Source organism: Berghia stephanieae, chromosome 3, assembly GCF_034508935.2.
Source record: "Berghia stephanieae isolate SIO BIC M18660-M18661 chromosome 3, UCSD_Bste_1.3, whole genome shotgun sequence".
In the NCBI taxonomy this organism is placed as follows: domain Eukaryota; kingdom Metazoa; phylum Mollusca; class Gastropoda; order Nudibranchia; family Aeolidiidae; genus Berghia; species Berghia stephanieae.
In genome coordinates this window covers 27,943,036-28,015,124 of record NC_088362.1, presented here as the reverse complement: position 1 = coordinate 28,015,124, position 72,089 = coordinate 27,943,036, and the positions used below count along the sequence as shown (strand labels likewise).

The following is a 72,089-nucleotide window of genomic DNA, read 5'->3' as shown; positions in this document are numbered from 1 at the left end:
GAAACTGGGTTAGCGTCAACTCTATGTATAATAGAGATAGACAGATAGATAGATGGAGAGAGAGAGAGGGAGAAGGAGAGAGAGAGGGAGAGAGAGAGAGAGAGGGAGAGAGAGGAAGAGAGAGAGAGAGAGGAAGAGAGAGAGAGAGAGAGAGAGAGAGGAAGAGAGAGAGAGAGAGAGAGGGAGAGAGAGAGGGAGAGAGAGAGAGAGAGAGAGAGGGAGAGAGAGAGAGAGAGAATTTCTATATCGTTAAAAAAAACAACACGTAATAAATTGCTTGTCACTCTTTGGATAGGACGTTGGACTATCGAAAAGTACTTTCAGCTTGGTCCAACAGACCTAGCTACCTTATCATTGTGTTGTATGGATAGGGGAATAAAAAAACAAACAAAAACAAACAAACTCGAACCCACTCCTTTTGTGTGTAAAGCGAGAGCTCTACCAATTGATGTTCCCTTCTAGAGGTTAGGTAGCGCACTTTTATCCTATCGATCAGAATGATGTGTGTAGTTGCCTAACAGGCAAGACGTGTTTTTGTTGTTGTGACATTTCTCTTCAATTTTTACCGATTTCAAGGATTTACACGTCTTATTTCAATTCAATTTTTATTCAAGGATTTTTGTACAACACGTAAGATACCATTGTGATATTGCTTTAATTATATTTTATACGGTTTTGACATCATTTTTATCGAAATTGTTTGGACTATTTTACAATGTTTCACCAAGACCCCGCCATTTTTACTCGTTCTCACAACCAATTTTTACTGTCGGCTGTCGTTGGACTTTTATTCACCCTGCGCTTTTATTGTTTACAAATTGAAAACACACATTCCGACCTCAAACGTGAACACCATTACAATCAACAAAAGATTGTCTGTAAACGTGGTGGTCGACGTAAACAACATGTAATTGAAACAACAGTCCCGCGACGTCCAGTGAACTGTCATCGTTCAACTCGACCACCACAGACGTTAACAAAAATATTGACAAATGACACAAGACCAAGTCATGGAAATCATAACATTTGTATTGGCCATATTAACGCACAGTCATCGAGAAACAAGACATTCGATATAATCGATGTCATAGATCAACACGATATCGATATTCTATATATAACTGAATCATGGTTGCGTCAGTTCGGTGATGAACCTATAATGAAAGAAATGACACCTCCCGGCTACAAGATGGAATCGTTCCCAAGAAATGGACGATCAGGAGGGGGATCGCCATCATATACAAACACGCTCTTTCGTCTAAAATACAAAACAGGCCAATTTCGTTCAAAAGTTTCGAGTGTGTCCAAACCACATTGACCTACCCTCAAATTTCATTTTTAATCACTTGTATCTACAGACCACCCCCAAGCAAAAAGAACAAACTGAGACAGAATGATTTTGCTGACGAATTTTTAGATTTTGTATCAAAAGACACATCAAATAAGCGAAAGATTTATATCGGCGATTTTAATATTCAGTTTGATGTTGATCAGAATAGTCTCGTTAAAATTATAAAAAATATGCTGAATGAACATGGCCTCACTCAGTTAGTGACCTCTCCAACTCAAAGATTGGGGCACATCTTGGACTGGTTCATCATTGACACACCCTCGCTTGTTGAATCAATTAAAAATATCAAAAAAGAAATTTCAGACCACAATCTGATTCTGGCAACTCTCAAATGCATCAAAGAGAAAGCAAAGAAAGTCAAGATAGTGTCTAGGGATACCAAAAAAATAGACATTAGTTCCTTCAAAAACAATCTGTCAGAGGAACTAGGAAGAATGGATATACCATCAGCACAGAAAACAGACGAGGTACTGCGCAACGTCATCGACAGGCATGCGCCAAACACAACTAGAATAATAAATTCCAGGAAACCGTCTCCGTGGTTTAACCAGAGTGAAAAAACTGCCAAAAGGGAAAAAAGGAATGCAGAGGCATCGTGGAGAAAATCGGGCCTTGAGATTGACCGGCTGATATATATAGCAAAAAAGCATAAGTATAAAACCACCTGCAAAAGAGCAAAAAGAAACTATTATAACACAAAACTGTCATCAGTGAGGGACACTAAGGAATTTTTCTCTGTTTCAAAGGAACTTTTAGGGGAAGAAAAGGGCATGTGTCTACCCACTAATATCCCGGTAGAAAAGCAGCCGGATGCATTTTCAGATTTCTTTTCGGGAAAAATATCGAAAATTCGGAACAATTTGGACCTCGTGCAAAATGAAGATATAAATTTCCACCCTTTTTCGGGTTCACAGGGATTCTCTTGTTTTAAAGAAACAACTGAAGAAGAAATTTCTAAAATAATTTTTTCATCTTCCTCGAAGTCATGTGATTTAGATCCTTTACCAACTCATATTTTGAAATTATGTCTTCCTGAATTGTTACCTTGCATAACTTATATTATAAATCAGTCACTTATCTCAGGACAAGTCCCAGATATCTATAAACATGCAATTGTAAAGCCTCTCATAAAAAAGCAAAATCTCAATGTAAATGACCTTAGTAACTACCGTCCCGTCTCAAATCTGCCATTTCTTTCTAAAATCCTTGAAAAAGTTGTACTCAGACGTCTTTCACAACATCTCCATGAAAACAATCTATGGGAAAAATTTCAGTCAGCTTATCGTTCTTACCACAGCACAGAAACTGCTCTGTGCTGTGTTGCGAGTGATTTGCTTGATGTTTTAGATAAAGGTTCTGTTTCTCTTCTGACATTGTTAGACCTTTCGGCGGCGTTTGATACTATTGATCACGGTATTCTCATTAAACGACTTAATATAACCTTTGGCTTGTCTGGGACTGTCTTGCAGTGGTTTGAATCTTATTTAGATGGCAGAAAGCAACAGGTTATGATTTTAGATAAACTTTCTCGTCAACATACATTGTCTTTTGGTGTTCCTCAAGGCTCTGTTTTGGGTCCAATTCTTTTTGTTTTGTATACTTCTCCATTATCTAATGTTATCACTGGTCATGGGCTGCGCTATCATCTCTATGCAGATGATACGCAACTTTATGCTACTGATAAAACTAAAAATCTCGAAAATATTGTGAAACGTGTGGAAGAATGTGTGACGGATGTGAAAGAGTGGATGGATGCAAACAAGTTGAAAATGAATGAGTCAAAAACAGAAGTGATGATTGTGGGAAATAGAGGGCAGTTGAAGGTGAATGATGGTCTTGAGGTGTTGATTGGGGTGAAAAGATCAAAGTTTCAAAGACTGTGAAAAATTTGGGTGTCTATTTTGATTCAGAAATGAAAATGTCAGCTCACATTTCTGCTCTCTGTAAATCTTTATACTTTCAATTGAAGAAAATCAGTTCGATCCGTCAGTATATTGCAATTGGAACATGTAAAACATTGGTTGTTTCCCTCATTTTTTCGAAACTAGACTATTGTAACTCGCTGCTTGTCAACTTGCCTCAGGCTTCTATTAAACAATTGCAACTACTGCAAAACAGTGCAGCAAGATTAGTTTTTGGCAAAAAAAAATTTGATCATGCAACCCCTTTGTTGGCCTCTCTCCACTGGTTGCCCATTGAAAAGCGCACATATTACAAAGCAGCGTGTCTTGTTTATAAGTGTTTGGCTGGTATAGCACCGGCATATCTCACAGATCACGTGGTCATGTGTAAATTTGAAAATTACACTTTAAGATCATGTAATGACCAAACGAAAATTTCGGAAAAAAGATCAAGAACAAAATTTGGTGATAGATCGTTTGCTTGTTTCGGCCCCAAGATTTGGAATGAACTACCACGTGGTCTGAGGGAGTGCAAGTCTTTACCTACTTTTAAAAAGAATCTCAAGACACATTTTTACTGTATTTGTTTTTCTTGACTCTATATGAATCCTTGATTTGGCTATGAATTGTTATTGTTGTTATTATTTTATTTTTTTATTTTTTCACTTAAAATTGATATTTATATTGTAAAGTGCCCAGAGCTTGTGTTTTACACGAGAATGAGCGCTATATAAATGTGTATTATTATTATTATTATTATTATCAGAAGACTGGTGATAATAATGTAACTGTATTACAAACCAGTATTTAAACGAGAGAACATCTAAAAAAACAAAACAAAAAACAATAATAATTTTAAAAAGCAGACAGAACGTAGGGTTTTGACTTTTAACGTAAAATAAGCCACCAGGTGCAGTTGTAAGAAAGAAAACGAATACCAAGACTGTTTCTCACGATATTTAATCTTCGAGGTTGTTTAAAAACGGGTTTATCTAAATATAAACACGAGAGGGCGATAAAGCCTGTGAACTCTCAAGCAGGGAGGATAAATGTGTTCCAGATGTGGGTGTGGAAACACGCTCAAAAGCTAATGAGATTTGTAGATATTTGTCATGGGAAAGTATATAATCTCATCTCATGTAGTTCCATATCTGAAGCAGACGTCGGAGGTCATCTTCCGCCAAGCTGATCTATCTCTTGCCAATTCTATTAAAGCAGCGCCACCTTTCTCAGCTTCATCTGTCCAAGTTCTTATCCCTTTCAAATACGTTATTCTTTGTCTTCCTCTTATTCTTTTTCCATTCATCTTTCCAGTCAAGGCGAGTATTTCCAAACCAGGGTGGCGGATACTGTGTCCTAAAAATTCCATTTGGCGTTTGATGATTTTTGTTATCAGTGATCTTTTTCTGTTGGCCATTTCTAAAATTTCTTCTTTTCTTTTCCTTTCCATCCATGACACCCTCATCATTCTTCTGTAAAACCACATTTCCACTGCCTCCAGTCTTTTAACCATGGTCTTGTTTATGGTCCAGCTCTCACAACCATATAGCAGCACAGACAGTACATAGCAATCCAGGACTTTGATTTTGGTTTTCATGCTAATATTCCTGTTTTTCATAATTGTATGCAGCTGGTTGAATGCATTCTTCGCCATACCTATTCTTTTCTTTATTTCACAATCTGATTTTCCATTGGATGTTACATTGAAGCCTAAATATTTGAAACATTCAACTTGTTGTATTGTTTGTCCTCTGCTTGTTATTACACAGGCTGGTGGGTTATTATTTTTAGATACCGTCATACATTCTGTTTTAGATATATTCAGTTCCAGTCCCATATTTTCACTACTCCTGACTACAACATCCAGTAATTCTTGTAGTTCATGTTCAGATTCTGCCAGTAGAACCGTATCATCTGCATACCTCAGATTTGTTACATTCTTTCCTCCAATACACACCCCCTTCTTATGTTCGATATCTCTTAATATCATTTCACTATAGAGGTTGAATAAATCTGGAGACAAAACACACCCCTGCCTAACTCCTCTTCTAATAGGTGTAAAACTGCTTAGCTCGTTGTCAACACGCATTGCTGCTTCTTGTTCCCAGTACAAATTCCGTAATATTCTTAAATCTTTACCATCAATGTCCAAGGATGATAGAATTTTGAATAGTTTTTCGTGTTGTACTTTATCAAAGGCTTTTGAATAGTCGATGAAACACATATACAGATCTTTATTTACTTCAATACATCTTTCCATCAGCATTGATAATGTGAATATTCCATTTCTGGTACCCTTGTCCTCAACAAAACCAAATTGCATCTCCCCAATTTCAGGTCGTATTTTATTTCTTATTCTTAGTAAAATTATCTTCAAAAGAATTTTTGTGAGGTGGCTCATTAGGCTAATAGTTCTGTGTTGTTCACAATCAACTGCCCCTGGCTTTTTGGTAGTGCTATAAAAATGGATCGTTTCATATCAGTTGGCATTTTTCCTGTGTCATACACTTGATTTAGAAGGTTTGTGATGAATTCAATCCCCCATTCACCCAGGCCAGTCAAGGCTTCAATTGTTATGGCATCAGGTCCTGCAGCTTTTCCATTTTTCATGCTTTTCATGACGTTCCTAACTTCATCTTTCATTATAGAAGGCCCTTCCAGTTCTTTTATCATAGGCATTTCTCCTCGATTATCAAAAAAAAGTTCTTCAATATATTCTGACCATCTGTTTAGAATGCAGTCTTTGTCCATGATGGTGTTTCCACGCTTGTCTTTGATGCATCCACTTTTAGCACCTGATTTAGTTTTGTTTGTCACTTCTTTGATTTTCTGATGGAAGAATTTGCCATTTTTTTCTTTGCAGGACATTATATAGTGACATTGTTCATTTATCCAGTCTTCTTTAGCTTCGTTGCATTTTCTTTTTATCTGCCTGTTCAGAGTCTTGTATTTTTCTTCCTGATTTTTTGCTGCATCACTAGAAGAAAATGTTCCAACCACACTTAAGTTGCAGAAGAAGAAGTGGATTACTCCAGAGATATTAGAACTAAAGTGTATAATAATTCTCTTTAAGAAAAAAAAAGTTCTAAGTCCAGGAGTCAGACCTGGGAATTGAATAAACACTCCTTATACGATAGCGTGGTCGAGCGGCGTGGTCTTTGCTTCGTACCTTAAAGGTTTCAAGTTCGACTACCCGTTACGCTGCGTGGTATTTAACAAGTTACCTTGTTTTACCTCATTTTTACGGCGCTGAGCTGCGGCTGATGCCTTGGTTATGTCAGTCTTCATTTGGACTAAACACTAAAGACACATTTCCTATTGGGAATTAAGAAAGGGATATTCTATATTTAATCAATAACTATAAGTCATTAGACTCAGGTGTACGAAACGGACGTATTATAAAGCATTTGACCATTCGATATATAATCGAACTCAAATGGGAATTGAATAAACATTCAATAACAAATAATAACAATGAGTCCTTATAAATACACAATCAAAATAAAATCAATACATAATAGATCTAAAAATATCGAACCAATCAAATGATTTCAATAAGCATTAGTATCAGAAAACTAGGTCAAATACAATCTAATAGCCAATAAGATAATTGTATATTTAATCAATAACTATGAGTCATTAGACTCAGGTGTACGAAACGGACTTATTATAAAGCATTTGACCATTCGATATATAATCGAACTCAAAATGGGAATTGAATAAACATTCAATAACAAATAATAACAATGAGTCCTTATAAATACATAATCAAACTAAAATCAATACATAATAGATCTAAAAATATCGATTAGCAGGTAAAAAAACGATCACACCAATCATCCACATCCATCTTTTAAATCTGGTTCTAGTCATTCAGCTCTCAATATACTACTTGCTTGGATTTGGTGGGAGGAATGTGCATCTCAGATCTTCAAGAGGTTGACATTTAATCCTTTTCTCAACAGGCAGCCAATGCAGTTCATGAAGCAGAGGTCTGGCAGAATCGCACCTATGCTTCATGACCGGCATTGGACCTTTGTCATGACCTGCATTCTGGCAACAAAAGGGGGAACCCGAAACGTCCATTTGATCTTTTTTCGTATATTAAATTGAAGCTTACGTTCAATTTCACATTGTTATTTATTTCTTCGAGCTTCGAGCAGCAACATTTATCTACATATTTTTAGCAAAACATTGAATTAAAATCGATAGCAATGACGCACTCAAAAGCACCAACATTTTTATTCAAAACAAGATATTGTGTGTGCCGATTTCCGCTTTCTTGTCAATGGTGACAAGTAAACAACCGATTGGCACATTTTGTGTTGCCTTGCTTTGCCATCATAATGAGTACGGAGAGAGAAGGCGAAGAGAACGGTAAGTACAACAGACTTTTTCGATATTTTTGTGCTACGTCCAAAGGTGTTATACATAATTCTGGACTTTGAGAGTAGCGGGTTCATTCCTACAATGTTAAGAGTTGCTGTTGGCTTGGAACCCCTTCTGTTATAATAAATTGTAAAGCGCTTTGAGCACATTTTAGTGGCTATTGCTCTGCATGCATGCATAGATATAAATAATAATAATAATTGAGCTTTGATATAGAGCAATATCCACTAAACGTGCTCAAAGCGCTTTACAAGGGATCCCTGGCCAACAACAACACTTAACATGCACGGTGTATGACGCCTGTTAGGCGATATTAGATTCTTTTCGGACAGAGACAACGCTTTTAACGGACAGGTACTCATTTTACACCTGAGTACGGTGAGAGAATGTGAGTAAAGAATCTTTTCCAAGGACTTAACTATGCTCGAACCCAGGACCTTTCGATCCGAAAGCGAGTGTCATAGCACTAGACCACATAGCTGCACACATAAACTCATTTCACCCCACCGAATTCTAGTCTTGGCCGTTGTTACTATGTTAGAGTTGGGAAAGATCGCACATGAAGCTGTAACAATTTTTGATTGGATTGGAAATAACGTGTATGGTATTAGTATACGATGATTAGCTCATTTTTCTTTGTAGAAATTTGCTGTTTTATGAGAACTGAAAATAACTTAGCCTTCGTAAAAGATAAAAAATACAACAACAAAACTAGAACATTTATATATATATATATATATATATATATATATATATATATATATATATATATATATATATATATATATATAGAGAGAGAGAGAGAGAAAGATAAATCTGAATGGATTGAAGTTATTGTTATGCGCCTAGAGCTTTATTGCATAGAGGAGTGGGCGCAATATAAATAAATTTCATTATTATTATTATTATTATTATTATTATTATTATTATTATTATTATTATTATTATTATTATTATTATTATTATTATATCCACTAAACGTGCTCAAAGCGCTTTACATGAGGTCCCTGACCAATCGTAGAACGAAACATGACGCCTGTTAGGCGATATTACAATTTTTCCGACAGAGACAATGCTGTTGAAGCCAGGTACCCATTTTAAACCGGAGTACGGTAAGAGAATGTGAGTAAAGAGCTTTTGGCTGTTGGAGGTGAGCTTGCATTTAGTTTATTAATGGGAGCAGATTTTTTTTTTTATGTCTCTCATTTCTTTGCTTTGAGTTTTCTCAACGGAAGTCGTCTACTATGTACCCAGGCGGGGAATCCCTGCAGCGTCAGTATGATTGCTTCTCACGATAAGCAGGCGATTCTTTCTTCTGTTCTTTCCCCTGTATTTAATACACATAATTCTATCTTTATGAACGGCGTGACAGGGGACAGCGTGGCTCAGCGGTACGGTCTTTGCTTCGTACCCGAAAGGTACCGAGTTCGATCACTCGCCGCTGCGCTGAGTGGCCTTGAGCAAGCCACCTCTCGCCCTAGCTCAATTTGCGGCGCTGCACCGCGGCTCACGCCTGGGTTATTCCAGTCTTCCCATGGAATAGACCATAAAGACAAATTTCCCCTATGGGATGAATAAAGGGAATTTTTATTTTTAAAATTTTTATTTTAATAAGTACAAGTTTGCGGTAGTGAGTAGTCTTTTAGAGCCATTAGACCCATGGAGCCGAAGCTAATCCCGGTTTCTTTACCGTGAAACGTGCAATTGCAATTGCTTGCTACCCCTTTGAATAGTCTATCGACATATCTAACAAACCCAGCTAACCAATCTCTGCTGGATGGACCGGGGGATTAGCGGCTATGTGGTAAAGTGGTATGAGTATGACAGTCGATTTCGGATCGGAAGGTCCTGAGTTCGAGCCTCGCTCGGCGCATAGTTGAGTCCTTGGAAAAGGCTCTTTACTCACATTCTCTCACCGTACTCAGGTGTTAACAGCGTTGTCTCTGTCCGGAAAAAAAATGTAATATCGCCTGACAGGCGTCATGTCTCGTTCTACATGTTACGTGTTGCTGTTGGTCAAGGACCCCTTATAAAGCGCTCTGAGCACATTAAGTGGATATTGCTCTATTTTAAAGCTCAATTTAATTTAATTTAAGGATTAGTGAAAAAATCTCGACCTCATCCGTGATCGATCTGGGGCCCTTTGTGTGTGAAGCAAGTGCTCTTCCACTGAACTATCGGGACCCCTTACAAGCTTTCGGTAGCCTATTATCTAGTCGTATGTAGTGAACAATATTGGTCCTACCCCCCCCCCCCCCTCCCATTATTCCTCCACCTCCTCTTCCTCATGTTCCGACACTTTTGATAATAATTTTATTCCCTAAAATCCAATAGTCGAAGACAGGTCAAGGACAAATTCCAGCTCAAAGAAAACGAGCAGTCTGAAAATGGTGACCAAAAGTTCTTCGAACTCCAAAGTGAAATCCAAGAAAAAGAACCCCAAGGGCGAGAAAACCCAGGAGAAGGTCAGGTTGACCACAGAGAAACAGAGCGTCTTCAACGTCATAGAACAGGAGATGAACAATTTGAATGATATCGGTAAGACTAAGGGCTAACCCACACTGGATACTGACTCCGACGACCCGGCACTGCCGTCCTCCTGCCGTCTTCCGGATAAGGACGTCGGGCACGGACAAAATACTAAGAATAAAGAGAAGATCTGCTAGACCTACCCATACCAAACTGGAAGAAAAAAAACGACAGAGGACGTCGGGTGATGGTATGGGTTGGTCTAGCGGCTCTTCTCTTTCAGTTTGTGGGCTACTTATTGGGTTGCTTCTTCTCGCCTGAGTTCTGGTGGTGCGATTGCGCTTATAGTTGGGAGCCAAAGAATTGGTGTTGATTTGAGGCATCCTGTTATTATGCGCATGGATTCTCGGAGTTTGATGTCGAGAATTTTTGTGTGGGGGCTTCTTGTCCAAAACAGGGGCATAGTATTCTCCGACCCTATAGCAGAGTCAATTTTTTTGCTGTTCCTTCAATATGTTTTTCGTAGTTAAGCTGTCCGTCGAGGGTGACACTTAGTTATTTTGGATTTCTGTCCGCTGGCAGGATATTTCCTTCAACAAAAATGTTAAGGGTTTTGGTGGCTTGTCTGTTGTTCAAATGAAATGTGGTGGTCACAGATTATGTTGTATTCATCTTCAAATACCATTGGTCGAAATATTCCTTTAGCTTTGATGTTTCTTCACTGAGTGTCTTTTCTATTTCTTCCCAGTCTTTTGATTGATGGCCCAATACCCAGTCGTCTTCATAGCCCAGTTGAAGTGATTGGCTGGCAGGCATGTCACTGATGTAGATGTTATACAGTGTTGGTGCAATGACCGATCTTTGTGGTACACCATTCTTTATCTTTCTTGTTTTTATTTTCTCCCCTCCTAGAATAACATACATTTTTCAAGGCCCGATTATGGTTGAGAGAAGTTTGAGAGTTTTCTTGGAGATAAAGAAGCGTCGTTTGTTTTGTGTTGTTCATTCATGAGTCAGATTTACTCTTTATCTTTATCTCCATTTTATTGACTCATTTAGGCACCTCTATTTATTAGTTTTCTTGCACGGTTTTATTCTGGCCAATTTCAACATTAATCCTCCAGTCTAGACTGTATTGTATCGTAGGCCGCAGAGATGTCGATTAGGACGGCCCCACGTTTAGATGATACTACTACTACTACTACTACTACTACTACTACTACTACTACTACTACTACTACTACTACTACTACTACTACTACTACCACTACTACTACTACTACTACTACTACTACTACTACTACTACTACTACTACTACTACTATTACTACTACTACTACTACTACTACTACTACTACTAATGATGATAATAATATAACACTTGTATAGCGCATAACCATGACTAGGTCATGCTCTGTGAGCTTCACAGTTACAAGTATGACAACGTCAATATCACTAACACATACGCTCTATAGATAGTATGCGCTTGGCAAAGAAGCTCATAACATTGCCATCCGGAAGTATAGCGGACGAACACACAAAACTCTGTGTAACCATGAACCTTTATAGTCTCGTTAATACAGTTCAGTGAGAACAACTCACAAACGCGGATGGCAAAATATAACAACAAAGGCTTGACTGACGTCATCCTCGAACTATCTATAGGTAGAACGAAATTGACGTAACTCAGCTCTTTGTTATTGTTTTTAAGCCAGTCATTTCCGTGAGTAGTTCTCACTAACTTCTAGCAATCAGACTATTGACGTTTAAGGCTACACACCGTTTTGTGTGTTGGAACGTTATTTCCGGCTGGAGAATGTTGTTTAGCATTTTGGCTAAACGCACAGTATAAATATTTTGCGCTATATAAATGCTTTGACGATTGGTCACAATCAGCATGCTCTTAATTGCAAATCTGATAACCCAATTCCTTCTGAGTTCATTGTTGTAATGGAAATCTCAAAAAAAAAAATGACGCAAAATATTGTTCATTACAACAATGTTAAACTAGGTCCATCAGCGGGTTAGGATGTCAGACCTGTATATATATATATATATATATATATATATATATATATATATATATATATATATATATATATATACACACACACACACACGTCGGTCACAATGAGTACTCAAACCAAACAGCGTTGATCAATCCCCACAGGACATGACATATGGCGTTATGCAGAGCCTGGAGGCAAGGAGCATCAGTCGTGCAAACGGATCGTGGATTTCCTCAAAAACAAGGGATTCTACATGAATCCGGTTTGCAACGATTTCGACACAGCCTTCAGGTGGGTAGTTAAAATAATATGATAGATGATGATAATAACACATATTCCATTCATTCGCTTAGAGTCTGGTGTCTCGGAGTAATAGCACTATATAAGTTTTCAGCATTATTATTATTATTATTATTATTATTATTATTATTATTATTATTATTATTATTATTATTATTATTATTATTATTATTATTATTATTATTATTAGTCATCCCCAAAGGGGAAATAGTCTTTAGGGTCTACTCGACGTGCACTTATTTGGAGGTCTGATAATCCAATTCCTTATGGGCTCATTGTTGTAATGGAAATCTCAAAAAAAAAAAAAAAAAAAAAAAAAAAAAAAAAAAAAAAAACCAAACTGACGCAAAATATTGTCCATTACCAACAATGTTAAACTAGGCCCATAAGAGGGTTCGGATGTCAGACTTGCATATATTATGTATACGTCGGTTTTACTCTAAGAGAGGACTGGAATAGCCCAGTTGTCAGCAGCAGCGAGCTAGGACTGAGTAGTCGAATTCGGTACCTTTTGGTTACGAAACAAAGACGATACCGCTGAGTTACACTGTCTCATTTTTTTTCGAAATACAAATTAAATGTTGCTGCTGAAAGCTCGAAGAGTTTTGTTTTTTTTTAACGTCAAATGGAATGTAAGTTTCGATTCAATTAACTAAGACAGATGACGTGGATGGGGGTCCCGATAGCTCAGTTGGTAAAGCACTCACTTCAAGCCTAAAAGGGCCGAGATCGATCCCAGGTGCAGTCGAGATTTATTTCTGACCCCCCTGTCCACTCAGCAGTCAATGGGTAGCTGAGCCTTTTAGATTTGGCGGATGGTACTTTGCGATAGACTAGCGTCCTATCCAAAAGGATAGCAAGCAATTGGTATTGTCCGGTCCGTTTTACGATAAACTCCAGCTTCATGGGTCGAATGGATCTGAAGGACTACTTTGGATGACATGGATATTCAATTTTCGGGTTTTCCCTTTGCCAACAAAACACGATCAATGAAACACTACAGACGAATAAGGGATGAGCGGGTGGCGTTGGTAAGGCGAAAGATTCAACTTGAGTGACGCATAGATGAGTCCCTGGTAAAGCCCTCTTTATTCACGATCTCTCACCGTACTCGGGTGTAAAATAAAAGTGTAAGTTCCTGGCCTGTATCAAATCAAGGCACCGGTGTATATAAGATAATGATCTGAACAAGTGTGTATGAACGGTGCCATACAAGACGAGAAAGAAAAATACAAGAAAAAACAAAATTAAACAACAACCCAAGAAATCAGTCTACCTCGACGAGGGATCAAACCTCAGACCTTCTGATTGCCGGTCAGGCGTGATACTATCACCTTTCGTACACACTTGTTCAGATCTTTACCTGGCCTGTAACAACGTTGTCTCTGTCAAAAATAATAATAATAAAAGAATGTTATATTGCCTTACATGCTTGATGATGTCTCGCAGTACATGTTAACTCTTTCAGCGCTGAGGCTATATTCACATTTCCGTCACAAAATGACTTGACACCTGATTGAGGCAGCATGAAAATGATAAGCTAAGACAAAGCGACATTCGAATTCGGCGCAAAATCTCAATTAAAATACCCCACTAGGGCCAATTGAATGTTCTGAAGAAAGAAATGATACAATTGGTTCAATTTATAGTACTTTTGTAGAAAGTAGGATTGGATTACATTATCATTTTTGCCTTTCAAGACCGGTCGCATTGTGCGGCCATTGGCCAGTAGAACAGATTCTTCTCTGGCCGCACTGAAAGAGTTAAGTGTTGATATTGGCTTAGGATTCCTTATAAAGCGCGTTGAGGACATAATTTAGTGGATATTGCGATTCATAGTTTTCTTTCTTTTATTCTTTTACATCTACATCTCATTTTAAATAAGAGCTGAGTTTGGCAGTGGCGAGGTTGGTGGAAAGAATCATCCGAACATTGCATTCCTGTGCGAGTACAACGCAGATCCTCAGCGGGGTCATAGCAGAGGTCATAACCTGCTCAGCGCAACATCCTTGGCCGCGGCCATAGGCCTTCAAAGAGTCATCGGGTTCTCTAAAAAGCCACTGGGAAAGGTAAGGGATTGTCCAATATTATCCATAAAGAAAGAGAAAAAGTGTGGAGCGGGCACTTGTATCAATAATGATGAGAAAAATAGGGCATGTAGAAGTGCCAGATGAAAACAGAGAATTAAAAAGTCACGGAGGAAGTGCCAAACTCAGGATCCGATTGACACGACCCCCCCCCTCTCTCTCTCTCTCTCTCTCTCTCTCTCTCTCTCTCTCTCTCTCTCTCTCTCTCCCTCTCTCTCTCTCTCTATCTCTCTCACTCTCTCTGTCTCTGAACCGTAATAAGCGGGTCCCTAATCAGGCTTTTGAGCGCGGTGTCCGCAAGGCGTACCGTACGATTTTGGACTCGCTACCTGCGGAGGAGTCGGACTGGACGACCCCGTTCAGTCCCCGAGAAGTGGGTGCAGCCATTAGCGAAGTGAAGAACGGCAAAGCAGCAGGGATAGATGGTGTATATCCCGATATGGTGACGCATCTGGGCCCCAGGGCACGGGCCTGGCTAGCAGAGGCAATGTCCGATGTCCTTGCAAAAGGAAAGCTTCCACAAGTGTTGAAGCATGCGAAGATAGTTGCCATCCTGAAGCCAGGGAAACCGGCGAAGGAGGCAGACAGTTACAGACCCATATCGCTGCTGAGCTGTCTTTACAAATTGTTGGAGCGTGTTCTATTAAACCGATGGGGGCCGGTCCTAGACGCTGCCCTGCCACCCGAGCAGGCAGGCTTCAGGGAAGGGAGGTGCACCACGGAGCAGGTCATTGCCCTTACAGAGCATATTGAGCACGGGTTCGAGAGAAAACAGCAAACAGGTGCTGTCTTTATAGACCTATCAGCGGCGTACGATACGGTCTGGTGCGATGGGTTGATGCTCAAACTTGCAAAAATCATAAGGTGCAAAAAGACCTTGAAGTTGTTCTCTTCGATCTTAGGGGAAAGGCAATTCCACGTCGCGCTGGGAGACGTCACGAGCAAAGTAAGGAAATTGAAGAATGGGGTCCCTCAGGGGTCGGTAGTTGCGCCAATGTTGTTTAACGTTTACATTAGCGATATGCCGAACACTTCCTCTCTGAGGCTGGGATACGCAGACGACTGGGCACTCGTTACTCAGAGTAAAGTGTGGACCCGTCTCGAGAGCGTACTCAGCGAGGACGTCACCAGACTCAAATCCTACTTTGACAAGTGGTACCTGAAGATGAACACTTCAAAAACCGTGGCCACTGCATTTCACTTATGCAGTGGTTGGCACACCCGCAAACTGAATGTCCTAGTCGGGGACCAGCCACTCCCATATGAGCCGCATCCAAAAATTAAGGGGTGACGTTGGATCGCAGCCTTACCTATCGGGTCCATCTCGAAGGGGTTGCCCGGAAGATAGAGAAGCGGAATAGTCTTCTGAGGAAGCTGGCGGGATCGACTTGGGGCGCTAGCCAAGCGCTCCTGAGAACGTACGCCCTGGCACTATGCTATTCCACTGCAGAGTATTGCGCTCCAGTGTGGGGTAGAAGCAGAAACGTTGAGAAGGTGGATGTAAAACTTCGCAAGTCGATGCACATAGTGTTGGGAACGCTAGCAACAACTCCTAGAAATTGGGGCCCGATAATGGCAGCGATCCAGCCGCCTGATGTCCGGAGGGAGACCATTACGGGAAACTGGCTGAGTAAGATCAAAGAGAGAGGGAATGGGGATACCCCTCTCATGCACAGAATGGACGGTGCCCCCGTTTCGAGCCGAAATAAGTCCCGGCAACCCTTATACGCAGAATCCCTGACTACGGACAGAGCTGCACATACGAGATGGAAGTCGGTTTGGACGAATTCAATCCCTCGTGGGGGCGGGGACCTACACTCCTCTAAGCTTGGTGAGAAGTTGCCAGGCTTTGATACCAGTAAGAGGAGACACTGGGTAGCTGCGAATCGACTTCGGTCGAGGAGCTGCCTAACGGCAAGTGCGTTACATCGGTGGGGTCTAACTTCCTGTCCAATATGTCCACGCTGTGGGCAAGAACCCGAGAAGGCAGAGCATCTAATCGAAAGGTGTGTTGTGACGATGCTACCAGGCGGGTTTGCGACGGTGCACGAATGCGGACCGGACTTTGCTGATTGGGTCGATCGTCATAACATAATAGTGTGAACCATAAGAAGCTGCTGCTCTCTCTGCTAGGCGGAGGGTGCCGTGTAAATTGGATCCGCAAGTTTGGCACTGACTCCATGACTTTTTATTCTCTGTTTTCATCTGGCACTTGTCCAAACCCTATTTTTCTGTCCAATATTATAGGATTCTTGTACTCCTGCGTTGGAAATTTCGAACGAATTCGATATTTCAAATACTGGAGTTCGAAAATTTTAATATCATGCCCTTCCTATAACCTCATCTATCCTAAATTAGTCCTTCAGGGCCATTGGGCCCATGGAACCGGAGTTTATCCCGGTTTCTATAGTGTGAAACGGACAATAGCAATTGCTTGCAATCCTTTAGATAGGACGACAGTCTATCGCAAAGTACTTTCCACAAAATCTAACAGACAGCTACCCATTCACTGCTGGGTTGACAGGGGGGTCAGAAAAAATCTCGACTGCATCCGGGATCGATCTTGGTCCCTTTGCGTGTGTTGAAGCGAGTGCTCTACCAACTGAGCTATCGGGATCCCCAACCTCATATATTATGATATTTATTATCAAAACGTCAAGTATACTCTGCTTTACAATGATTACTATCGAGTTTAACAATTTGGCATTACAAATTGTCATTGTTTATAATATTGAATTTGAATCGTGTGTTAAACTACTTGTTTTTAGATTTGCGAGTTTATTTGTGTTACATAGACGCTTAATCAGGGATTATTTATTTATTTATTTATATATTTATTTATTTATTTTTGTACACCCAAATGTACATGTACATAGTTGCCTATCGATGGTCGGCGGATCAAACTTCTGAAGTCTCGGTTTTCACGATCGGCGGCTCAAAACTCTGAAGTCTACATATGAGCTTTGCGCATCATGTTTTATTGAATTTTGGGCGGATCAGACCTCTAGTTGTCATCAGACGTCTCATCCGCCCAATTTAGAGAATAAAACTTGGTGCGCAAAGCTCGTATGTAGACTTCAGAGGTTTGATCCGCCGATCGTAAAAATAGAGACTTCAGAGGTTCGATCCGCCGATCGTGAACAAAGGGAATTCAAAATTTCGATCCGCCGATCATGAAAATAGGGACCTCAGAGGTTTGATCCACCGACCATAGTTATACTTATATGTTGTTTTTTTTCATCTCAAGGTAACGGTGATCGGATGTCCGTCTAACGAGAACAGGACTTTCAAGAAAGAATTGTTGGCGGCAGGATGCTTCAATGGCATCGACTTTGTTCTGACCGCTTACCCTGCCAATTTTACCTGTCTCCAGCCAAAATTTCTGGCACAATTGAAGTAAGCAAACTGCGATGGGATCTTTGTTCTCAGTCTTTTGATATTAGAACAGTGTTGTTGTTTTTAAATCAAAGCATAAACATTACTTTTTTTACAAACACATTTTTAAGTCTCTGTCAATTTTTCACATTTAACTAGATATAGATTTTATTTTATTAAAAAAAATATTTTGATTAATAACTGAAAGTGTGTGTGTGTGTGTGCGCGCGCGCGCGCGTGTGTGTGTTTGTCTGTGAGTATGTGTGTATGTGTTAGCGATATTTTTGATTGTCATTCTTGTAACTGTGAAACGCATACAGCGTGACCTTGTCATGGAGTGGTGGATAGCTCATACGGTAGAGTCACGATCTCACGGGTTCAAGCCCCCATCGCCGCAGCGAAATGTTTTATTCTCTATTGTCTTCCACCACTTTCTTACTCACTTCATTTCTTGTTAGTATCAACTACAGCTGTCGCTGGTAACCTATTATTTCTCACATCCATTTACCCTGCAGACTCCGTACGACTTTCCATGGTCGAACAGCTGGCCTGAATCCGTGGGAGGGAGCTAACCCCATCAACGGCATTGTCCTCACTCAGCAAGGCCTGGCAGCTCACAGGCAGACATTCTCTCCTGGATGGCAGATCGATGGTTGGTCTTTTGGATTCATGTGGATCAGCGGCAGCTACGACAGCTTCTTCTTCTTCTTCTTCTTCTTCTTCTTCTTCTTCTTCTTCTTCTTCTTCTTCTTCTTCTTCTTCCTTCTTCTTCTTCTTCTTCTTCTTCTTCTTCTTCTTCTTCTTCTTCTTCTTCTTCTTCTTCTTCTTCTTCTCTTCTTCTTTTTCTTCTTCTTCTTCTTCTTCTTCTTCTCTTCTTCTTCTTCTTCTTCTTCTTCTTCTTCTACTTCTCTCTCTCCTCCTCCTCCTCCTCCTCCTCCTCCTCCTCCTCCTCCTCCTCCCCCTCTTCTTCTTCTTCTTCTTCTTCTTCTTCTTTTTCCTCCTCCTCCTCCTCCTCCTCCTCCTCCTTCTCTTCCTCCTTTTCCTCCTCCTCCTCCTCCTCTTTCTTCTCCTCCCCCTCCTCCCTCTTCTTCTTGTGTAGGTAATCAATTCCACTTTTATTATGAGCATGTAGCAGGGCCATGATAGCGTTTAATGTGAAATTATTCATCCAGCTAGAAAAGACGGGGGGAACATTTTATTTCAACAACTCTTCATCAGGTACTTGGAAAAGGATTTGAACTGAGAACCTTTCTCTTAAAATATAAACGAGCCAGATGACCGTTTTATTACTACACCTCAGCAATATGCGTTCCTGAACATGGTCCATGTCAATTGTTTATTCTTTCCTCATTGTTTTCTCCCAGACGGATTGAAATTGACGTCACTCAGCTCTTTGTTATTGTTTTTAGCCAGCCATTTATATGAGTAGTTCTCACTAAATTGTATCAATCAGACTATAAACGTTTAAGGTTACATATAGTTTTGTATGCTGGTGGGATTTTGTAATTTTTAAAAACTAAACGTATAGCATCAATGGCATGCTAATAAAATATCAAATTAAGAAATTAAGAAGCAGGCACCGGTGAAAGATAAAGAACTGAACAAGTGTGCATGGAAGGTGCCAGACAAATCAAAATAGAAAAATACAAGAAAAGAAACAAACTCATCCCAAAAATCAGTCGACCTCGACTGGGGATCGTGCCTCAGACCTGTGTAATGGTAGCACGTCGGACCGGTAATCAGAAGGTCGGTGGTTCGATCCCCAGTCGAGGTCGACTGATCTTTTTGGGATGCTTTTTTTTCCCTTGCATTTTGCTTTCTTGCTCTGTCTGGCACCTTTCGTACACACTTGTTCAGTTCTTTATTTTATGATAAGATATCACTGTTTTGTAGGGATGGTCCCTTGCATAGGGGAGGAGCCTTGTGAAAATCCGACGAAGGCGAGTCTTGCGTACGAGTTGAAGGCCTCGACGAACGTGGGGATCAAAGTCCTCAATGAAAAACTACATTTGTGCCTGGAGGGAGCCTCGACCGCTTCTGGATGCAAAGTGAGACATTTCAACAATCAGAATATATATATATATATATATATATATATATATATATATATATATATATATATATATATATATATATATACATTTATGAGTGTTGGTGGGGACTCGTAGGTACGAAAGTGCTCGATAATGATGGTTAGAGCTAATATAAACAGAAACATATGTTTTGGCCACATATAAGTGAGTGATCCCATTTATATTTAATATTCAATTTTCAATGCTGCATGTTTTACATTTTATAGAAATCAATGATATCAAAATTGAAATGTCATGTGACAAAATGCGCTTGAATATTTGTGGTAGTCATAAATTTGATTTAGAATGCACTCTATGCGTCTGCTTTATAATGCGGATTAGAGGTGGTGGGCAACAAATACTTTATAATACCGATAAGAGGTGGTCGGTAATAGATGCTTTATAATGCCGATTAGAGGTGGTGGGAACTTTCTTCTTTATAATATACAAAAATAATTTATAATGGTAACACATGTTTTATAATGGTAACAAATGATTTATAATGGTAACAAATACTTTATAATGGTAACAAATACTTTATAATGGAAACAATTACTTTATAATGGTAACAATGACTTTATAATGGAAACAACTACTTTATAATGGTAACAATTACTTTATAATGATAACAAATACTTTATAATGGTAACAAATACTTTATAATGGTAATAATACTTTATAATTATAAACTACACAATAGACAAAAACTAACACTAACATGCTTCTTATTCTTTTCTTTTTTTTTTCTTCAAATTTTTCATTTTCTAGTTTGAAGAGAAAGTCATAGACCAGCCCATGGTGCCCAATATTAACTGTCCTGGATTTGTGGAACTTTACCGTAAAAATGCAAAACTGAATGGCTTTACGTTCCACGATGAGCGAACCGACGTCATGATGGTAAGTCGTAATAAGTTAACTGCCTTACTCTGGAAAAACTCCGCAAACCCTCGTTTGAGAGTTTTTGCCAAGGTGAGGCTCATTTAAATTGATGGATATTTGAAGGGACGATTTTGCGGGCCAAATTTTTAAATACATTTCTCTCTCTCTCTCTCTCTCTCTCTCTCTCTCTCTCTCTCTCTCTCTCTCTCTCTCGTTAATTGGATTCAATAGTCTGATGACACGTCGCCCAGCAACGGCGATCATCGTGGTTCTAAACAAAGCAAATCTGTACTTTTTATTCTTCATGCTGGCGAGAACTTTTCACATGTCTTGTGATCAGAATGTGTAAAAGTCAAAACATGATCAGATTTATAATGTTTTCCCCCCCATCTGGATACGTTTTTACTTTTATGCTCGTCGGAGAAATATTTCATAAGGGCGTCCGCCATTGTTCCGTTAGTTTAGAGCCAGTTACTAAGTTACCATGCGTCATTACGAGGGAAGTGACGTTTCGACTGTTGAAGCGTATTGATGATAAAATACCATTCTTGTATTTCCTTGTAGGAGCCCGATGACATCTCGTTCATCAGCCACAATATTCCAACGTTCAAACTTTATTATTATGCTGGAACATCAGCGGCCCATGGCACGGATGAATTCAACAGATACAGTGGTAAGTCTTTGTCTCCCTCCACCTCTCCCTCTCTCATCCCCTATCTATCAATCTATCTATCTATCTATCTATCTATCTATCTATATTTATCTCTCGATCTATCTATCTATCTACCTATATTTATCTCTCGATCTATCTATCTATCTATCTATCTATATTTATCTCTCAATCTATCTATCTATCTATCTATCTATCTATCTATCTATCTATCTATCTATCTATATATATATCTATCTATTTATCTATCTATTCATCTATCTATCTATCTATCTATCTATCTATCTATCAATCAATCTATCTATCTATCTATCTATCTATCTATTTATTTATCTATCTATCTATTTATCTATCTATCTATCTATCTATCTATCTATCTATCTATCTATCTATCTATGGATCTATCTATCTATCTATCTATCTATCTATCTATCTATCTATCTATCTATCTATCTATCTATCTATCTATCTATCTATCTATCTATCTATCTATCTATTGGAGTAGTGCAAGAAAAGGTGCTTTGCCCAAGGACACAACACAGGGACAAGAGTTTTGCCACACAAAGGCTCATTTATCACCCCCAAACACTTGACTTTGTAGCAAGACGAAACACGATTAAGCCATCCGACGCCACCTATTCAAAGATATTCATGATGTTTTCTATAGAAATTAATCTATAAAAAAACAAACTTGAGCTTTTATATAGAGCAATGTTCATTTAATTTGCTCAAAGCGCTTTACAAGGGATCCCTGACCAACAGCAACACGTAACATGTAAAACGAGACATGACGCCTGTTAGGCGATATCAGAATTTTTTTTCCCGACAGAGACAACGCTGCTGGCGGCCAGGTACTCATTTTGCACCTGGGTACAGTGAGATAATGTGAGTAAAGAGTCTTTTCCAAGGACTCAACTATGTACCGAGCGAGGCTCGACAGGACCTTCCGATCCGAAAGAGAGTGTCATACCACAAGACCACATAGCCGCATGCGCACTATCTACAAAAATAAATGAAGCAGCTTCAAAAACGATCAAAGTACTCATCATGGAACTCTGACCTTTCGAACTCAAAACACTTCTTCAGGTAAAATAACAAGACAGTTAAAACTTTAATACGTCACTTCAAATCCAGATAAATTATCGGCAGGTCCAGTCATTGTCCATTATCTTTTTTTTTTTTTACAGTTCACAGCTTCTAAAAGAAAAACTGAGCTTTTATATAGCGCAATATCCACTAAACATGCTCAAAGCGCTTTATAAAGGGTCCCTGACCAACAGCAACACGTAACATGTAGAACCAGAAATGACGCCTGTTAGGCGATTTTGTAATTTTTTTTTTGGACAGAGACAGCGCTGTATACGCCCAGGTATTCATTTTACACCTGAATACGGTGAGAGAATGTGAGTAAAGAGCCTTTTCCAAGGACTCAACTATGCGCCGAGCGAGGCTCGAACCCAGGACCTTCCGATCCGAAAGCGAGTGTCATACCATTAGACCACATAGCTTCTAGCAGATTAGTATTCACGGTGATGTTGTCTTTACTCCCAAATCCCCTTGCACGTCTTCCCATATTTCTAGGTTCCACGGAGGCGGAGTACATGAACATCGTCCAGGGTAAAAGTTTAGCTATGATGGCCACGGATATTTTCTTGGACAATGAGGTCCTCCAGGGAATCACGAACAAGCATGGCACGGATGCCGCTGCCATGAACGAATCTTCTTTCCTGGATAACTGACGCTCAGGAGGCAGCTGCTGATCTTTTTTAAAAAAAATTATTTTGCCCTCTCTTTTAGTTAAGATTTTGATATTTATGTTTGTGTTTTCTTTTTACATATTTCTTTCATATTATGACGAATCAAAGAGCTGGCATACACATTTTCTTATATTTTGTGAATCAAACAGATTTGCATTGAATAATATACTACGATTCTTACACTCTTGCTTTTTGGAATTCCGGACGTGTTCCCAACCGCTGCACAAGCTTGCGATTGCGCGTTGGGAACAAAGTTCGAATTCCAAAACGCAAGAGTAAGAAATCGTTTATTCTACTCCTCAATCGATTCCTATTTCGTCATCTTTGAATTAAAGACATCTTCAAAAACATTTAAACGATTTTTCTTTTCAAAGAATCTGATTTTTAATTAAATTTAACGATTTACAATCTGACGTCACAAATTATTATTGTAAACATGCTATCATTACGCGTTACTATTTTAGGGAGAGGAGTGGAATAATGACCAAAATGGCATTACACTGATATTGGTAAGTAAAATGGGATCTGCCGCTTCTGTAAAGTATATTGACGAAGTGAACTAGATTTTGAAAATTAGAATTAAAAGTGTAATGTTTTTAAAGATAAAGACAAACGTTCTTAGAAACACCATTTAATCTTCTCATTGGGATGGATATACGTGTTAATTCAAACGTGAGTTTCAGCATCCATTTCACTCCGACATCTTTCCGGCTAGAGACGGTCACTCTGAAGAAATTAAATGACATATTAATGACCAAAATCGTTCAATCATATATTATCATATCCAACAAATAAAAACAAATTCCTGCTTATTGTGTAATAATGAAAACAAATATAGATTTCCAGGTCATTTTCATAGAGTTACTGTAAATCTTCAGCTCTGGATTTTTAAACAAATTTTAGTAGCCTAAATAGATTAATACTGTACTACAATACGAATTGAGTTTTTAAAGGCGCATAGAAAGGTGGCTTTCTCATGAATTTGCGCTATTTATATAAATATATTGTTCAATTGATGTATAGCTGCGATATAACAAACTGTTTAATGGAATTTGGGCCACGTTAGATACGAGACGAGGCAATCCATTTTTTACCCCATTTTTGAAGGGCAGCGAAATTAAATCCTGTTACTTTGACTATCGCAGGTTTATTTGTTATGATTTTAAAAAGAAGTTTTACATGAATTCAACTCTCTGGTATACATAATATGTATTTTTGACACATCAATTATTATTTACACTCCACACCTTCTAGCAGTTAAGGATTCACTCATAAAAATAAAATAAAATAAAATAAAATTCCCTTTATTCATCCCTTAGGGGAAATTTGTCTCTAGAGTCTATTCCAAAGGGAAGACTGGAATAACCCAGGCGTCAGCCGCAGTGCAGTGCCGCAAATTGAGCTAAGGCGAGGTGACTTGCTCAAGGCCACACAGCGCAGCGGCGGGTGATCGAACACGATACCTTTCGGGTAGTAAACAAAGACCGTACCGCTGAGCCACGCTGGCCCCTATTATACATATTATTTTTTAAAATCTTATTTTGAAAATATTAAACTTTTGGTAATGGACATTTGGAATAAAGTTTTATAAGATTTTACTTTCTTGGCTTTTCTTACATTGTTTAACATTGAATCCTTAAAACTTGTGTATACCAACGCATACTTATCAATGCATTTGGAATGAAATGCTACTCGAAAATTCTTCGCTTCTCTGGACAACAAAGGAAACTAATAAAAATGTGAAAGAGTGTCTGAGTATTAATGAACCATATATCACCAATATGATAAAGAAAGTAAAACTTGCCTTTTTGGACTTATCAAGAGACAGGGCACCCCTGAAAAAATTTTCTAGAGGGTATTTTGGAGGGTACAAGAGGGACATTGAGACTGAAGTCCCGGGTTTGAGAGTTTTTTTTTTTTTGCCAAGATAAGGGTTATTTATATCGATCGATATTTGAAGGACAAGTTTTCTGGCCAAATATTTAAATATGGGGATTTCCTCAATACGGCAGAATAGATAGTGTTATAATTGGCGAGCATGCGTTTTAATATTCGGCACCCATTTCATCTGGAGCTCCCTTCAGAGATATACCTTAGACAGTAATGATGCAGAATTCTTTTTTTTTTAAACCATCTTAATACGTTTCTATTTAATTTGTAACACTGTGTAGGATTATATTACTTTATTTCATACTGCATCTTTGAGTGGTTGTATGTTTGAGAGAAAGTTCTCACGTTTCTGTTAAGCGCTTTGAGCATGTTGAGCGACGGGTTAAGGCGCTATATAAAAACCGGTCTTTTTCTTCTTCTTCTTCTTCTTCTTCTTCTTCTTCTTCTTCTTCTTCTTCTTCTTCTTCTTCTTCTTCTTCTTCTTCTTCTTATTATTATTTTATTATATATATATTTTTATATTATATTATTATTATTATATTATTATTTTATTATTATTATTATTATTTTCAACATCATCATCATCAACATCATCATCATATGCAGATCTGACATCCGAACCCTCTCATGGGCCTAGTTGAACATTGCTGTGATGGACAATATTTTGTGTCATTTTTTTGAGATTTTCATTACAACAATGAGCCCATAAGCAATTAGGCTATCAGACCTACAAAAAAAGTGCACGTCGATTTAGGCCCATGGAGCCCGAAATTATCCCGGTTTCCAAAGCGTGAAACCGACAATAGCAATTTCCTGATACTCTTTGTTGAATAGAACGCTAGTCTTTTGCAAAGTGCTTTCGACCAGCTAACAGACCAGCACCCAATCACTACTGGTGACAGGAGGGGGTCAGAAAAAAACGATCTCGACTTCAACCGGGATTGATCTCGACTTCTTTAACGTTGAAGCGAGTGCTCTACCAACTGAGCTTTCGGGACTCCCTTAACACTCCTGTAGTGTACATTCTTTGGTAACGGATAGCTGGACATGATATCCCATGACCCACCCCCCCTTCCCCCCCCCCCCTTCTCCCCCCCCCCTCCCTTCTCTTTCTTACTCTTATCACATAGAACTCGTTCCAGCTCGTTTGATTCCTCTACCCAATGACGCGTGACGATTATTTTGTTGTTTGTATGTTAAAGCGATCCTTGGCACCATTGAAGCATGACGAAAGTGGGCAGTGTCCAGGCAGTGAGGTCGGATAAGATAAGTATGATTTTTAAAAAACTTTTTCCGATTCCACCAATTGGAAAGTAAGAGAACGTAAGAAAGAGAGAGAGAGAGAGAGAGAGAGAGAGAGAGAGAGAGAGAGAGAGAGAGAGAGAGAGAAAGGGAGAGAGAGAGAAAGGGAGAGAGAAAGGGAGAGAGAGAGAGAGAGAGAGAAAGAGAGAGAGAAGAAAGAGAGAGAGAAAGAAATACACACACACAAACACACACACACACACACACACACACAAAGGGAGAGAGAGAGAAAGAAAGAAGGAAGGGAGAGAGATAGCGAGAGAGAGAGAGAGAGAGAGAGAGAGAGAGAGAGAGAGAGAGATCATCATACACTCATTTGCATATCAGGCTTTGGGATCATTTTACTTCCTTATATTTTCTTTGTGTTTCATAAACACTTTGTCCATTACAACAAGATTAAATCAGGCCCATAATCACGTTCGGTTATCAGACCTGCTAATTTGTGCACCTAGGGTCTAACCACAGCAAACTAGAGACTCAAGAAGGCTATGGGTCCAGCCGACGTGTACATATGTGCAGGTCTGACATACGAACGCAATTATGGGCCTAGTTTAATATTGTTGTAATGGACAATGTTTTGCGGGTTTTTTTTTTTTTTTTGGAGATTTCCATTACAACAATGAGCCCATAAGGAATTGGGTAATCAGACCTGAAAATAAGTTCGCGTCGGGTACAGCCCCTATATGACATCATTTTGAGGCGATTAGTCACACATTTTACGTTATGACTTACACTATAAATGTTGGAATAAAAGACGAGTCCTAGGATAGATCTGCCAGATAATACAATCGATAGACCATTGAGAGGACAATTTGTCACGCTCCACAGAAGTCTGAACACGTATTATGTGTGTAGCCTTTAATTCCGCAAGGTTAACAACAGTAAAAGAAGAAAGGAAAATGACACGTCACTACTCTAAATGGCCTCTCAATGTCTTTTGCAATCTTTTCAGCAACAAACAGCTCAATGTTTGCATTTTTATTTATGGACCTGAATGCCTTGTGCAAGACAGGCAGGGAATTCAGTTGCTCTTTCCGACCCTAACTTCCAAAGCTGAGCAATCCTTTTTATTAACAGAACAGAAAATCGGTTTTTGATTGTTCCGTTTTTTTATTACGGTTCTTTCCTATGACAATTTGGCCCATTTTTTGACCTAAGCGGTGGTCCTGGAAACAAAGTAGATTGCATGGCGTAGTTAAGGTGAATAAACAAAAACAATGATGGGACAGGAAATAGAATGCTCCTTTGTCGGGAAGTACGAATTAAAATCATTTTTTAAAAAAATCCCTTTATTCATCATATATAGTAGGGGGAATTAGGTCCAAAAAACCCTTGAATTGTACAAATCAGGGTTGAAAGCATGAAAATTACACATGTTGTAGAAAAATCCTATCATTTATGATATAGAACCACTCTGAGAGATCAGTATTAGTTGAGATACAAGGTTTTTAAGATTAGAACATTTTGAAATGGACGACAAAAATTTCTTTTATTGTTATTGTGTTAAACATTCGAGGCAAGCCGACCCAAGGTTGTTTTACGTCATCCTTTGGATTACCATTGGTGACTATTTTTAGCGAGGAAGCGGATGTTTTCCTTTCCCTTTACTTTCGATTCACGAACCATACAAATTCTTTAATCGTAAATATTAGTCAATTTCGCTTGTTTTAAAGGACGTCTATCGAGCAATATTCTATAATATGAGATTTTTCTGCATTTGATTTAATAAGTATAATCAATTGCTCTAAAACGGACGGGCAGACGAGCAGAGAGATAGTCAAAACAGACTAGCAGAACACAGCTCAATAAATGCCGATAACCGGTGTTGACAAAGGACAGTGCTCCTTCTCCCCCGTCCTGTTTCTCTATAATCATTTTACGTGAGTTAAAACCTATTTCGGTCAAACTTGATGACAGTAAAGAGTCGGCATACCACTTAAATAAGAACGAATGTGAACGTAGAATAACTGCAGCCGAAATTTGGTTTTATAGACGCATTCTTAGAATCTCATGGAAAGATAAAATAAAAAAACGAGGAGGTATTAAAAGAAATGGGAGTACGACCAACTTTGGTAAACACCATCAGAAAAATACAGTTAAAATTTCTCGGACATATTTACAGAAAAAACAGTATTGAAAAGATTGTACTTACGGGTAAAGTTGCTGGGAAGAAAAGAAGAGGGAGACAGAGGATAGATTACATTGATAATCTGAACAGATGGATTGGTGGAGGAGGAACAGGAATCGAGCTATTGAGTAGATCTGAGGACAGATATGGTTGGAGGGACATGATCGCCGATGTCTGCAACAGGCCTGGCACTTGATGATGATGATAATTATCATCATCATCATCATCATCATCATCATCATCATCATCATCATCATCATCATCATCATCATCATCAACCACTATGATGTTGTATTGTGGCAAGTTATTTACTTTACGTTATTGACCTCATGGGGACAATGGGAGAATGTTCCATTTGTACTGTTGTGTCTTTAACAGAAAGAACAAGAGAGAGAGAGAGAGAGAGAGAGAGAGAGAGAGAGAGAGAGAGAGAGAGAGAGAGAGAGATATGAAAGAATTATTGCATATGCCTAATAAAGGAATGCGTTTGCATGATTTCAGATACACATACAATAGCAAAAATAACTGCTCCCAGAGACTGGGACAAGTGTTTGACATGCCAACAAGATAACCCAGACCGTTTAGAATGTCCCTCTAAGTCGGGGAGGTATGACAAAGGGCAAGGCTATGAAACTCTTTTTGAAGATTTAACACAATTCAATTATTTGGTTTGTGATGAAAACAAGTTGGATGTATCTATTTTTTCAAATTCATCAGAAAGAAATGTGATTATTGAAAGCTTAAAACAAAATGATGCTAAGTGGCCGGCATACGTATTGTCGTGTAAAATTTAATGCCAACAAAATTAGGCGATAGAATTAAAGAAATCTTAAAGAAATGCCCTACAAGAATTCCAAACTTCGTCATTTGACTGGGAGGAGTCACCGAATGAGATTTAGTTCGCCACCCACGAGAATAATGAAAAATTAGAGATTGGCTGTAATAAACAAACGTGTTTTTTTGGTAAAAACATGGAAGAAAATATTCGTGAAATAGCGTTATCCATCAAAGATTCTGATATGTTGTCATTTATTGTCGGAGGAGATTTAGTCGCCCAGGAGGTACACTACCATACAATTTGTCATGCACGATACTTATAAAACAAGCTTTAAAAGATGTCACTGCTGATGATAATCATGATATCACAGTTCTTGAAAGAAGTCGAGCTTTTGCTAACATTATATCTTTTATAGAAGAGAACCCTGCAACAAATGTGACAATCGAGATGAACCACTGTGGAGCTTATTTCTAGAATTGTCAAAAGTGTCCCAACAACTCATCAAGTGTTCATGTAAGAGAGAATGTATCGGCACCCGATGCAAGTGTTGCAAGTCCGATTGGCCTTGCACGGACTTGTGTAGATATGGGGGTGTTAGGTCAGTACAGTAATGAGTAAAATTCTCTCTCCTTCTCCCCCCCCCCCCTCTCTCTCTCTCTCTCTCTCTCTCTCTCTCTCTCTCTCCGTCTCTCCCACTCACTCCCTTTCGCCCCCTTTCTCTCTTATATCTGATAGTTACAACACGAAATAACCATCATTTAGCTACTGTAAATGGTTACCAGTGTATTTAAAGTTTTTGAAGGCACATTGTATTATCGTGGTTATTTCCTCGGATAAGTAATGCTATATAGGAAAAAATAAAAGTGCTAAAAACGCACTGTTATGATAAATTCCCAAAGTGGTTCTATATCAGGTGTTATTTATACGGGTCATAGCTACCCCATATGCCAATTTTCAGGATTTCAACCCCAATGTGCACGGTTTTAGCCTAATTTTCCCTAATACAATGAATATGATGAAACTCTATATTGTTACGCAGTTATTTCCCTTGTTTAATATAGCTGTAATAGGTAAAATCTAAGGCCTTAAACCGATACGTTATGATTGATTGCTAGAGTGGTTCTATATCAGATGTTTTTTCTATGGGTCTTAGCAACCTGTATGCAAATTTTCATGCTTTCAACCCGAATTTGCACGGTTTTAGCCTAATTCCTAGGGGGAAATAATAATAGGGGAAATTTGTCTCTAGGGTCTACACTAAGGGAAGACTGGAATAATCCAGGCGTCGGCCGCAGTTCAGCGCCGCAAATTGAGCTAGAGCGAGGTGACTTGCTCAAGGCCACACAGAGCAGCGCGGGTGATCGAACTCGATACCTTTCGGGTACGAAGCAAAGACCGTACAGCTGAACCATGCTGCCCCTTAACTACGCCATTCACCCATGTCTCATTCGTCCTTACTATTTCATTCATCGTGTTTTGCTGATAAAGGGGAAATCCGAAACGTCCACAACTGTCTTCGTGTAATAACTTGAAGCTTATTATTCAATACTAATCGTTATTTTTAAACCAAAATATAAAGACAATATGCATGGATCTAGTTTCATGGTGTGACAAAAACTAAAAGCCAACCGTTCTGATCATTCTATCTACTTTAAAACAACTTTTTAACACCCCCGATAACCCCTACCTATTACCATTTAGAACGGCGGGCCCAATAATATAAGCATAACGTTGTCCCAACTATCAAGTAACAAATTAATGTGCAATGTTAGGTACAACTTCTAACCGTAATTAGGCTGGAGGTTAACGGTTCGATCCCCATTCGTTGAAATCTAATCCTTTTGGAGATATTTTTTCAGGTACTTTTCTATCTACTTTGTCACGTGTTTACATATTCTTGTCTTGTGCTATAAAATTCAACTTTTACATTGCGCAATATCCACTTAATGAGCTAAAGGTGATTTTAAAAAATCAAAAGCGCCACCTGTAAGCCTTAATTAATTATCAGTTGAATGCTAGACTATTACATGGCTCAAACTGTTTGTTTTGGGTAACATTGCAATATTTTGGTATTGGTCAAGCTATTGGTAACCATAATTTCTGTACCCCAACTGGGACGTAATGGTTCAATGCCCCAATAACACTGACCAGCTGTAATTTCTGTCAGTCCACCCGTCCAGCTATAAAAGAGTTTATTCATCGGATACCTACGTGTGTAACGTCAAGTTTTGACACACACACACACACACACACAAATATATATATATATATATATATATATATATATATATATATATATATATATATATATATAGAGAGAGAGAGAGAGAGAGAGAGAGAGGTCGATAGAGAGGCAAATGGACAGACAGATAGATAGAAAGATTGATTTTGAATCGTGTTTGATACAAATATGGTACGAATAGTGCTCGACATGTAACAATGGAGCGAATTATTATTCGTGGTAAATATTACAATAATAGATAGATAGATAGATAGATAGATAGATAGATATTAGGTAGATAGATATATAGATAATAGGTAGATAGACAGACAGACAGGCCGATAGATAGTTAGATAGATATATAGATAGAAAATAGACATATATATATATATATATATATATATATATATATATATCTAGGTAGATAGATAGGCAAATGGACAGACAGAGAGATAAAAAGATTGATAGATAGATAGATAGATAGATAGATAGAAAAATAGGTTGATAGACAGAAAGATAGATAGATAGATAGATAGATAGATAGATAGATAGATAGATAGATAGATAGATAGATAGATAGATAGATAGATAGATAGATAGATAGATAATAGGTAGATAGACAGACAGACAGACCGATAGATAGATAGATACAATATATATATATATATTATATATATATATATATATATATATATATATATATAGAGAGAGAGAGAGAGAAGATAGACAGAGAGAGATTGATAAAGAGAGAATCGAATGCTCCAATGACCATTGGTCAAGGGGGCTCTGAATTACCACCTGTATCGTGTTATTATTTCCTTGGGTACTGTTAAAGAGTCCGCTTTTATGATAGTCTTATATTCGGCATTTTGCCCAGACTAAGTACTATTATCTCTGGTTTTAAGCTTAGCACAGTAGGGTATAATACAGATATATATATAATTATATATATATATATATATATATATATATATATATATATATATATATATGACATTATGTCTGAGACTGATCAAAGGGTCATGTATTGCGAATCACCTGTGCGGCTATGTGGTCTAATGGGATGACACTCGCTTTGGGATCGGAAGATCGTGGGTTCGAGCCTCGCTCGGCGCGTAGTTGAGTCCTTGGAAAAGGCTCTTTATTCACATGCTCTCACCGTACTCAGGTAAAAAATATTACCTGGCCGTCAACAGCGTTGTCTCTGTCAAAAAAACCCCTGTAATATCGGCTAACAGGCGTCCTGTCTCGTTCTACATGTTACGTGTTGGTCAGGGACGCTTTGTAAAGCGCTTTGAGCACGTTTTGTGGATATTGCGCTATATAAAAGCTCAAGTTCATTATAATTGATTTATATTTGAATGAGGAGGTATCGGGTAGAAATTTATAACACGAGATTTATTTTCAGAGCACGGTAAAACTGGGTTTCCCGATAGCTCAATTGGTAGAGCACTCGCGCCCCACACGCAAAGGGACCAGGATCAATCCCAGTTGTATTCTCTGTCCCCCTCCCCCCATCACCTACCCCTATCCACCAGTGAATGGGTAGCTGGGTCTCTTAGACCTGGCAGAAAGTACTTTGCGATTGACAAGCGTCCTATCCAAAGGGTTGCAAGCAATTGCTATTCTCCGTTTCACGCTATAGAAACCGGGATAACCTCCGGCTCCATGGAACCTAAAGGTTCTGAAGGACTACTACTACTACTACTACTACTAATCCTACTACTGCTCCTACTACTACTACTACTACTACTACTACTACTACTACTACTACTACTACTACTACTACTACTAATCCTACTACTGCTCCTACTACTACTACTACTACTACTACGACTTATCGTTTTGCTAAAACGATTGGAATGCGTGCTTGCAAGTTAAAACTTTCCCCATTTGGCGGAATATAATCAAACTTGTCCGAACGCCATTTCGCAAGACCTTCGGTGGTTAGGGAAGTTTTGTTTTGTTTTGCGTCACGTAAATCCAACACTTATGACGGTTCCATAGCCCCTATAAAAGACAATCCAGCTGACAATTTTCCATTTTCGTGTTTGTAATTTCGCTCTAAAACTGAAAACGAAAATGTTTAGGTACGCGTTGGTTCTTGTTCTGGCTGTCGCCTTGATTGAGGCGGTAAGTTTTTTATTATTGTATCATATTCGTGTCTAACCGTACGGAGGGGTGTAATTTTCTGCGCCTATGTGGTCTTGTGGTATGACACTCGCTTTCGTATCGGAAGGTCCTGAGCATCTGCGTTTATGAGAAATTCTCAATAAATTGTATTATACAGACTATAAACGTTTAAGGTGACACCTAGTTTTGCGTGTTGGTCCGTTATAGTCCCGGATCGCTATGTTGTGAGCTTCTTAACCAAGCGCACACTATCTATATATAGAATGAAGTTGACGTCACTCGGGTCTTTGTTTTTGTTTTTTGCCATCCGCGATTATGAGTAATTCCCAATAAACTGTATTAACCAGATTATAAACATTTAAGGTTACACATAGTTTTGTGTGTTGGTCCGTTATACTTCCGGATGTTGTGAGATTCTTAGCCAAGCGCATACTATCTATAATACTTTCCATGTGCTGGAGGTCATAAGTCACATTGCAAAATGTGCTCAAAATGACTCACATCGTGAAAAGTTTTCACAAATTTTGAAAAATCTAACATCACGATTGGTCATTTTGTTCAGCTTGACACATGGGTATGTTTACAACTTTCATAAACAAAGCAGCGAGTTGTAATTTGTTAATAATTATCCAATCGTTGGACAGCAACAAATCATGTGATTAATGATTTGGTTAAACGAACGCCTCAATATAGATCGTTCCCATTGGAAAGCGCTCGGTTCAGACGCAATCGGTCAAGGTTGATGTCAAGTTTGTTTTTTCTCACCTCCCTGTCCATACAGCAGTGAGTGAGTAGTTGTGTCCGTTGGATCTGGCGAAAGAAAGCTTAAGAGATAGACTGGCGTTCTATCTGAAGGCAGCTAGCAATTGCTATTGTCCATTTAATGCTTTTAAAATGGGATTAACTCCGGCCTCAAGTTCTGAATGTCTTTTAAACGTAAACGTATTAAGAAGAAGTGTTTTAAAAGGGGGGTGGGGGGGGGGGGGTGGCTGAGCGGTTCAGGCATTGCACTGTGATCCGTAAGGTCCCAGGTTTCATTCTATTTTTCCTTGTACAAGATTATTAACCCTCACTTTGCTCACTTGGAGAGCATGGGTGATTCCTGTTGACATCAGACATCCTCTTTGATGGATTAATATATATTCCTTCATGGAATGCCTAGGTGATGCGATCTTATGATGCCTTTGCGGAAGGGCGTAATTAAATTTAAAAATTATAAATGATAGAAAACTTCATTTCTCTCCTTTTCGTTGTTTTCAGAGACCAGGAAAGGGGAGCAGAAGTGGAAGCGGAAGTAAAAGTAAAAGCGGAAGTAACCATGGAAGCGGAAGTAACAGTGAAAGCGGAAGTTACAGTGGCGAAGGTATGGGTCTACTTCTACTTATCTTTAAAACAACAACACACAAAATAATAAAAAAAGCAAAAATAAACAAACAAAAAACAACAAATAACAAAATTAAATAAAACGAACGATATCAAACAAACAAACAAACTAACAAACAAAATAAACGCAAAAACAGGCACTGTTTCAGACAACACCTTTTTAGATTTTTTAGCTGGGTGAATTAGGCCCCAAAAAACCCCCATTGAATTGTGAAAATTAGGTTTGAACGCATGAAAATTACACGTAGAATATGAAAAATCCTATAATTCATACTACAGAACAACTCTGACACATCAGTAGCAATATTAGTTGAGATAGATACCACAAGATTTTTCAGATTGGAAAATTTTGAAATGGACGACAAAAAGATTAGTTCATTCCTATTTATCTTCCACCAGTGCCTGCGGCCTAATTTATCACTTTTCAAAGAGTGAATGGCACTTCGTGAACAGTATACAGCGACGTTTACATATATGCAGGTCTGACATCCAAACCCACTTATGGGCCTAGTTTAACATTGTTGTAATGGATAATATTTTGTGTCATTTTAAAATTAGATTTCCATGACAACATTGAGCCCATAAGGAATTGGATGATCAGATCTGCAAATAAGTGCACGTCGGTATAAAGCTATACTTTTGAAATTCTACTGTTTTGACTTTATATTCGATTTTTAACGTACATATAATTATATCTTGAGATAATACAGTTTGAAGAAGATTGGACCAATTTGTGACCCCTCGCCTCAAAATGGTGTTATGTCGGGTTGGTTAAGATGTTGAAAATTGAATTTATAGCCAGAAATATCGGACTTGTGTTGTGTTTCTATGTTTTATTGAAGAGACTGGATACCATATTTTTGGGTGCTAATGCCAACAATTTATATTTTTGACCACTTCAACTTTTAATTCGGCTATGTGGTCTTGTGGTATGACACTCGCTTTTGGATCGGAAGGTCCTGGGTTCGAGCCTCGTTCGGCGCATAGTTGAGTCCTTGGAAAAGGCTCTTTACTCACATTCTCTCACCGTACTCAGGTGTAAAATGAGTACCAGGCCGTTAATAGCATTGTCTCTGTCCGAAAAAAAATATAATATCGCCTGACAGGCGACATGTCCCGTTCTACATGTTAAGTGTTGCTGTTAGTCAGGGACCCCTGGTAAAGCGCTTTGAGCACGTTTAGTGTATATTGCGCTATCTAAAAGCTCCATTTCTTAAATAACATATGGTTCGTTCCGACATAATACCGTTTTGAGACGATGCGTCACATTTGTGCATTGACTTTATTTCATTTGATACAGTGCTTGGTGCCGCTGACTTCCACGATGAGCTCCAAACGGTTAAGGACACAGCAGTGGCCATGTCAGAAGCCATTCACAATGTCAAAGGATTAGCAACGAAGGCTATGGCTGACCCGAGCGGTGAAGGTTAGTTGTTGTCGTCGTCATCATCATCATTATTATCAAAAACATCATCATCATCATTATTATAAACAACAACTCCATCATCATCATTACCACCATCATCACCATCATCATCATCATCATCATCATCATCATCATCATCATCATCATCATCATCATCATCATCATCATCATCATCATCATCATTATCACCACCACCACCACAACCACCACCACTACTACTACCACCACAACCACTACCATCATCATCATTAAAATCCTCCTCCTCATCCTCCTCCTCTTCCTTTTCCTCCTCACCACTAACACCTCCACCACCACCTCCACTACCACCACCACCTCCTCTGCCACCACCACCACCACCACCACCACCACCACCACCACCACCACCACCACCATCATCATCATCATCATCATCATCATCATCATCATCATCATCATCATCATCATCATCATCCCATTCCTCCTCCTCCTCCTGTTCCTGCTCCTCCTCCTTATCATCATCGTTACCGCCGCCACCATCATCATTATCATCTCAATAGGATTCAATAGTCTGATGTCACGTCCGCCCAGCAACGAGCGGCTTGGTTCTAAACAAAGAAAATTGGTACTTTTATTCTTCATGCTGGCTAGAACTTTTTCACATGTCATGTGATGAGAATGTATAAAAGTCAAAACATGATCAGATTTATAATGATTTTCTCCTCTGGATACAATTTTATGCTCGTCGAAGTATTTTATAAGGGCGTACGCCATTATTCCGATAGTTTAGAACCAGTTATTAAGTTACTATGCGTCATTACGAGGGAAGTGACGTCACGACTGTTGAAGTGACGTCACGACTGTTGAACCCTATTCCGTCTTATCAAGTGCATGCTACCTAAAAGCATATCAATATCGATGACAATCGAGAGAATGCATTATCCACTAAATTCAGTCGCTATACTGGTGAACAAAAAATAATTACAATGACCCTTCCACTTCCACACGGTACTGGTGTATCTCAGTGTTATGACTTGTCATTTCTATTAAACAATTGTGTGATTATGTGAGTTTTGTTCACCTAATAGTGAGATACGTTATTCTAACAAGAAATGAAGCGAGTAGAAAAGTGCCAGAAGACAACAGAGAATAAAAATTTCGCGGCTCCGATGGGGGCTCGAACCCGCGACATTACTGGTACGACAACTCCGCCTGTATGAGCTATGCACGACGGCGTGGATAGCTAATACGGTAGAGTCACGATCTCCCCGGCCAGGCAGAGTTGTCGAGCCAGTAAGGTCGCGGGTTCGAGCGAAATATTTATTTTCTGTTGTCTTCTGGCATTTTCCTACTCTCTTCATTTCTTGTTATTACCAACATAAGTGCCTGCTCCACTCACTTTTCTGATATGTTATTCTGTTCCCATTCGTTTTGTCTCCAGGCTGGGAGGAGTTCGGTTTGGCTATGGAACATACCTTCACTGAGGTCGCTGAAAACTTCGATACAGAAATTCACCGGGTCTCAAAGCTGGCTGAGGCATTGTGGTTTGGTTAGTACTCTCCTCAAAGATATATATATATATATATATATATATATATATATATATTAATATAACTTTTACAAGCTGGAATCCATTATGGATCATGCATATCACTTAATTATTTGCTGAAGTAGAAGTTTTCAGACTGTGGTTTTGTGAAATATGTAGTTACCAAAACCCCCAGCGTAGTAGTTGGTGAATAATATCAAAATGTAAGAATGCCGATATAACTAATACTAATTTTATGGATTTCATAAGACAAATCATTGCCTTTATTTATTAAAAAAAAACAATTATAGTTTCATTGATTTATTTGAAATTATGAATAAGGAAAACTTCCGGGCTCACATCTTTATCAGGGCTCATTCGTTTGGCACCGATGTGCACATATTTGCAGGTCTGTTAACCCAATTCCTTATGGGCTCATTGTTGTAAATAAAATCTCAAATAACGACGCAAAATAGCGTCCATTACAACAATGTAAAAGTTGCTGCTCGAAGCTCGAAGAAATAGATAACAGTATGAAATTGAATGTCAGCCAAACAGATTGAAGCTTAGACGTCTACATTCAATTTCACACTGTTATTCATTTAAAAAATGTTAAATTAGGCTCATAAGCCGGTTTGGATGTCAGACCTGTACATATGTATACATTGGTTGGCACCCTTCATACTTTGACTCGACAACAGAACCTGAAAAGAAAGAAATTGTGGTGGTGTGACACGGAATCCTTTGAAGCCAAATTCGCATCTCTATTTTAAAGAGAATTTAAAAGAGTAAACAGCAACACACACACACACACACACACACACACACACACACACACACATATATATATATATATATATATGTATATATATATATATATATATATATATATATATATATATATATATATACATATATATCTTTAAGGGTAGCTAATGGTGGCGGCTTCAAGGGTTTAGAGAATTGAATAATAATTTATTATTTTTTCTCCTTTTTATATGTTGATCCACACACATACACACACACACACACACACACACACACACACACATATATATATATATATATATATATATATATATAATATTACTGTATTAATAATATATATATCTCAGATGGAAGAGTGCTGTTAAGTTCCCCCCCCCCCCCCCCCCCATGTTCCACAAGGAATCATGAGGCGTAAGTCAAGTCACTTTAGGGTTTTGCTGGTAAAATAGCCTCGTGTTGTAATATGATATTTCTCAGACTAGTTACAGTCTTGTAAATATTCATCAAAGTATGAAATCCCTTTCTCTAAACCCAATATTTTCTCAAACAATGTTTGGCCAAATTTTAATTTTTATAATTGAATTTCAGACGAAAATGATCTTGAAAAGGACACAAAGTGTGGCTTTGTAGCTGGCGTTGACGCACACAAAGGTAAGTTGTCACAATGTTTTTATACATTAACATGTTATATACATTGGGGGTAGGGGGGGGGGGGTTACAAGTAAGTAAGGTATTGCATTTATTCCACCCAGGAAAAACAGGTTCGCGGCCTGCTTCCGCAACATGTTTTATTTTCATAGAACAAGGAAATTGAACCCATATTCCTCACATTGCGGCACTGCACTTGCGGATGACGCTTTGGTTATCTCAATATTTTCTGAAGAATTTGCCTTAGGAGGATTAAGGGGGATTTTATTTCAATATTTTTATGATTCTATTTAATTATAACGAAAGGAAGAAAAACATCTAGACTCAACCCAAGAACGATCGCTTTGCTTGATTTACCAACTGAGCTATCAGACCCCCCCCCCACTAAACTGCATCATGGGTTATTTCTGTTGACACCTGGCGCTTGTTTGATGTTACATCTATTTAATCCTCCATGGCATTGCTAGGCGACGAAATCTAGCCTACTGAGGCCGTACGGAGGGGCGTAATTTTGTGCGACTACGTGGTCTTGTGGAATGACACTCGCTTTCGGATGGGAAGGTCCTGGGTTCGCCTTGGAAAATGTTCTTTACTCACATTCTCTCACCGTACTCAGGTGTAAAATGAGTCATCATCATCATCATCATCATCATTGCCTTTTTCTCCCTGGGTCAGGGTATAGGCCACAGACAGACAGTTTCCACCCCTCTCTATCCTGAGCTAACTTTTTTTAAAAATCTCATTCCAGGTCTTACCGCTTCTCTGTATATTGGTCGCCCAAGCTAAAAAAAAAAAAAGGATTTAGTTTGTCCGTCCGCGTTTCTGTAACGGTTTGAGTTAAACGGAAAGGGGTGTTAACCCTTTGCCAACCCCCAACCTGGAGGACCAGGTGACTCAAAGATGGGGGAATCACACACCATTAGTCGCCTTTTACGACACGCTGACTTGGCGTTGGGCTATTCTTGACCCTCTCAGTTGAGGGACCCCGGACACCACACGGGGAGTAAAATGAGTACCTGACTGTTAACAGCGTTGTCTCTGTCTGGAAAAATTGTAATATCGCCTGACAGGCGTCATGTCTCGTTCGACATGTTACGTGTATGCCGTATGTCAGGGACCCTTTGTAAAGCGCTTTGTGCACCATTTAGTGGATATTGCGCTATATAAAAGCTCAATTGAATATCTAATTTTGATTTCTTTCTTTTTTTTCAAATTCAAGAGGATTTGGAACATCTTGAAATAGTCTGGGCAATGGCCATGATTGAAGATTTGGCTTGTATGGCCGGGGAGTTCAAACAAGCTGAAAACATTCCTTTCGATTTGCTCACAGGTATTTGTTTTCTAGTGCAACACTAAATGATTCTTGGGATCAAAACAAATAATCAGTTAATTACGTTTTGGAAAAGGCTCCAAATAGCGTTAATAATAATAATGATACTTGACTTACTTGACTTAGATGCCTTTCGCGTCTCGACCGAAAGATCGGGTCGCCTTGGCTGTTTCCAGTATTTCCTGTGTGAGGTGTCTCCAATATTGCCGGTCCTCTGCTAGGGTTCTCAGATTTTCAAGGTCCCCTGCCGTTATGAGACTAATGCTTTGTCCAAGTGTTGTGAGGTTTTTGTTTAGGATCACAGGGAGTGTTGTGATCGGTCTTCCTCTGAAAAGGTTCCCGTGTTTTTGGAAGTATCCCGACATGGCTTGGTTTGCTGGTATGTTTTTGTCCCTGCGTAGTATGTGACCGAAAAGTTGCCATCGTTGTTGTAAAATGTCAAGGGAGATTGGTCTTTCTTTTGTGATCTTATAGAGTGATTCATTTGAGATCTTTTTGGGGTATTTGATGTCCAGTACCCTTCTTAGCTGTGTGCGATGGAAGGCATCCAGATGTTCTTCTTCGGATTTTGTCAACGCCCAAGTGCCGCAGTTATACAGAAGTACCGGTTTTACAAGAGCATGGTACAGTTTCAGTTTGGTTTTTCTCTTTATTTTGTCACCTCTAATCCATACATTGGTGAGTTTACTGAGTGCGGCGTTTGATAGCTGTTTTCTTCTTTGTACATCCTCGGTGTCTCCAATTAGTGAGCCGACTTTCTTTGTTCTTTTCCATTCCTCTTTGTTCCTCGATATTGTTGTAAATTCGGTTTTATTGGCATTGACTTGGAGGTTATATTTCATGAGGGTATTTTGTATGATGTCTATATTTGCTGGTGTTGATCCAATAAAATCGACATCATCTGCATAGGCGATTTCTCTAGGGATTGCATTCTCAATATGAGTCGTTGGTTTTGGAATGACTTTTCGAACTTCTTTCAGAGCGTGTTCTAAGTATATTGTGAACAGAATCGGGCTCAGACTATCTCCTTGGGGGGTCCCGATGTTACTTTCGAACTGCGTCTGTTTTGTGGCCCCTGATAATAATAATAATAATAATAATAATAATAATAATAATAATAATAATAATAATAATAATAATAATAATAATAATAATAATAATAATAATAATTATAATAATAATAATAAAAATAATAATAATAATAATAATAATAATAATAATAATAATAATAATAATAATAATAATAATAATAATAATAATAATAATAATAATAATAATAATGTAATTTATTTGTATAGTGCCTGTCCCACACAATATAGGACTATGCGCACAATATACGTGGCATGTAATATATATATATATATATATATATATATATATATATATATATATATATATATATATATATATATCACACAAATGTTTTTTGTTTTTGTTTTTAAAAAATTATTCTATCATATCAACATTTAAAAAATAGAATACGAAATTATTTTTAAAATGTAAATTAGAGTAAATATGTTCTATGAGGTAACACTACAAAAATAATGTAATTAAACTGTGGTATATTATGAAGATTGCTTATCCATTCTTTTTGAACTTTAATTAATTTTTAAAATAAATAAATGCTCAATTGATTCTTTCTACATACCATCTATCTAACTATAACAGAAAGAGATGACTTTTTATTTAATTTTCTTTTAAAATCGGTTTCAGAATCAACTTAACTACAGCGTAGATTTAATGGCAGAGAATATTAATCATGATTGAGACTAGATATAAAACTAAGGACTGAGAGAAAGTTTGGCTAAAGGTCACATTTAATCCAAAAACAATGCTCTGAACGATACGTGTACATATAAGAGAATAAAGAGTATTAAGCGCTTAGAGCCTGGTGTCTCGGAATTATAGCGCTATATAAGTTTTCAGCATTATTACTATCATTATTATTATTATTGTTATTATTATTATTATTATTATTATTATTATTATTATTATTATTATTATTATTATTATTATTATTATTATTATTATTATTATTAGGCTCATAAGCCCCGGCCTTTCTGTCAAGAAAGACTTATTTATTTGCTTTATTGATTACTCAAAGGCATTTGATAAAGTTAGACATTGTGAGCTATTTAATATCTTTGAAGGACTAGACATAGACGGAAAAGATCTTAGAATTATTAGAAACTTATTTTGGAAACAAAGTGCAGCCGTCAGGATTGAAGGAGAATTAAGTAAATATATACAAATTAAACGAGGTGTTAGACAGGGATGTGTTTTGTCACCAGACCTTTTCAATATCTACAGCGAAACAATTATTAGAACTTTAGGAGAAAGCACAGGCATTAAAATCAATGGTGAGAATATCAATAATATAAGATATGCAGATGACACAGCACTAATTTCAGACTCAAAAGAAAATTTACAACTACTCCTCAATAAAATAGTCACAGAGAGTGAACGTATGGGGTTATACTTAAATGTAAAAAAGAGAGAATGCATGGTTGTATCAAGGAGAAAAAGAAATCCAATATGCAACTTAATAAGCAATGGAAAAACTATAAAACAAGTTCAGGCATTTAAATATCTTGGATACATAATAACTTCAGATGGCAGATGCAACACAGAAATAAAACGAAGAATTGCAATAGCTAAAGATAGTTTTAATAAAATGAGTCTAATTTTTAAAAACCACAATATCTCAATGACAACAAAACATAGAGTTTTGAAGGCCTACGTATGGTCAGTATTATTATATGGCTGCGAAAGCTGGACAATTACAGAAGACATTAGAAAGAAACTGGAGGCAGCAGAAATGTGGTTTCTTAGAAGGATGTTAAAACTAAAAGGCTATTAATTCGTACAATAAGAAAAAGACGAATGCAATTTTTAGGACACCTAAATCGACATAAATGTATTGAACATCTTGCTCTCACAGGAAAGATAGAAGGTAAAAAGAGTAAAGGTAGACCTAGAAAAACATATTTGAATAGTTTGAACAGCTAGGTGACAAAGAAAGAGAAGAGTAATATTAGTTTTCTGAGGTTATCTGATCAGAGAGATGAATGGCGTATCATGATCACCGATGTCTGGCACAGATTTGGTACTTGAAGAAGATTATTATTATTATTATTATTATTATTATTATTATTATTATTATTATTATTATCATCATCATCATTATTATTATTATTATTATTATTATTATTATTATTATTATTATTATTATTATTATTATTATTATTATTATTATTATTATATTATTAATAAGCTTGAAATATCTTCAAATATAAACAAAACAAACAAAACAAAAAGCTTAAATAAAGTAAACAAACAAACAAACAAACCCCTTCAACAAAACGTCTCCCAAACAGCAATAATAAATAAACAAGTAAAAAACAAAACCCAAAAGCAAAGCAAAAAATATATATATAAAAACAAAAAAAAACAAACAAACAAAAAGCAAGAAGAAAATACACAAAACCAAGCATTAATAATCTTAATATCATACCAATGAAATTTTGGCGAAATTCTGGTTACATTTAAATTTAAGATACATTCAATTAGATAACTGCAGTTAACAATTCTGAAAAGAGATGTTAATCAACGTTCAGGTATTTGATTTTGTAACAATTCTGGACATTTTATAAAATTTCCAGACGATGTCCACGAAGATACCGCCATTGAAATCGTCCAGAGTGTGCTGTGGGAAATGCACAAGATTGGACGGGCCGGTGAACTGTTTGGGGAATCCATGAAGAACATTGCGGAGTACCTGGAGGCTCCTGAGGAGGCGTCTGAGGAAGTCACCACTGAGGAACCTACATCTTCTGAGTCAAATGGTAAAAAGGAGGAGTAAGAGGAGGAGGAGGACCAGGAGGAGGAGGAGGAAGAGGAGGAGGAGGACGAGGAGGAGGAAGAGGAGGAGGAGGAGGAGGAGGATAAAGAGGAGGAGTAAGAGGAGAAGGAGGAGGAAGACGAGGAGGAGTAAGAGGAGGAGGAGGGAGAGGAGGAGTAAGAGGAGGAGGAGGAGGAGGCGGAGGAGAAGGAAGAGAAAGATGAAGGGAAGAATAAGAGGAGGAGAGGAGGGATAAAGGGAGAAGAAGATGAACGAGAAGGGATGAGGAGAAACAGGAGGAGGAAGAGGGGAAGACTTGAGAGGAGGAGGAGAAGAGGAGGAGGAGGAGAAGGAGAAGCATAGGATGGGCCAGGGGGGGGGGGGGAAGGATGTGTTTAAAGATACTCATGTTCAGAATTATCGGCACCCTACATTAGTATAATATTGCCGTAAAATTGAGTATCACATTTATGCGTGGCACAAATTATGATACTATTCATATCTATCAATTATAATCAATAATTTTGTTTCCATTTCTTTCACAGAAAAGCGTGATGTAGAGCGCCTGATTCGTTTGTTGAAGAAATTCACAAAGTAGGAAGTTAAAGTGATACTAAGCTGCTAGAAGCTGTGGACTGTAAAAAGTAATAAACAAAAATGAATATCTAGAACAGCTTCAAAAAAGAGCAAAAATACCAAACACGTAACGTTTCGGGCTCAAAACCCTTCTTCAGCCAACAAAAAAAAAAAATAAAAAAAAAAAAAAAACCCAATAAAGACAAAAATACATTACTAAATTCCAGATTGACGACAGAGGAATTTCTCTGTCGTCAATCTGGAATTTAGTAATGTATTTTTGTCTTTATTGTTTTTGTTGTTGTTGTTGGCTGAAGAAGGGTTTTGAGCCCGAAACGTTCCGGGTTTGGTATCTTTATTCTTTTTCGGAGCTTTATTTCGCAGCCAGGCTCATTGTACGCAATAACAAAAAATACCCGTCAGCAACTCTTCTTCTCCGTGAGTTACATTGGCTTCCTGTTGAAAAAAGAGTTGCCTATAAGATTTGTACTGTTGTCTACAAATCCCTAAGCACGAACAGTCCCTCCTATATTAAAGACCTTCTAAACATATATGTCCCCAATAGAAACTTGAGGTCAAGCAATGACCAATCTATCCTTGTCAAACCTAAGCCATTGCGTAAAATAGGTGAACAGTCTTTTCAATTTTCGGCCCCCCATTTTTGGAACTCTCTCCCGTCACACGTGAGATGCTCGGATTCGTTGACAACGTTCAAATCTCGCTTAAAGTTTTATCTTTTTACGTCATAATGTTGCAATATTATTTTCATATTTTGTTGTTGTTAAATTGAATTCGTATCACGTTTCCTTCACACTTGTCTCACTGTAATATGTTTTGTTTTATATCACTGTAAAGCGCTTAGAGCCTGTGACAACGGGGTAAAGCTCTATATAAATGCCATTTATTATTATATTATTATTATTATTTTGTTTATTACTTTTTAAAGTAGGAAGTTAACAATCTCCCTTGACGCACCGGTCTGTTGTCGACGTTGATCATTTAGTTGCACCTGAAAACAGCTATTTCAGTTTTTGGCCACTTGAGTTTCCAGAATGTTTACATTTTGTTTTAGATTTTCCGGTTTCTTTTTTATTTGTTTCGGATATTTGTTAAACTCACTTTTATTTCATCTTTTTAAAAATTTAAAATTTCCTCTTTATGATGTTTATATATTTTGTTTGATTTCAATGCATCGTGTAATAAAATTTCTTGTCGTTTTATTTCGTTATCTAAAACTGAGATCTTTTCGTTTTATTTCCATATTTTAATATTTTTGGTGATGGTTGTATGACTATAGTCAAGTCCTGATCTGATAAAAGCCACACAAAGAACCCCCCTCCCTTCCCCATTCCCTTAAAAAAAAATCAAAAATAAATAGATTAATCAATTAACAGACACACCCCCCACCCTCAACAAAAGAAAATTACAAGAGATTTTTTTAAAACCCGCCCCCTCCAATAAAAAAAAAAAAAAAAAAAAAAAAAAAAAAAAAAAAAAAAAAAAAAAAAAAAAACAAAAACAACAACCAAAAACAAAATTTTAAAAAGTATTCTATCTTTTCTCATAGGTTAAAGTCAACGTGTACTTATTTGCAGGTCTGATAACCCAATTCCTTATGGGCCCATTGTTGTAATGGAAATCTCAACAAATGACGCAAAATATTGTCCATTTCAATAATGATGTTAATCTAGGCCCATAATTGCGTTCGGATGTCACACCAGCATATGTGTACACGACGATTAAAGTGAATGTTGATCCAGTTATAGCAAATAATATCAACATCAAAATAATAATAATAATAATAATAATAATAATAATAATAATAATAATAATAATAATAATAATAATAATAATAATAATATTAATAATAATAATAATGATAATAATAATAATAATGATAATAATAATAATAATAATAATAATAATAATAATAATAATAATAATAATAATAATAATAATATAATAATGATGATGATGATAATAATAATAATAATAATAATAATAATAATAATAATAAAAATAATAATAATGATAATAATAATAATAATAATAATAATAATAATAATAATAATAATAATAATAATAATAATAATAATAATAATAATAATAAAGTTTATTTATATAACGCCCAAATCCCGTTGACAAAACAGCTCTAGGTGCACAAAATTATAAAACCGCATTATAGACATTTTTTGTATAAACACACACTCATTTATTCAAAGGCCTACACACACATACCCTCACAACGACACACACACACACACACACACATGCACCAAAACGTGCATATGCATACAGAGACGAAAAATAGCTGTTAACATGAATTATTAAGAAAAAAATCATATCAGGACATTTAACAATAATAGCAGATGAAGGGAGATTATAATGTCATGAGAATTCTGTTGTAACAAATGTATATCTTATATAAAAAAAGGATATTTTATTTAATCTAGTGAGCTTCTCATAAGATGAGATTTTAAAGACCAAAAGGCTGAAACTGTCTATAAAATGGGAAGACTTACTTGTGTTGGCAATAAGTATAATGAAAATGTTGCTGCTTAAAGCTTCAAGGACAAAATAAACCCCCGATAAGGTTTGAATTGTAAGCTCCAATTTATTACACGAAGACAGATACTGTAGACGTTTGGGTTTTCCTTTAATATCAACGAAACACGATTAATAAAACACTAAGGACGAATGAGATGTGTGTGAATGGCGTAGTTAAGGTGAATAAACAAAAACAAGGATGGGACAGGAAATAGAATGTCCATTTGTAAGGAAGTACGAATTAAATGTGCCCCTTGGTAAGGAAGTACGAATTCAATTTTAATTGTACTTCCTGACAAATGGACATTCTATTTCCTGACTCATCCTTGTTTTTGTTTATTCACCTTAACTACTATTCACACATAACTCATTCGTCCTCAGTATTTTATTCAGCGTATTTTGTTGATAAAGGGGAAACTCGAAACGTCCACATACAGTATCTGCCTTCGTCTAATAATTTGAAGCTTACAATTCAATACTTATCGCAATAAGTATAAGTATATCATTTACGTGTTGAGCAACAATGCTTCGCGGTGTTGATGTAGAATTTGATAATGATGTATTATAAATATGGCATTTTTGGAATCAAGCAAAAGATAAACTAATTAGGGGCGTTTGTTCAAATTAAGAAATATTATTAAGTTTGTTCAACGCACTGTGCACATTATTTGCAACTTGTGGTTTTAACTAAAAAAAAAGACGAATTAAAAAAAAGGTGATAGAAATGTGTAGAATACAGATTTTTAAAAAATCCGATTTTATTAAACAATGACTTTCATTATAAGATTTGTGAAACAAATGATCTTCACATAAAGACATGACTTATGAGAAACTACCAAAAAACATCCTTTCTTTAAAAATATAGCATTGTGGAGAACATTTGTGCTTATTTGAGTCAATAAAAAAATGATACGGCGCAGATTTGAAAATTAGAAATATATTTTTTTACAGATAGATAAACAGGTAACTTGATTTCCTTTTATAATTTAAAGTCAGTTTGAAAGTTGGTTGAGTCAAACAGATATCATAAAATATGTACCGACGACACTAACACTCTCAAAATCAACTAATTTTGACACTGTAAAAAGTTGTCAGTTTGCGTCATCTATTTATGACATCAAGTATTATTATTACTTCCGTTGTGTTGTTGATTTAGCGGTGATCAGTGTTGTTATGTAATAGTATGTTCTAATTGCGTGTATGTTTGTGTGTGTGTGCGTGTCTGTGTGTTTGTGTGTGTGTTGTGTGTGGTGTATACATGTGTGTGTGTTGGCATTTTTCAGCAAATCGTGGCATTCATAGTGATATTATTCACTTGATCACATGAAGGTATTCGGATTTACAGAAATTTTAAACAAGTTTCACCTATTAATAACGTCAACTAATATTACTGCTGATATTACGGTCGTTTTTATGCCATCGATGTGATAATTATTGCCCTGGGAAATATTTAATTAAACGTTGTCGGCAAACTGTCAATTGTATCTGTCTAGCTTCTAGCCCGAACAAACTTGATATTTTTCGCGTCTGCTTCAGATTATCATTTGACTTCACATAAGTTAGGTAAAGGGGAGACATTCCGAAAGCTCTTACATCCCCAGTATTCTTTCAATTTGTATTTTCACCGTAGATCTTTTGTCAGGCGTTTATTTATTCAATTTGTCATGACAAAGAAGCATTTTAAAAACTCTAGAACAAACCTTGATAAATTTGTGAAAGTTAAAATTTTCTAATTTGACCATTGTTTTGATTCTCGGCCGCCATTTTAATTTGTGAAATATTGAAAGGCAGTGCAAAGCAGTCCGAGGGGTTTTTTTCTATTAGGGTTAGTTATAATGTTAGGGTGTTTATTTTCCTATTAGGGTTAGTTAAAGGTACTCTAGGTTTTACTTTTTCTTGGGGTTAGTTGAGGGAATATTATTTAAGTTGTTTCTCTTTGTAGGAGCTTTCAGAAGGCCTCCCAAGCCAAGCGTGGTAAAGACTTGTGACTTATTGATATTGATATCTACTGACTGATAAATTAAGATCATGCCGAACAAAGCATGGCAGCGACGATAAGCACATTGATTAAAGTGTGTATCTAATCGTAATCAAGCTAATCAAGAAAATGATTCAGGCAATATCGCATGAAAATAGTTCTTTCCCCGCGAAAGTGCGGGCGTTTTACTAGTTCAAGTAAAACTTAAAATGCAATGGTTACGACGACATCATAAACAGCATCTACCACCACAACTACTACTTCTTCTTTTTCTTCTTCTTCTTCTTCTTCTTCTTCTTCTTCTTCTTCTTCTTCTTCTTCTTCTTCTTCTTCTTCTTCTTCTTCTTCTTCTATTACTTACTACTACTACTACTACTACTACTACTACTATACTACTACTACTACACTAACAACTACTACTACTACTATACTACACAACAAACAACATAACAACTACTACTACTACTACTACACACACTACTACTACTACTACTCTACTACATACTACACTACTACTACTACTACTACTACTATACTACTACTACTACTACTACTACTACTACTACTACTACTACTACTACTACTACTACTACTACTACTACTACTACTACTACTACTACTATACTACTCTCTACTACTATACTATTACTACTTCTACTACTACTACTACTACTACTACTACTACTACTACTACTACTACTACTACTACTACTACTACTACTACCACTACTACTACTACTACGACTACTATTACTACTACTTCTACTACTACTACTGCTACTACTACTACTACTACTGCTACTAATACTACTACTTCTACTACTACTACTACTACTACTACTACTACTACTACTACTACTACTACTACTACTACTACTACTACTACTACTACTACTTATACTAAAACCGCGAATTTGAACTAGAGAGTGTGAAGGCTTTTGTCACAGTCAAGCATGAGAATGTCACAGACGTTCTAAGTTTAACGTGAAAGGAATAGAACTATAGCAGGAACGAAATTGACATCACTCAGCTGTTTGTTATTGTGTTTAAACAGACATTTCAATATGATTCGGTGGGGGGGGGGGTAGGAAGGGAGGGCGAAGTAGCCGAGTGGATAAGGCATTGCATTGTGACCCGAAAGGTCCCGGGTTCGAGTTCCGCTTCAGGAACTTTTGGTTTTTTCCTTGGGCAAGATTATTAACCCCCAATGTGGACAACATGGGTGATTCCTGTTCACATCTGACATCTTGTTTGATGAATTATCTATCTTCCTTCGTGGAATGCCTAGGTGACGATACCTTATGATGTCGAGGCGGAAGAGCATACCTTTTTACATTTTTAAAAATTTCGATGATTGCGCATTATTAAATTAGTGATGTTAAGCTTGTAGGCAAAATACTCACAACATTCGTCAGCCAGATTAAACATACCAAGACACAAAACTGTGTGTAACCGTAAACGTTTATAGTCTGATTGATGCAATATACAGAGAACATCACTAACAGTCTAAAATCAAAACAAAGAGCCGGATGATGTCAACTTCGTTCCTTCTATATCAATCGGACTAAAAACGTTTAAGATTACACACAGTATTGTGTGTTCGCACATTATATAAGGCAGACGTGTGTTGTGAGTATTTTACCTAAACGCAATACGAAACCTGCGCTTGGATCAAATGCAACTGTTGCTGCTTGAAGCTCGAAGAAGTAAATTACAATTTTTAAAAATGGAATAAAAGCGTCGCTTTAATTTACAAAGACACAGTGCACGTCTGCAGATTGCACTAAAGTGTCGCATTCATCGTGTTTTGTTGACAAAGGGGAAACCCAAAACGTTGTCTTATTCATCGTGTTTTTGTTGAAAAACAGAGAATCCGAAACATCCACATCATCTGTCTTTGTCAATGAAATCGAAGTTTCTGTTCCAATTTATTTTATTATTGTTACCTGGGTCACAAGTCACCGGTCAAAGTATTGGCCGGAGTAATTGAAGCTGTGACCTGTCGTCTCAAACCGGTTTTGATGCTATGCGTTTAGATAAAAATCTCAAAACATCCGCCAGCTGGATCAAACGTACCAATACAAGAAACTACGAGTAACCTTAAACGTTTATAGTCTGATCATTACAATTTTTAAAAAATATAAATCTGTAAAAAAATTATTATATAGGATATCCCTAATGCGCCTTCATTTGCGTTTAACAAGGGGCCAAAGGATTGAACTAAAACATTTAAAAGATTAGACTGAAAATGACGCCTAAGGCGTATGCGTTTTTTGACAGACAAGTGTTCTGGCCAGGACCATTTTAAACGCTGAGACGGTGAGGAATGTGAGTAAAAGCCTTTTCCAAGGACTCAACTATGCGCTGAGCGAGGCTCGAATCCAGGACCTTCCGATCCGAAAGCGAGTGTCATACCACTAGACGATATAGCCCCAGAAATTTAAAATATTTTGTATTGAGGACAGTGTAAATGTTGCTTCTCGAAGCTCGAAGAAATAAATAATAATGTGAAATTGATTGTAAGCTTCAATATAATTACAAAACCAAATCAAATGAACGTTTCGGGTTTCCCCCTTATCAACAAAACAGGATGAATGAAACACCACAGATGAATGAAATAATTTATTTCATTCATCTGTGGTGTTTCATTCATCCTCTTTTATTTATTATTGAGGACAGTGGACATAAAGTCAAAGTGATACTAAGCTGCATGGAGGCTGTGGGCTGTTTTAAAAATGAACAAAATACCTAACACGGAAAGTTTCGGGCTCAAATCCTACTTCAGCCAACTACAACAAAAAAAAATCCCAAAAAACATTAAAAACATTTTAGTACATTACTAAAAAAAACCAGATGGATGACTAAATATTTCGTACGTCCTCTCTCCGTTGACATTCCATGGATTCAACAGAGAAATATTTAGTTTAGTCTTTTAGTAATGTATTTATGTTTTTATTGGATTTTGTTGTTGTTGGGTGAAGAAGGGTTTCGAGCCCGAAACGTTCCGTGCTTGGTATTTTGTTCTTTTTTTTAAAAAGCTGTTATTCATTTTTGCTCATTATTATTTTATTTTTTTACAATAAACATAGTTTTTTTAAGTGCCAAAAAGTAAAATCCCATATTTTCGGTCTTTTTTAAATGGCGGTTTGGGTCTAATTATTAGGAAAATCCTTCAAAAATTTGATTTTGAGATTTTGGTGGAAAATGATATTTTATTATCTTAGAAATAATATAATTGAAGTCCAAATCCTTAAAGAAGACTATAAAGGCACGAAATACACAGTCGAAAATGTTACAGGTAGTAAGAAATGTGTGAAAAACGGGAAGCTATTTTGCTATTTTCTCAATATGTCATTTTTCTAGGGTATGGGAAACTGTGTCAAACGTTTCTCAGAATCTATTCAATGAAATTGTCTGAAGATTTCCACAGTACACAGAGATATGTATTATGTCACCATAGAGAGATTTTTTTGATAAGGTTTGTGAATTTTAGATTATAATCCTAAATCTTAATTTTTTACATCAATTTTGTCATAACATTTCGATTCTCAACGTTGTGATGATCTAATAAAAATTCCATAAGCTAAAGCCGTAAAATCTCTCTATGGTGACACACTATGGTACAACGTTGACAAGAGGGAAGAATATGGAGGTCATTCCTTTATTAGTTTTTGTGGAACGTTTGCCACAAGATTGTTATATTTTTTGATGTCAGACCCCCAAATTAGATCGCAAAATGGGTATCAACACAGATAATTAAAATTTTCACCATAAATGTTGTTTTTTAAACTATATTGATGATACAGAATGATTAAAACCGCCCAATATTGGTAATTAAAATTTTTTTAGAAAAGACCCAAACCGCCCCTTAAACTTTGTAATCAGGTTTTTTTTGCACCTGGTTCACCTCGACCGGCGTGTATATATTTGCAGGTCAGATAACCCAAATTAGTAGGGCCTTATTGTTGTAATGGATATAGGCTACTCTCAAGCCAATGCAAAAACGTTCCCCATTGCAACAATGTTAAAACAAGCCCATAATTGCGACGGTTATCAGACCTGCAAAAAGGTTCACGTTGTATGCGACACAATACTGTTTTGAGAGTATAGCAGATGGTTCGAAGATGACGTCACTCAGGTCTTTGTTATTGTTTATTTGCCATCCGCGTTTATGAGTAATGCTCACTGAACTGTATTAACCCGACTATAAACGTTCATGGATACACATAGTTTTGTGTGTTAGTCCGTTATACTTCCGGATGGCAATGTTATGAGATTCTTAGCCAAGCGCATACTATCTATAGGTCATATGAGCGGCTATGAGCCTCACTCGGTGCATCGTTGAGTCCTTGGAAAAGACTCTTTACTCACATTCTCTTACCGTCCTCAGGTGTAAAATGAGTACCTGGCCGTTAACGGCGTTGACTCTGTCCGTCTTACATGAGAAGTGTTGCTGTTGGCTAGGGACCCCTTGTAAAGCGCTTTGAGCATGTTTAGTGGATATTGATCCTACTATTTTAAATTTTAAAAAGCTCAAAAAATGAATTTAGATGATTTAATGACAATAAATATTTCATTTATTCAACAGCAAACGCAGGGAGTTGGAGTCGGAGTACCCCAAGCCCACGGAAATGCCTGAATAAAATACAAGCTACTGATTGTTAACCGATTGGGTGATGAATGCCAAAAGAAACTGAAAATTCAAATTAATATATTTTAACCAACTGGTTAAATGGCGTTCTCTATAAAGATGTAAATTTTGCTGCTCGAAGCTCGAAGAAATAAATAACAATGTGAAATTGAATGTAAGCTTCAATTTTATTTACGAAAACCTCTTAACAACGCCACAATCACATTATCTCATTTGCCTGTAGTGTTTCACTTATTCTGTTTTGTTGACAAAGGGGAAACCTGAAAGGTCCATTTTATCTATTTTCGTATATTAAATCGAAGCTTACATTCAATTTCACATTGTTATTTATTTCTCTGGAAAGATACGCATTCAAAACATCGATCGATTTAAATAACCCTCATCTTGGAAAAAAAAACCCTCTCAAACCTGGGACCTCACAAGATCCTAAATTTTATGGGGTTTTTTTTTTGTTGCAAAGACGAGGCTTATTTAAATCGTTAGATATTTTATGGACGAGTTTTCTGGCCAAATTTTTAAATACATGTTTTTCCAGAGTGGAGGTCCCGATGCTCATTAGAGCACTGCTCATACACAGGCCAAGATCGAGCCGGGGAATCGAATATTTTCTCTAACCCTCCTGTCCACCCAGCAGTGAATGGGTAGCTGAGTCTGTTAGATTTTTGCGGTAAGTACTTTACAATGCAATATACTAGCGTCCTATCCATAGGATAGCAAGCAATTGCTATTGTCCTTTTCACACTATAAAGACGGCGATAAACTCCGGCTCCATGGGCTCAATGGCTCTGAAGGACAACTGTTTCCAGAGTACGGCATTTAATTGGTTATGATTACAGACAAGTTTTTGCACACTAGGTTGACGCTTCTTATTAAAAAAAGAATGTGTGCATTCTTTTTCAAATAAACGATACACATTGAATGAATAGTTTACAAAGAGCGTGTTGTTTTTTATATCTTTTGTCAGAGAATATATCTATAGCCATGGATATTTCTTTAAAACTCTTTTTCCTTTTTTTTGTGCGATTATGTGGTCTAGTGCTATGACACTCGCTTTCAGATCGGAAGGTCCTGGATTTGGCGCATAGTTGAGTCCTTGGAGAAGGCTCTTTACTCACATTCTCTCACCGTACCCAGGTGTAAAATGAGTACCTGGCCGTTAACAGTGTTGTTTCTATCCGAATAAAATGTGTAATATCGCCTAACGGACGTCATGTCCCGTCCTAAATGTTAAATGTTGATGTTGATCAGGGACCCCTTGTAAAGCGCGTTGAGCACGTTTTCTGGATATCCGCTATATGAAAGCTCAATAAAAAAAAATTCACTATCCAAAAGTCCAAGCTCAAACTCAGTCTCAAGCCATGGATAAAAAAAAACAAAAACAAAAAAAACAACTATCTTTTAAATTGATTTATTTAAAGGAGCTCCTTTCTATGTGTGTGTTTGGAGAGAGAGAGAGAGAGAGAGAGAGAGAGAGAGAGAGAGAGAGAGAGAGAGAGAGAGAGAGAGAGAGAGAGAGAGAGGTGGGGGGGGGGGGTCTATCACGCACATCCAGTATTTTGTAGTGCAAGTAACGAAGACTGAATTCAAGAAGAAGAAGAAGAAGAAGAAGAAGAAGAAGAAGAAGAAGAAGAAGAAGAAGAAGAAGAAGAAGAAGAAGAAGAAGAAGAAGAAGAAGAAGAGAAGAGAGAAGAAGAAGAAGAGAAGAAGAAGAGGAAGAAGAAGAAGAAGAAGAAGAAGAAGAAGAAGAAGAAGAAGAAAGAAGACAGGATAAAAGAAAAACAAAAAAAAAAAACAAAAAAGAAATAAAGAGTCTTATGTGTGGTTTGGAGAAGAAGAAGAAGAAGAGAGAAGAAGAAGAGAGAGAAGAAGAAGAGAGAGAGAAGAGAGTGGGGCTATCAGCAAAGATTGAAGGCAAGAACGAAGAGAATCAAGAAGAAGAAGAAGAAGAAGAAGAAGAAGAAAGAAGAAGAAGAAGAAGAAGAAGAAGAAGAAGAAGAAGAGAAGAAGAAGAGAGAGAGAGAGAAGGGGGAAAGGGGAGGAAGAAGAAGAAGAAGAAGGAAGAAGAAAAGAAGAAGAGAGAAGAAGAAGAAGAGAGGAGAAGAAGAAGAAGAAGAAGAAGAAGAAGATGTGTTGATGATGATGATGATGATGATGATGATGATGATGATGATGATGATGATGATGCTGATAATAATAATAATAAGTTTGGTGAGACTTATTCTACTCCCCCTCCTCCCCCCTTTTGAAAATAATCAAAATATCAGCTCGACACATTCACAGATTCACAGGGTGCAAAAGTGGCGGGAATTTACGAAACGTGTGCAAATCGGCACGCATGCTTCGTGTTCAATAACAAGCGAAGTCAGCCATTTTGTGACCGCGAAAATTCAACTCTTGACCAGTATAATGTAAACTTTAAACCACTAATGGTTATAAAGTTGGAAAATCTTTTGATGAATTATTTAGAAATGTAAGCAAGTTAATTAATTAATATATTTTTCTCTTTTTTTCATTTGATTCACTTTCCATTTTTTGTTATCTATGTTATGATTGTATTTAATTTTGATACTGTCAGGGCTAAAACTAAACGGTAGAGTTAGAGAGATGACTGGCATTTGATTAAAATTAAACACGACATCAACGTCAAAAATTTCATCATGGGGAAAATTCTAAGACCTTTTTTCTTCAATGCCTTGGGTAACGTTAAAAATGGCATTTAAATATATTATATTATTTTAATTCTGCCAGGCAAATCAAAAATGCAAAACAATATCAATATCTATTCAATATCTAGTCAAGAATTATATCAAATCCCAATACTTGAGGCTCACATAAGTCGGATGACCTTAAAGTGCACACTGAAATTTGGGGAGGCCTTCCGAAACCTCCTACATCCCCAGTATTCTTTATAAAAAAATAATGTTCTAGTAGGAGGTCTGGGGGGGGGGGGGGGCTTTTTTATAATGTTCTAGTAGGGGGTTTGGGAGGGGCGGGGGGGGGGGAGACTTTACAAAAAAATTGCCCCCCTCCCAAGCCCTCTACTAGAACATGATATAAAAAAGAATACTGGGGATGTAGGAGCTTTCGGAAGGCCTCCCAAAATTTGCAGATATTAATAGCTTGCATTCAATTTCACATTGTTCTTTATCACCCTAAACCCAAGAAGACGCCGGTAGGCCATAGTCATTTATCTTGTCTTGTAACAAAAATCAAGCCATGTTGCGCGTGATTATTGACTAGATGGGAGACAAATATCTCGCTCAGGCTTAGTGTCCTTGTGTAAATCACTTCACACGTGGTGGCCAATCGGACTCGGAAATTATATGAGTGCTTGGACAAAATGCCGCCTAGCAGTCGACTTGCACTTTTTGAAATTTGATTTTATATGATTCCACCAGAGATGAATGAATTATTGCAAACTGCATTTCAGAATAGTGACTCCATGAAATTGCGCCATCTTTAAAATATATATTTACTTTATCTTTTTGTCTTAACTACCAGCATCAATCAAGCCTTCAATTTATTTAAAACACAAAATGGAAAGAAAATTCAGAGAAATGATATGTGAGGCTATGTGCTCTTGTGGTATGACGTTCGCCTTCGGATCAGAAAGTCTTGGCTTCGGGACCCGCTCTGAGGAGCGCATTGATGTGTTCTTGGAAAAGACTCTTTAATCACATTTTCTCACCGTAGTCTGGTGTAAAATGAGTACCTGACCGTTTATAGCGTTGTATCTGTCAGAAAAAGTGTAATATCCCCTAACAGGCGTCATGTCTCGTCCTACATATTAAATGTTGCTGTTGGCCGATGGCCCTTTGTACAGCGCTTTGAGCACGTTTAGTGGATATTGCGCTATATAAAAGCTCACGATTTTTAACCATACTCCTACAACAACAACACCAACAACAAAACAAACAAACAAAAACAAAACAAAAGCTGTCTCTGTTAGATCTAGCGGTAAGTACTTTGCGGTAGAATAGCGAATTATCAGGGGGGTAGCAAGCAATTGCCATTGTCCGTTTAACCCTATAGAAATCGGGACAAACTCCGACTCCATTACCCTAATGGCTCTGAAGGACTACTTTGTTTTAAATGAATAACAATGTGAAATTGAATGTAAGCATGAATTTAATATACGAAAACAGATAAAATGGACGTTTCGGGTTTCCCCTTTATCAACAAAACAGGATGTTTGCAACACTGCAGACGAATGAGATAATTGTCTGCAGTGTTTCATTCATCCTGTTTTGTTGATAAAGGGGAAACCCGAAACGTCCATTTTTATCTTTTGTTCGCCTATTAAATTGAAGCTTTTATTCACTTTCATAATGTTATTTAATTATTTCTTCGAGCTTCGAGCAGCAACATTTACATTTGTTTGAAATGACAACTCGTAACTCTTCAAAAGGCATCAACCCCTGACACTTTAAAGATCCGTTGAGGGGGGCTTTTTATTTGTTAATCGATCGATATTTGCGGTGTAACAAAGTCAAGCGATGTTAAGTGTCGTCAGTGGCCGGATTGATATCATCCTAAAATAAAATTTTAAAAATTCAAAAATATGTAGTCCATCAGAGCTATCAGGCCCATAAAGCAGTAGTTTATCCCGATTTCTATAGCGTGAAACGGAAAATAACAAATTGCTTGCTATCCTTTGGATAGGATACTAGTCTATCGGGAAATTAATATATATGATCCCGGCGTTTCGACATTTGTAAGACACTTTACCAACACTTTACTAGTGGCTCCCCTCGACACAGGTGAGGTGTAAATCAGTACATGGCTAAAGTTGATTTACTTGTAAAAATGACAATTTTTGGTCCTATTTTTATACAGGCAAGAAGATGACCCTTTGACCAATAGCGTTTGAACAACGTCAACCCTTTAACCGTACTTGGAGAATGCCAGTACGGTTTGAATTTACTCTGTAAAGGTGAGAACATAATATTACAACTAAGCTCTAAGTGACTTCACCCAATCAAAATTTAACCATACGTACAATTTTGTGTCCGGTATTGTTGTGAATCGGTGTCCGAGTGGGAAATATTTCCAGATAAAGATATTTTCTCCAGCTAATGGTACATCTCACCAGTAACCAGAATAGGATTTATTTATTTTGTTTTGTATTTTTATTTCTATATTGTACATATCTTTTCAAAAAATTGGTTTTGGGAAGCGAGGGGGTGCAAAGTGTATTGTCAATTTTTTGTGACCAAAATCTCAACATTCATGACTTGGTCAAAGAGCAAGGAATGTTATATCAGTTGTATATATTATTATACTTGAACAACTCATTATGAAAAAGGTTGCTTTGGAGATCGAATGGTTAAGAAGAAATTTCAAAACAGTTGAATTGCACATTTCCCAGACTTTGTCACATCTGATTAGTGTGTTCGTTTGTGTGTGTGTGTGGGGGGGGGGTGTATGAGTTTGTCTGTGAGGAGGGAGGAATGGAGTAGAATTTCATGGTTTACGAGACAACTCCCCACACAATTTCAAGGACATAAAATGTGAATGTCTGATGAGGCATTATCGAGATGGGCCTTGAGATGTAACAGATCAATCAATGGACAACGATAGAATAATCACCTTTGCATTTTTTATTGTGGTTGTTACTTCAAACACATACCATGTTTTCACATCGAAAGGTAAGAGGCATGTGGTTTATATTTTTTTGCACTCATACAGGTGAATATTTTAGTTGTTGAGTTGCTTTCGTGAATAATTCCCATTAGTGGTGTTCTTCACTTCTACAGTTAGTTCTACAGTTAACTTCTACAATTTGCAGGATATTTTGGTTTTGAGTATGACGGGCAAGACTACATTTTTCATTTGGTTTTTAAATTTTTAAAAATTTTAATATTGCCAATTATCTGCAGTGGTACGTCTTAAACACGTCCGTCCCCTCTAAAAAGCAACGAACCTATTTTCTCATCATACATCTGCGTCCCATTGGTTTTACTGTGATACTTTGAAAAAATGAAAATGTTACTGCTTGAAGCTCGAAGGAAAAAATAACGATAATTGTGGAATTGTAAGCTTCAATTTATTAGACTAGAACAGAAAATGTGGACGTTTCGGGATTCCCCTTTATCAACAAAACACGATGAATAAAACACTAAGGACGAATGAGATATGTGTGGATTCACACATATCTCATTCGTCCTTAGTATTTCATTCATCGTGTCTTGTTGATAAAGGGGAAACCCGAAACATCCACAGTATGTCTTCGTTTAAAATATTGAAGCTTACAATTCAACACTTATCGTTGTTTTTTACTTTGGAAAGGGATATGATTTTCATAAGTAAATCCATTCAGACTGGAAAAAATACATTGTGATTTAAAAAAATAATTGAAATACTGTCTCTGTTGGCCATCACTCTCTCTCTCTCTCTCTCTCTCTCTCTCTCTCTCTCTCTCTCTCTCTCAAGTTATTATTTAACAATTCACTTTATACATTGCATCTTGGTTTTATTATCCAATAGTTTTAGGGGGATACTCTCCGTTTCTGGGCCCCTATCAACACTGTGGCCATGCATTTGTGATAATTCTTAATTTCAGCATTATTAATGTCTCTAATTTGAAATTGCAAATGATTTTAATCTTTTGGTACGGGCCACGTAATGGCGGGGTAACCAAGAACCGTGAATATGTTCAAAGTGCAAGTGTTTGAATTAACACATTTGAAAGCTTTACATATTATTATGTTTACACCTGATGAGCTGAATGTATTTTTGTCGAACGTACAGTGCAGTATTTGGCCTATGGTGTCTATTCTTTTTTGTTTATTTTAAAATGGGGGGCATACTTTTTGTTTACTTTATAAAGTGCCAGAAGACTTGGTATTAAGTTATGGATATTTTTACTCTCTGGCGTCAATGGAGATAACTACAAATTTGCTCTAGTCAGCACATCTTTCACAAAGGGATTGTTTGGATGTTAATGAGTTCTTATATTGTAGATGGGCTGGCATTCAAAGCAGTGTTCCAGTGCTTAATAGTTGGCTCTCTATTGGATTAGCGGATTATTAAATCAAGTTTTAGGTTGGTTTTACAATAATCCTCCCCCCCCCCTAGGTCGTTTGCCTGCCGTCAATGGAGATTTTAGGATACAGGGTTAATTTTCTATGGGGACGTCTCTCTCTACATTGTGACTTAAGCTGGGATTATAATGATAATGATAATAATAATAATAATAATAATAATAATAATAATAATAATATAATTATATAATAATAATAATAATAATAATAATAATAATAATAATAATAATAATAATAATAATAATAATAATAATAATAATAATAATAATAATAATAATAATAATAATAATAATAATAATAATAATAAGAATAATAATGTAATGTATTTATATAGCTCCTGTGCAGCTCTAGACACACAGTGGACATGGCATGCAGTATATATCATAACAAATTAAATATTCTTATCATATTATCAACAACATTTAAAAGATGAGAATACCGAATTATTTTTTAAAATGTAAATTTGGGTCAATATGTTCTACGCACGAGGTTACACTACAAAAATGATGTAATTAGACCAGTGGTATATTGTGGAGATCGCTTATCCATTATTTTTCAACTTTAATTTATTAGTGATCAATTCTATAAGAATTGGATTGAATCATCGATTCCTGTGAATAAATTGTTGAGAAAATCTTACCCTGAAATTAGACGTCACTCATTTCAGTGATCCAATGAATGAATAAATAAATGACTTCATATAGATAGAATGCGCTTGGCCAAGGAGTTCACAACATTGCTATCCGGAAGTATAACGGACCAACACACAAACTCTGTGTAACCATGAACTTTTATAGTCTGTTTAATACAGTTTAGTGAGAATAACTCACAAACGCGGATGGCAAAAACAATAACAAAAGCCTGAGTAACGTCATCAACATACTATCTATAAGTGGTAATCAAACACGATTTCTATTTTTGCAAAAGTCGCGGCGGTCACACTTCCTGATGGTCCACGACCCGACTCTGTCCAAGTGATGCGGGTTGTCACTAGACAGGGATGCGGTGTGACGGCTTACCTGCTTTTGGCAATGGAAGACGTTGGTTTCACTCCGGTGCCTGAGTCGAGAGAGGTGGTCCTCGATTCTCGCTAGACTTTAGCACTTGTGACATGAAACACCACCATTTCCCGTCAACGGGTGGTCATCGTTTTGTTTTCATTGCCAAATGTTGACTTGTACAGTAAATGTTATTAAAATAAAAACAGTTAATGAATAAAGTTGGAACTTTTATAGCTAGTGATATTATCATTTTTCCCCAAAAAAATCTTCAATTATGATTTAGTCACAGAGATAAAAATTGAAACTCAAATGGACAGGTAAGTTTAAATAAACTAAAAACTATTGTTTTGAGTTGCACAATGTATTGATTATAATAATTTACACTGGAATTCTGGACAGATCTCAATTAATAATCAAAGGTCTTCCTAAAAAGTTCAAGTTTCAATTATATTTTGGAAAAAATAATACATGTTTTTATCTGATGTTTTGTGATAAAAGATTCCCCGCCACATGACATGCGTTCCTATAATTGGCTCGAGCGAGATTTTATTACAGAAATGATATAGAAAAGGTCGTTTTTCATTGTAAAGTATCAGAAGATCAAACGAGTGTTGAATAATTTGAAACGAAAATAACAACCGCCTTTGAAAGGTTTAATAATATAATTCATATTATTTGATACAGCTCGATAGTTTTTGTTTTTTTAAAATATGTTTTGGATTATCAATGTGTATATTGCTCAGAAAATTTTACTTGCGTCTCATGGTCCAGGGTTCAATCCAAGCGTTTTAGTCATCTCTCTCCCCAAGCAGTGACTGGGTCGCTGGGTTTGTTTTATTCAGTGGAAAGTACTTTGTATCATATACAAACGTTGGCAAGAAATTGTTATTCTCTGTTTAACGCTATAGTTATTGGAAAAACTCCGAGTCTCTGATAGTCAACTTAATTTTTACCATGTTTCTTTCATTTCCTTTACATTTATTTAACACTTTTTGCATGGTGAAATTGTTGCTTTTTTAAGAAAACAACGATAAGTATTGAAATGTTAGCTTCAATTTGTTACACGAAGACAGACACTGTGGGCTTTTCCGGTTTCCCCTTTAGCAACAAAACACGATGAATGAAACACTAAGGACGAGTGAGAGATATGTCAAGTGTTTCATTCATCGTGTTTTGTTGATAAAGGGGAAACCCGAAACATCCACAGTATCTGACTTCGTTTGATAAATTGAAGCTGACATTTCAATACTTATCTTTTTTTTCTCACTTTTTTTGCATGTGAAATTTAGTTTTATGCCATTTTTATCTGGTTCACAACATTTTTCTTTTGTATTTTGTATTTTGTTAAATGAATTTCTATTTGGCTATTTGATTGTCATGGTTTTAAGAGAAGGATGGATTTATATCTAATATCTACTTAATCAGTTTGTTAATTTAATTTAGTTTAATCATTAACAATTATAAACTTCCCTTATGATAATTGAAATAAATTAAAAATAGGCATAAACATAATTTCTGTAAAAGAAAATCTCTTAGATACCTAATGGGCAATGCGCTTCATAATACTTCATATATTTCCAGAGCTGACCACAGAATCAAAGCAAAAAAAATATTTTGTACAATGTAAATTGCAATCACGGCTTGCTTTTTTGGACCATTTTAACTCTATCCACCACTGGCCATACCTGAGTCAAGTGCAGTAATTTTTGTAAAATGCATTCCTGTAGGACAAGAAATGTAGTGAGAAGGAAAGTGCCAGAAGACAACAGAGAAGGAAAACTTTGCGGCGGCGATGGGGGCTCGAACCCGCGACCTTACTGGTACAACAACTCCGCCGGAGTAAGGTCGCGGATTCGAGCCGCCATCGCCGCCGCGAAGTTTTTATTCTCTGCTGTTTTCTGGCACTTTACTACTCACTTTATTTCTTGTTATTATCAACATAAGTGCCTGCTCCACTCACGTTCCTGTAGGACACACTGCCTGAGTGTGAAGGCCAGAGTTTTGCGAGAGTTGTTACTTCTCCAGTCATTGAACACTCTTAACTTTACGTGAATTTATAACAAGATGAGACGCCCATATTGTCACTGACGAGAATGAATGGAGATAATTTGTTGTTGTTGTTGTTGTTGTTGTTGTTGTTGTTGTTGTTGTTCTTCTTCTTCTTCTTCTTCTTCTTCTTCTTCTTCTTCTTCTTCTTCTTCTTCAAATAATCCGTCTGACTCATTCAGATTGATTATCACAATCGATGTACACATGCAATAGAAAAATAAACATTATGGTAGTTTCCTGTTTTCCTGCCGTACCTCCTTAAACGTCCCAATATTGCTCAGAATCCTGATGCCAGCCCGTGGTTGGTTCTTAATAGGAGCTTATTTTGGAACACTATTTGAGGGCATCTTTTTATTTTAGATAGAGGAATATTAAGAGTTCAATATTACGACTGCCTAATTAACATAATTTTACTTCATTGACAACATTTGGAGTTGATATTGGGGTATTTCTTGAAGCTTAATTAATCCTTTGTACAAAGTTGTTTTTATTCTAGTCATTATTATCTTATGTCAAAGAAAGTTAACTATCATAGTGATTGTTTCATGTATGAATTAATAATCTAAGAATCAGAGACAATGGTTTGTTTGAATCATTGATTCCTGAGAGATAAGACCTTGATAACTAAATGATGACTTCATATAGGTTTGTTGCAACACTTTGTGATCAATCAGATTTCTAACTTTGCAATAGTCACGGCGGTCATACTTCCTGATGGTCCACGACCCGACTCTGTCCAAGTGATGCGGGTGGTCACTAGACAGGGATGCGGTGTGACGGCTTACCTGCTTTTGGCAATGGAAGACGTTGATTTCACTCCGGTGCCTGAGTCGAGAGAGGTGGTCCTTGATTCTCGCTAGACTCTAGCACTTGTGACATGAAACACCGCCATTTCTTGTCAACGGGTGGTCATCGTTTTTTTTTTCTATTGCTAAATGTTGACTTGAACATAAAAATACGAGATCTAGTAAAATAGAAATAGTCGATGGGAATTTGTCTTGTCTTTATTAATGTATATTGATAATACTGAATTACTAGGTCTATCAACATTTTGAAATGATTTGATGAAAAAAAAGTTTCTGCATGGATCTAAATTTATAACAAACCACAATTTATTATTGACAGTGGCATGTGTTCAATGAGAAAAACTTATACCGGATTTTGGACAAGTCTAATAATCTAAGGATCTTCCTAAATAGATTAGATTTTAATTCTATTTTGAATGAATCGCTGTGTTAGTTTCCAAATTTTGTCTGCATATTTGCAAACAAATTGTCTTTGTTACTTATAAGTTCATCTTTATCTAACAACTACCTTAATCAATAATATTAGGACCCTTTTTTGCTTGGGTTTTTAATACGCTTGGTTTTGTTATAAACTCCAGACATCTTAAAACAAGAATCTTAAACATTGACAACTCACTCCTTCAACGAACGGCACCTTGTGGTAAGATATTAAAACGACTGAGATGAACCTGAATCTGAATCTGAATGTTGCCGACTCAATTTTGGATATTTGTGTTCGAGGGCCTCGAGAGTTATTGAATGTGGCAGCCGTTGTCGGTGTTTATCGTGAAGTATTTTGACAATCTTTGCTTGAAGGTTTCTAAATCTGTTGTGTTGAACCATGTTTTGAGTAGGCGTTTCATTATTTGTTGGTGGTGGGTGCAAATGAATATGTGAAGTTGTTTGAGTTTGTAGATTGTTGTTTTAGTGATTTTGAGTGATGTTTTATTTGAGTGAATTTCCGAACAATAGTTATCTAATGCCATGCTTAAAAATTACTGGGCTAAAACATTTTGCCTACATACTTTTGGGGCTTTTAAAAATTATGAATCATCTACTGCCTCTCACATTTTGATTAGAAATTGTAGAGGTTTTCTTCGTCGCCCGATTGTTTATTCCTGATCCACTCTTGGACAAAATATGGTTTAAGGCTTTCCTTTTATGGGAGGGAAGCGGATGGGGTGGAGGGTGGAAAGAATGATTGTGTGCGTCATAAATCAGACCCGTGATGTCCTCTTTTCTAGAAACAGGAATACCAGGCCGGCCGTTTCCATCCTTGATGCCTACCAACCAGGGCTCTTTCTTCGGACGCTCACCCCTGCTCAGATAGATTTTGACCGGGCCTAACAAAGACGCATAAACACAATAGCAGCAGCCATCTCGGCAAGGCAGCGACATCTTCATGGCAACGTTTTCGGGATCTTTTTCAACGGCAGCACGATTAAGTCTCCTTTTTCTTCTCTGTTGCTGGCGATATCTATTGACACCCAACCCTGCAGCTTTGGAAGACCGTCGAGAGAGACCAAGCCGCTGTACCGCTTCCAAAATTGATTGGGTGTCGACTGGTGAAGAAGACATTGAACTTGAAGAAGATGTTTGAGAGTTAGACTTACTTTTGCTTGAAGGTTGTTCAGCTGAATGTGTTGGTGATATAATATTATGGCTATTGGTGTGTGTAGTAAGTGCCTTTGGAACGGGGGAAGGTATACTGAATGACTGAACATTTTGTGTAGGAAGGCTTGTAGTTTCTTTAATCTGAGATGCCTGACCACCAGGTTTTGATGATTGATTTGATGCTCTCTCACATCTGTCTGTGTTTGGCAGAGCGTCCTTGGAGAGTACATTTGATATATTCTTGGACATTATGTTATTAGGGTGACTGTTGTTCTCAAGATTGTCTTTCAAACGGTTGTCTCTATTCCTATTTAGTTTGTTTTTGTTGTGGGGTTTACGTTTATTATTTGATTGAACCGTCATCTCTGAGTTTATTAAATTATTTTCTGCAGTCACAGTTTTCCCTGATGGGGAAGTAACTGTGATTATAACACCAGAGTGTTGACTTTTTGCCTGAGTTACAGTTCTTTGATTGTTCGTGTCACTCAACATTGGTAAATCACTCCTTTCATAAAAATCGTTTTGAATTTTAGGATTGCTGCCATCATTGTCACGTTCTTTGCGAAATGTTGGCAGTTTACCAAATGAATTGGATCTTCGAACTGTACTTTCTCCATTTTGAGGTTCCTTTACAATAGAATCCTGAGCATTCCAAACAGGAGGGAAACAGTAAGAATCGATCACAGTTTCATATTGGTAAAATTGTTGTAATCTTTCTATATAAGCGTTTGACAAACGGCGACTGGTGAAACCAAAACCCAGACTTGAAACCCATTCATCGCTTTGACGCTCGTAAGCCTTTTTCTGGACTCGCAGTCCGTTCCGAAATTCAGACGATGAGGACGAAGCGTTGGGTTCCGAAGATGATTTGATTTTTGAAGGGGCGTTAAATACGGACCTTCGAGTCTTTTGTTTTGGGAAAGATATTTTGTTTTCACTATTTGGTTGTTGCGATTCTTGTTCTGTGTCTTTTCTTGACAGGTCCACATGGTTGTTGAATGTTACCGTTCTTTGAAGAGGCAATGTATTGTTATCTGGAGTCATCGTTTGTGGGCCACGCAAGGTAGAATTGTAACTAGGGATGGTCGTTAAACATTTCTCAAGAATTTCCATTAGGACATTGTTTATCAAAGACGTGTTTCCGTCTGTGAATGGTTTTGTAACTATCTATATAAATGTAATAAACAAAAATGAATATAACAACTTTTAAAAAAGAACAAAATACCAAACACGGAACGTTTCGGTCTCAAAATCTCGGCGAAGTCGAGTTTTTGACAAGATCAGAGTCATTTAAATCGATCGATATTTAAAGGACGAGTTTTCTGGTCAAATTTTTAAACATGTGTTTTTTCAGAGTACGGCATTATGTATATTTGTTGTTGTTTTCCAAATATAGCTTCACGTGTGTTGGGTCCTTGGGACAATGTGTCACTGGAGTTCGAGTTAATCTGAAAATGGAAATGAAAGGCAAATTATGTTCAGCATGATCGGTGAGACTGGATGTGTGAAATGACAAATGGCAAATTCTAACCCTAACGTTGTGTCTTTGGGTAAGGCACTTAACACATTTCATTAGACCACTCGACTCAAGTGTGACGGATAATGTAAGAGTATTAGTATAAAAGAATGATGCCTAACATTCGACTGGTAATTTATGAAATCGAATATTGTGAAGCGCATTGAGATAGGTTAATCCATGGAAATACGCTATATCATTGTTTGTATTTAAATTAAATGAGTAAAATAATTAAATTAAAAATTAAATTTAAAGACCCGAAAAAATGAATCACCAAATGATAATGGAAATGTTGCTGCTTGAAGCTCGAAGGAAAAAAATAAAGATAAGTATTGAATTTTAAGCTTCAATTTATTAGAGAATGACAAATACTGGGGGCGTTTCGGGTTTCCTTCCCCTTTATCAACAAAACACGATGAATGAAAAACTAATGACTTAGTGTTTCATTCATCGTGTTCTGTAGAGAAAACGGAAACCGGAAACGTCCATAATATCTGTCTTCGTCTAATAAATTGAAGCTTACAATTCAATACTTATCTTTATTTTTTCAAATGATAATGGCAACAACAAATACGCACCACCGCCTCAAATCGATATTATGTCCGAATGAAACAGGTGAGGAATAAGAAATTTACAGTTAAAATGAACAGAGATATGAAAGTTTAACTGTATTTAAAATAAAACAAACCGGAATAAGTAAAATACTTAACCAAGGTCTTATATTACTCTCTAGAGAAATAAAATCATTTTTTGCACTTATATCTTCCCGGATAAAACTGTTATGGATCTATATCACATAATATAATAATCAATTTAAGGCCACCGCCATATTACAAATAATCCAAAAATTTCCATTCAATCGTTTAAAATATGGATAATACTAATATAATTTTTCGAGTCTCTAGCATGTTTAGAGTTTAACTTTGTAATGTTTTGTTTTACATTGTGTTGTTTTTGTTTTAAATATTTGGTGTTCATGGTCGAAAATAAAAGGTTTCACTTATGACAAGCGATACGGGGCAAGTAATAAAAACTATAAAGTATAAGTATAAAACTGCAGAACATAGAGCTATATAAAGGCTATAATTTATTTATACATTTTTCTAAATTTCTAAATTTACTTATAAACATTTATTTGACATAATTATTTCAGCAAAAATCCCTCCACAGGTCAATGTAAACGGTAAAATTATCAGTCTTATCAATTAATTTATCTTTATCCATGTCTATTACCTTAAAATGAAAATTGTTTTCCTATAATATAGGATAAATATTATTTAAACCGCAATAAAAAAAATTGTGGTATGACATTCGGCTTCTGACTCGAAGCTCCTTAGTTCTCGCTAAAGCGGCGCACAGTTGAATCCTTGGAAAAAGGGTTCTTTTCTCACAATCTTTCATCGCACTCAGGTGTAAAATGAGGACCTGGGCCGGTAAAGAGCTTTACAGGCGTTGTGTCACGTCATACACATTAATTCTATGTTGGCTGTGTACCCTTTGTAGCATGTCTGACCGGTATTCAGAAGGTCAGAAAAAATGCACAGGCGCTTTTGATAAGATGAACATAATGTTCTTTTTAATTTCTTCCTTGAACCATGTCAATGACTGAAATCAAGATTTCGTGAATACGAACCGATACATTAAAGAAAAAAAACACCCTGTAATTTTGAACTATGCATGTGCTTGGGATCCACAGCAAAAGTCGGTGAACTCTGGAAAGAGTTGACACAAGACGAAAGAGAGGCAGATGATTAGAAGACGAAATGGCTTATGTCAGTCAAGTAAGTCAATATCTCGAATAACAAGAAATTACGTGAGTAGGAAAGTGCCAGAAGACAATAGAGAATAAAAATTTCGCGGCGGCGATTGGGGGGGGGGGGGGGGGGGGGCTCGAACACGCGACCTTACTGGTACGACAACTCTGCCTGGCGGGGAGAGCGTGACTCTACCGTATGAGTTATCAACAGATATCGAAATTTTTATTCTCTATTGTCTTCTGGCACTTTCCTACTCACTTCATTTCTTGTTATTATCAACATAAGTGCCTGCTCCACTCACTTTTCTCATTATCTCTACCATTTGTTAAGATAGTTGTATCGAAATGTGCTGATTACTATCTAGTAATTTTTAAAGGAAAAACTCGACCCTTTTACTTGCTAAAACATTTCATTTTTCTATTTTCTAATTTTGTTTTCAATGCAGAAAGATGTTTCCAACCCTGTTTTTAATTGATTAAAAGAACAAACAATTAAAAAAAAAAACAAGAAAAAAAAAAAAGAAAACGAAACCGTATTGTTGTATTGGTTTCCACAAAACTATTTTTTTTTAACTTATTTGGGAGTATGTGTTCTCCCTTAACCTGTTTTATCATAGTACTGTCTACAAACCAACATGCACATAGCTCCGAACATCGAACGTTGTATCCAATTTATGAATCTTACAAGAAATTTACGCTTCCAACATTAATAAAGCAACAGTTAAAGTTTCCACCTAATAAATAATGTGACACACGTTTTGGACAGAAAAAAAAATTAGGCGTAGAATTTAATCTACTTGCGTCACTTCCCGTGGGAACTAACTCCCTCCATCAAAGTGTTGCCGTTGTTGTATCCAAATTCACAATAATATGATTAGCGGTTTATCAATATTACCCGACGAGCGTGTTTGCCTGTTGGTTCTAATGTACACACATACACCTGTGAGGCGGCATCTCTGCGACTGGGATTTTCAATTAAACTATCAATAGCATATCGATCATTCATAATATATAAAAAAGAGATAAATGTACCCAGACGTTTCAAAATGGTGTTGTGACGGGTTGAGCCTGATACTAAAAGTATTTTACAGTGAATGACATAATATTCAGTCGGATGGTGAAAAGGTTTGAACTGAGATATTGCCAAGTTTAGTTAGAAGGTCATTTTTTATCCAAAATGAGTTCTTGTCATAAATGATTAAATCAACCCTTTTTTGTATATCGTCTAGGAATAGCTAAGCTTAATTTTACTTCTAAATATGTTTTACAGCTAGTCAAGTTGAAAAAGTATGAAATTTGAGAAAAGTTGCTGGATACCTTTCCCATACATCTGACCATCACTTCATGAAAAATGTCCCGATTTACTTCAAATAAAGATTAAATTGCTCTGGGGAGCATATTCTTTCAGAAAATGCAAATCCAAAATTTTCACATTCCGACTGATTATGTCACATATATTTACCAGCATAACTTATCAAACTAAGGTTAAAACGAAAGCCTTCATTGAGAAGAGGCGGTTTAAATAGCTACTTAAAATGTCTATAATGCTTTGATATCCTAATTCTTTTTATTTCTATCTTCAAAACTCCATACTTCATTATTTATTAGTTAATCCCAACATAATGCCGCAATGGAAGAGCAGTTAATGAGAAACATTTTGTTCTATGGGTAATGTAATGTTCTGTTTCCGATTGCACATGCGCAAAACATCGCATACCGGCGGTGATTGATAGAACCACTCAGAACTAGTTGACTGTTCAATCACTTTTGCTTTGACAAAACACATTTTTGACATTTTATCCGTTTGTGATTGACTGCCTCAAAATAGCGCTATATCGGAATGCTGAACTGAGATGAAAAGATGAGATGAAAGTAAAATATTCATGAATAGAATTAGGAAAATTCAGGGTTTCTTTTTTTTTTTTTTTTTTTTGTTGAAATTTAAGAAAACACAACTCACTT

At 36.9% G+C, this 72,089-nt stretch overlaps 3 protein-coding genes and 1 long non-coding RNA gene across 5 annotated transcripts; 3 read left to right on the top strand and 1 right to left on the bottom strand.

Moving 5' to 3' along the window:
• The first annotated feature begins 7,495 nt into the window (after window positions 1-7,495).
• LOC144969511 (peptidase M20 domain-containing protein 2-like) lies at window positions 7,496-24,857 on the top strand. 2 transcript variants are annotated; one of them, XM_078908640.1, is made up of 10 exons: window positions 7,496-7,629; window positions 9,976-10,179; window positions 12,281-12,410; window positions 14,305-14,488; window positions 17,754-17,902; window positions 18,397-18,533; window positions 19,775-19,929; window positions 20,722-20,850; window positions 21,397-21,505; window positions 23,084-24,857. In XM_078908640.1, exons 1-10 carry the CDS (start codon window positions 7,599-7,601, stop codon window positions 23,239-23,241), a joined length of 1,386 nt encoding a protein of 461 aa, XP_078764766.1. In that variant the 5' UTR covers window positions 7,496-7,598; the 3' UTR covers window positions 23,242-24,857. The 2 variants fall into 2 exon arrangements, with proteins under 2 accessions (XP_078764766.1, XP_078764767.1); XM_078908641.1 differs by lacking the exon at window positions 9,976-10,179 and having other exon boundaries at window positions 7,521-7,629.
• Window positions 24,858-33,573: 8,716 nt separating this feature from the next.
• On the top strand, window positions 33,574-54,874 carry LOC144967473 (uncharacterized). The gene is made up of 9 exons (XM_078904761.1): window positions 33,574-33,711; window positions 34,972-35,074; window positions 36,395-36,520; window positions 37,938-38,045; window positions 39,381-39,443; window positions 40,660-40,770; window positions 44,433-44,615; window positions 45,157-45,205; window positions 54,301-54,874. Exons 1-9 carry the CDS (start codon window positions 33,661-33,663, stop codon window positions 54,353-54,355), a joined length of 849 nt encoding a protein of 282 aa, XP_078760887.1. The 5' UTR covers window positions 33,574-33,660; the 3' UTR covers window positions 54,356-54,874.
• Window positions 54,875-56,722: 1,848 nt separating this feature from the next.
• LOC144967472 (uncharacterized) lies at window positions 56,723-61,833 on the top strand. Its single transcript, XR_013644395.1, has 3 exons — window positions 56,723-56,833; window positions 59,200-59,296; window positions 61,741-61,833. It is a non-coding gene; the product is annotated as an uncharacterized LOC144967472 (long non-coding RNA).
• Window positions 61,834-64,578: 2,745 nt separating this feature from the next.
• LOC144967471 (uncharacterized) lies at window positions 64,579-71,754 on the bottom strand. Its single transcript, XM_078904760.1, has 2 exons — window positions 71,721-71,754; window positions 64,579-68,303 (listed from the first exon to the last, which is right to left on the bottom strand). Exon 2 carries the CDS (start codon window positions 67,966-67,968, stop codon window positions 66,292-66,294), a length of 1,677 nt encoding a protein of 558 aa, XP_078760886.1. The 5' UTR covers window positions 67,969-68,303; window positions 71,721-71,754; the 3' UTR covers window positions 64,579-66,291.
• Between the last annotated feature and the right edge of the window lie 335 nt (window positions 71,755-72,089).

What these genes read in the sequence shown, in the direction of transcription:
- LOC144967471 (XM_078904760.1), bottom strand. Translation starts at nt 67,968, where the DNA reads ATGGAAATTCTTGAGAAATGTTTAACGACCATCCCTAGTTACAATTCT.
- LOC144967473 (XM_078904761.1), top strand. Translation starts at nt 33,661, where the DNA reads ATGTTTAGGTACGCGTTGGTTCTTGTTCTGGCTGTCGCCTTGATTGAG. An exon ending in CGGAAGTTACAGTGGCGAAG is followed by an intron (nt 35,075 to 36,394) that starts GTATGGGTCTAC and finishes CATTTGATACAG; the next exon opens with TGCTTGGTGCCGCTGACTTC. An exon ending in TTGTTGAAGAAATTCACAAA is followed by an intron (nt 45,206 to 54,300) that starts GTAGGAAGTTAA and finishes TTTATTCAACAG; the next exon opens with CAAACGCAGGGAGTTGGAGT.
- LOC144969511 (XM_078908640.1), top strand. Translation starts at nt 7,599, where the DNA reads ATGAGTACGGAGAGAGAAGGCGAAGAGAACG. An exon ending in GAGAGAAGGCGAAGAGAACG is followed by an intron (nt 7,630 to 9,975) that starts GTAAGTACAACA and finishes AAAATCCAATAG; the next exon opens with TCGAAGACAGGTCAAGGACA. An exon ending in CGACCGCTTCTGGATGCAAA is followed by an intron (nt 19,930 to 20,721) that starts GTGAGACATTTC and finishes TTCATTTTCTAG; the next exon opens with TTTGAAGAGAAAGTCATAGA.